The sequence below is a fragment of the Pelophylax lessonae genome (genome assembly GCF_965119305.1).
Source record: "Pelophylax lessonae genome assembly, chromosome: 5".
NCBI lineage: Eukaryota > Metazoa > Chordata > Amphibia > Anura > Ranidae > Pelophylax > Pelophylax lessonae.
In genome coordinates, this window is record NC_138772.1 from 555,045,954 (window position 1) to 555,118,042 (window position 72,089).

The 72,089-nt window shown below is 45.1% G+C and overlaps 1 pseudogene across 1 annotated transcript; it reads right to left on the bottom strand.

Moving 5' to 3' along the window:
- Positions 1-23,802: 23,802 nt before the first annotated feature.
- Positions 23,803-59,062, bottom strand: LOC309556602 (annotated as a pseudogene). Its single transcript has 3 exons — positions 59,003-59,062; positions 56,414-56,935; positions 23,803-23,849 (listed from the first exon to the last, which is right to left on the bottom strand). The product of its transcript is annotated as an uncharacterized misc_RNA (transcript).
- Between the last annotated feature and the right edge of the window lie 13,027 nt (positions 59,063-72,089).

The window sequence follows — 72,089 nt, forward strand, 5'->3', positions numbered from 1 at the left end:
CCTGCGGTACCCTTCCAGCCTATTATTTGTACATTACGTTCCACCATATAGATAGGTGGAACGCATCTAGTACCTGTCCCTTTAAATTCCATGACCTCATCAGTGAGTGCCGCTCTGAGCGGCTACTTCAACCGCCGGCATTCACTCACATGTGTTCGTGCAAACCGCTTGCTACAGCATTACCTAACGCTGCCGAATCCTCCAGCTATTCCCTAATACCTGGATTGACCGAAGACTTGCTACAACATCTTGTATCTCGCTACAAGATCATTACCTCACCGCCGGACCCCTCTCCTTACAAACCTACCAGTGATAAGTACCCCACAGGGGAATACCTTTCTTAATCTACTTTCACTACTACTCTGCTTACTAAAGACTATTGCTACTCTAAGAACTATACTGTTACATCTATCATCTGCACCGCTCCCTAGATTGCAAGCTCTTGAGCCTATTACCATTTTGTCACTGCACTAGTCTAGCATCTCCTGTACACTTCATCTGCTCTTCATTACCATCTGTTACCTGTACATGATTGCTATCCTAAGTGTTTACTATCACCATCTGTTACCTCTTATCATTGCTATCACTATCCACGCCTGTCCCCTCAGTAACACCTCTATACTTTCACATATAAACATATCACTCCAGGAACATCTTTAATGAGTGTCTGTGTCTGTGTATGTGCTTGCTGAGACAGGCTGATGCACAATGATGAGTCTTGAGAGTTGGATATGGTAGTTCAACACATCTCTACATGACTACTGAGTGTAACTTACGCAGCTGCAAATCCACACCATACAAATAAACGCCGGAGCATTACAGATTGCACGAACCCGAAAAATGGATTCAGCGGAAATAGCTACACATGTGATACAACTATCACAAAAGGTAGATTCATTAATTCTTTCACTTACTGAAGTGAAAAATGAAAACCAGACCTTGAGACAGCAGATAGCCCGTGTTTCACAGCTCACTGCTGCCCAACCCCGTGAGCCCAAAATAAACCCTCCACAAGTGTTTACGGGTGATCGGAAAAAATTCAGTGAATTTAAAAACGCATGTCAATTGCTTTTTAATCTAAAACCTTGTACTTACACTACAGACCAATTAAAAGTCTGCACCACTATATCATATATGTCAGGTGATCCACGGGCTTGGGCAGACTCTCTTATTGAGAAAAATGACCCTCTTCTCAACTCCTATCCTACGTTTATAGCAGAGCTCTCTAGCCTATAAGAAGACCCCAATAGGCAGAGTACTGCTGACAGCCAATTGAGGGCTTCAAAACAAGGAAGGAGACCTGTTGAAGATTTCGTAGCAGAGTTCAAGAGATGGACCCTTGATTCAGGGTGGAATGATGCATCTCTGCGAACCCAGTTCAGGCTTGGATTATCTGAAGCCATAAAAGACGAGCTAGCCCGAGCGGATTTACCTGGCACCTTGGATGCCTTGATACAACTTAGTATCAAAATAGACAGACGATTACGAGAGAGGAAGGCTGAGAAAATGGGAATCCCATTACCCAACCCATCTCGGGAGTCGTCCTTCGATCCTACTCCTATGGAGGTAGGAACCATCCGCCCACCAATATCGTCTACTGAAAAGGCCAGGAGAAGAACAGAAAATCTCTGTATGTACTGCGCCTCCGCCGAACATTTGATACGTTTTTGTCCCCTTGTCCACAAGAAAAACGGTGAGTGTTCACAGGTCTTGCTGGGGGGATTAACGACTTCTTTTACTAATCCCTATCTCTTTATTCGTTTGATCCTACAGTGGGACCAAATTAGGATCACCACCAAGGCCATGATCGACACAGGATCTTGTGGGAACTACATTGACACTAGTTTTGTTGCTTTAAATAAAATACCTATTATTTCAAAACCCAAACCTGTCTCTGTTAGTTTGATTAACGGTATTCCGTTATCTTCTGGTCCAATTACCACTCAGACACAAGCACTCCTTGCTACTGCTAACGAGTCTCATGTTGAGACCACCACGTTTGATGTGTTACCCTCACCACATGTTCCCATTATTTTGGGACTTCCCTGGTTACATATACATCAACCAACTATTGATTGGAAGACACGGTCCCTAACCTTCCCTTCTCACTATTGTGAGACCATGTGTAACCTCCAATCTCAAAAGAAAATCTTGTCCATGATGTCAGAGGAAATTACACCACCACCATGCTATCAGGATTTATCAGAAGTCTTCCTTGAGAAAAATGCTCAAGTGTTGCCTCCCCATAGGGACTACGATTGTTCTATTGACATACTCCCTAATAGTAAGCTACCTTTCGGCCATGTTTATCCTCTTTCCCAGGTTGAACTTTCTCATCTCAAGGAATACTTGGATGAGAACTTAGCGAAAGGGTTCATTAGACCCTCTACTTCTTCCACAGCTGCAGGACTTTTCTTTGTTCGCAATAAGGATTTTAAGCCTTCGGCCTATTATTGACTATAGGCAATTAAATATTATTACGATAAAGGATCGCTATCCCTTACCTCTCATCCCGGAACTGATTGAACAAGTGCGTGGAGCCACTTACTTCTCAAAGTTAGACCTTAAAGGGGCTTACAATCTCATCCGCATCCGTAGTGGGGATGAGTGGAAGACGGCATTCAGAACTAGATACGGACTATTCGAATATCTAGTGATGCCGTTTGGGTTGTGTAATGCTCCCGCAGCATTTCAGCGGTTCATAAACGACATCTTCTGAGATCTACTCGATGTCTGTGTCGTAGTATATCTGGACGATATACTCATTTACTCTCACTCCTTGTCTGAACATAAAAGACATGTAAGACTTGTGTTGTTCAGATTGCTCGCACACAACCTGTACGTAAAACTGAAGAAATGCTTATTCCATAAGGAAGAGGTGTTATTCTTAGGATACATCATATCCAAGAACAGCATCAAGATGGATATGAGCAAGATATCCTGTATTCTGGATTGGCCTGTACCAACAACTCGTAAGGCCTTACAACGATTTCTTGGATTCTCAAACTTCTATAGGAAGTTCATCAAGAACTTCTCGTCTATTGTGAGACCACTCACACAACTTACAAGTGTTAAACAAACATTTAAATGGTCTGAAGAAGCAAATAAAGCGTTCAGCTTGTTGAAATCTAGCTTCACTACCGCTCCCATACTACGCCATCCAGACCCATCCCTCCAATACATCCTGGAGGTAGATGCGTCGAATATGGACGTAGGAGCAGTTCTTTCCCAACGACCTACGAATACTTCACCACTTCACCCAGTTGCCTTCTTCTCTAAATCACTAAGTAACCCAGAGGTGAACTACCCAGTGGGTGAAAAAGAGTTACTTGCCATGAAGTTGGCACTGGAGAATTAGCGACATCTACTTGAGGGCACACGGTTGCCAATACTCATATATACAGACCATAAAAACCTCCAATATCTCCAGACCAATAAGACCCTTTCCCACCGACAGGTACGTTGGTCACTATTCTTCCTAAGATTCAATTTCTTAGTGACCTATACACCTGCAGACAAAAACAAGAAGGCGGATGCGTTATCACGGTTAACCGAAGATAACTGTGCCGAAATTCCTTCATTACCTATAATACCCCATGACCGTATTATTGGTGTTGTTCGTCCCTTAAAGGAAGAGATTCTGCACGTCTAAGACTGGATTCACCACCACCTCAACTAAGTACTGATGCAGAAGGCTTCCGCTACTTTAACGACAAACTCTACATACCTCCCGGTATGCGTACCAAAATCTTGGAGTTATCCCATGACGTACCTATGGCAGGACATATGGGTATGACTAAGACATTTAATTTGCTCACTAGGCAATTTTGGTGGCCTGGGATGAAGAGATCTGTACAAAAATTCATTTCTTCATGTGACATCTGTGCAAGGTCCAAAATTGACACTACAAAACCTTCTGGATTACTTTGCAGTCTACCAATACCCAAAGTTCCATGGGAAGTTGTGTCTTTAGACTTCATAGTGGAATTACCACCGTCCAAGGGATTCAATACCATCCTAGTGTCAGTGGACCATCTGACAAAAATGGCACATTTCATTCCCATTCGCAGATTACCTTCATCTAAGGAAACAGCGGAATTGCTGGTAAAATATGTGTTCAAACTACATGGAATTCCAAAGACTCTTTTATCTGACCGGGGCTCGCAGTTCATCTCTAAGTTTTGGCAAGCTCTATGTCACATACTGCGCATTGAGCGAAAACTTACTTCCCCCTATCACCCGCAGACCAACGGACAGACTGAAAGAGTCAACCAGTGTATTGAACAATATTTGCGTTGCTACACCTCCTACCTACAGGATGATTGGGTGGACCTCCTTTCTCTGGCAGAATTTGCTTATAACAATGCAACCCACAGTACTACTAAGCAAAGTCCGTTCTACCTGAACTATGGGTTCCATCCCACAATTCTTCCACCACGCATCCTACTATCAAGTAACCCAGTAGCCTCTGACTATCTCACCCAAATAAAAGACTCTTTGGGCTTACTTAACACCACCATCTCACATGCTTATAGCCAACAAAAGAGGTACTATGACCTCCGCAGAAGACCTTCACCTCAATATGCTATTGGGGATCTTGTTTGGCTATCTACGAGGAACTTGAGGTTGAAAATTCCTAGTAAAAAGCTTGGACCTCTATTCCTGGGACCTTTCCTAATTGAGAAGCTCATTGGGGAATCTGCAGTTCGACTCACTTTACCGGCAGATCTTAAAATACACCCCACGTTCCATGTATCTCTATTGAAGCCACATACACCCAACCAAGGGATTAGACCTACCATCGCGCCTCCACCTCCAATACAAGTTGAAGGTGGAGAAGAATTTGAGATTAAAGAAATTTTGGATTCTCGTATCCACAGAGGAAAGCTCCAATATTTCATAAGATGGAAAAACTATGGTCCCCAAGATGACACCTGGTTGGATGCTTCTGATGTCCACGCACCCAGGCTTATACGAAGGTTCCACTCCAAATACCCGGAGAGACCAGTGTTATAGGCCTTCCGGAGCCGGCCTTAGGGGGGGGGGTACTGTAAGATCCTGGTACCTGCGGTACCCTTCCAGCCTATTATTTGTACATTACGTTCCACCATATAGATAGGTGGAACGCATCTAGTACCTGTCCCTTTAAATTCCATGACCTCATCAGTGAGTGCCGCTCTGAGCGGCTATTTCAACCGCCGGCATTCACTCACATGTGTTCGTGCAAACCGCTTGCTACAGCATTACCTAACGCTGCCGAATCCTCCAGCTATTCCCTAATACCTGGATTGACCGAAGACTTGTTACAACATCTTGTATCTCGCTACAAGATCATTACCTCACCGCCGGACCCCTCTCCTTACAAACCTACCAGTGATAAGTACCCCACAGGGGAATACCTTCCTAATCTACTTTCACTACTACTCTGCTTACTAAAGACTATTGCTACTCTAAGAACTATACTGTTACATCTATCATCTGCACCGCTCCTTAGATTGCAAGCTCTTGAGCCTATTACCATTTTGTCACTGCACTAGTCTAGCATCTCCTGTACACTTCATCTGCTCTTCACTACCATCTGTTACCTGTACATGATTGCTATCCTAAGTGCTTACTATCACCATCTGTTACCTCTTATCATTGCTATCACTATCCACGCCTGTCCCCTCAGTAACACCTCTATACTTTCACATATAGACATATCACTCCAGGAACATCTTTAATGAGTGTCTGTGTCTGTGTATGTGCTTGCTGAGACAGGCTGATGCACAATGATGAGTCTTGAGAGTTGGATATGGTAGTTCAACACATCTCTACATGACTACTGAGTGTAACTTCCGCAGCTGCAAATCCACACCACACAAATAAACGCCGGAGCGTTACACTAGTGTATGCCTACCCCCAAGAAACGCAGGAAGAAGCCCGTTCAGCGGTCCCTGACGACCTACCTTCTCCGAGTCAGGGAAAAGACTATGGCCCAAGATGGCGCTCGCAGCCCACAGGCTCCGGCTGAAGCAACAAACCAGGCCGCTCCTGCTCCTGTCTCCTCTGACCGCAGTGAGTACACACCTCAACTGACAAAAGCGGATCTGGAGGACAGCCTTTCCAGTATGTATGACCGGATTGCAAAAAAGTTTCAGGCTGAACTCCATAAGTCCACAAACTCTCTCACTGCAGAGATAGCAGCATTAGGAGGCAGGACAGACATGTTAGAGACCAAACACGATGAGCTAGCACTGGCTCATGCAGATCTACGTAAGGAGCACGAGACTCTTTCAGAAACGGTTGTCCAGCTTCAATCACATCTGGAAGATCTGGACAATCGCAATAGAAGAAATAACCTTCGGGTGCGGGGGGTGCCGGAGACCACCACAGATCTATCTGCTGCAGTAAAGAAGCTTTTTGTCTCTCTCCTCCCTGATCACCCTGCTTCGTCCTTTGCGTGTGACAGGTTCCACAGAGCCCTCAGGCCTAAACCCACTCCAGATAAGCCCCCACGGGATATAGTGATGTGCCTTAAAGACTATGTCGTGAAAGAGGACATCCTTAGAGCTGCCCGTACCACACCGCATATCCAACTGGAGGGGGTCACCATACAAATCTATCCTGACATCTCCCCGACGACTCTGGATAAAAGGAGGAAGATGAAGGAGGTCACGTCGGTGCTCCAGTCAGCCAGGATCCGGTACCATTGGGGATTTCCTTTTAAACTTACGGTACCCCACAATGGCTCCACTTATACGGTATTCAATGTCGTGGAAGGAAAAGAGCTCCTGGTGAAACTAGGTCTCGTGGAACCCCAGAACAACCCTAGACTCCCGTCTACCCCACATCCATCTGCCATTTGGGCGACTCTGTCGCCACAGAGAGTCCACAACGGCGGACCCCGGTCTAGGGATCGTGCTCCTTAGCCATTCCTAATATGGAAATTTATTGGGGTCGGACTCACCCTGATTAACAACCCCCCCCCCTCTTTTGTCTTATTCTCTCCCCTATATGGTTTTGAGTACTTTGGTTTTATATCAACGGACGAGGGGGGGGAGGGTGTGGGTCTCTGTGGGTGCTTTGAACTTTTGGCACCCTTAAGGGGATTTTTCTTTTTTCTTTTTGTTTGCCATTTTTTCTTCCTACTAGACCTTTTTCTTTTTTGGGGCCATACAGAAGGCTCTCTGTGCCCGCCCATTTATTCCCCCCACTCTTCAGCACTTGTTACATAGTTACATAGTTACATAGTTAGTGAGGTTGAAAAAAGACATCAGTCCATCCAGTTCAACCTATGATGCGTGTGTGTGTTTGCTTTTAACCGTACATTGTATACCCCTGTATGTTGTGGTCTTTAAGGTGTACATCTAATAGTTTTTTGAAACTATCAATGGTCCCCGCTGATACGACTGCTTGTGGAAGAGAATTCCACATCCTTACCGCTCTTACAGTGAAGAACCCCTTACGCACTTTAAGGTTAAACCGCCTTTCCTCAAGTTTTAGTGAGTGGCCACGTGTCTTATTGTATCTCCTTTCTCTGAATAGTTTGTTCCTTATGCTCGGGTCGCCAGTACAGTATTTGTACATTGATATCATATCCCCCCTCAATCGTCTCTTCTCCAGAGAGAATAGGTTCAGTGCTTGTAGTCTTTCCTCATAGCTGATGTCCTCCATTCCCCTAATTATTTTTGTTGCCCTTCTCTGGACTTTCTCCAGTTCCAGCACATCCTTCCTGAGGACCGGTGCCCAGAACTGGACAGCATACTCCAGATGTGGCCAGACCAGAGTCTTGTAGAGCGGGAGAATAATCTCTTTATTTCTGGAGTGAATCCCCTTTTTTATACATCCCAGTATTCTGTTGGCTTTGCTTGCGGCGGCTTGGCATTGCATGCCACTGCCAAGCCTGTTGTCTACCAGTACCCCCAAGTCCTTTTCCATCCTAGACTCACCCAGAGGTTCCCCCCCTAGTGAGTAGCTTGCTTTCTGGTTTCTGGCCCCCAAGTGCATTACTTTACATTTTTCTACATTAAATCTCATCTGCCATGTGGTTGCCCACCCCGTTATTTTGTTCAGGTCTGCTTGCAAGATTTCCACATCCTGCATAGAAGATATTGGCATGCCTAATTTAGTATCATCTGCAAATACTGAGATTGTACTCGATATCCCCTCCTCTAGATCATTTATGAATAAATTAAACAGGATTGGTCCCAGGACAGAACCCTGGGGGACCCCACTTTCCACACCCGCCCAATCCGAGTACTCCCCATTAATCACCACCCTCTGTATTCTCCCCTGGAGCCAGTTCTCTATCCAGGTACTCACCTTATGGTCCATACCTACCTTCCTTAGTTTGTACAGTAAGCGTTTGTGGGGAACGGTGTCAAAGGCCTTTGCAAAGTCCAGATACACCACATCCACAGGCTTACCTTTATCTAGGTGGCAGCTCACTTCATCGTAGAAGGTTAACAGATTGGTTTGGCAAGAACGATTTTTCATGAATCCATGCTGATTACTACTTATAATACCGTTTTCATTACTAAAGTCTTGTATGTGGTCCCTTATCATCCCCTCCAAAATTTTGCAGACTACTGATGTTAGGCTGACCGGCCTATAGTTACCCGGGATATATCTCGGCCCCTTTTGAAATATTGGTACCACGTTGGCTTTTTTCCAATCAGCTGGCACCATACCCATCTGTAAACTATCCTTAAAGATCAAGAATAATGGTCTGGCAATCACCTGGCTGAGCTCATTAAGAACCCTCGGGTGCAAGCCATCCGGTCCCGGGGATTTATTTATGTTAAGTTTCTCTAGTTTAGCTCTAAGTCTATCTTCTGTTAGCCATGGCGGCACTTCCTGAGGTGTATTATTTAGTTCGGCCTTACAAGCTAGGTTCGTGTAGCCCCCCGATTCCTTTGTGAAGACTGAAGAAAAGAAATTATTTAACACTTCCGCCTTTTCTCTGTCCTCTGTGGCCATTTTTCCTTTATCATCTTTTATGGGGCCAATGTGCTCTGGCCTCGCTTTCTTACTGTTTATATACTTAAAGAACTTCTTGGGGTTCTTTTTACTCTCCTCCGCTATATGTCTCTCGTGTTCTATTTTAGCCACCCTGATTTCGTCTTTACATTTCTTATTACACTCTTTGTAATGCTTAAATGCTGCCAATGACCCCTCCGTCTTGTATTTTTTGAAGGCCTTTTCTTTAGCACTAATATACATTTTTATGTTGGAGTTTAGCCACCCAGGGTTTAGTTTTGCTCTTTTAAATTTATTTCCCTGTGGAATGCACTGGCCAATCCCCTTGTTAAGTATGCTCTTGAAGCACTCCCATTTTTCCTCCGTGTTCTTTGTTCCCAGGGTTCTATCCCATTTGATATTTTCTAGCAGCGAGCGCAGTTTAGGGAAATTGGCTCTTTTGAAATTCAGTGTCCTTATATTACCCTTGTGTTTCCTATTACTGTAATTAATACTGAAACCAATTGACCTATGGTCACTGTTCCCTAAGTTGTCCCGTATTTCTATATCCGTGAGCAGGTCTGTATTGTTGGTAATCAGTAGGTCAAGTACCGCATTGCTTCTTGTCGGTGCATTCACCATCTGACCCATGAAATTGTCCTGCAAAACATTTAGGAACTGCCAAGCCTTGGCTGAGTGTGCGGTTCCTTCTGCCCAGTCTATATCTGGATAATTAAAGTCCCCCATTATAATGACATTTCCCATCCTTGCTGCCAATCCTATCTGTGACATGAGGTCCGCCTTGTTGTTGTTACCGAGAATTCCCTGCACGATATTTGCAGCAGGGAAAGCTGCGGTACGCTGCTTGATGCTGCAGGTTTACTAAATCCTTAAAAGAGTGTAGGACAGTTTAGTCCTTAGTTGACCTTCTTTTGGAACCAGGGTTTCTGTCCCCCGAAGTTCCCCAGTGACTTCAACTGTGCATTTTGTTATTTTTTTGTTGTTTTGTTGTTTTCTATATGAAAATAAGTTTCTCCCTTTTGTTCTGTATGTTCCTTACTATATGTAGACCACTGAGTGCTGACAGGGATTTAGCATTGGGACTCCCGGTCGGTACGCGGCCCAATAATATATTCTATCACTTGCCTTACTTTGACTCCCTTGGTGTTGTAGTGCCTTATAGTCAATGGGGTAGCAGTCTCCTATTATATATCCAGGTATAAGGTTTGCGAGTAATCTCACATAATGTGAGGGGTTTTAACATCCCTCAGAAGAGGAGAAATGCATTCCGCTCCTATAAGCACCTAGGTGCAGATATCATTATGTTACAGGAGACTCATTTCTCTGCCTTAAACCACCCCAAATTTTTTGATAAAACGTATGAACAGGTCTACTTCACCACATATACATCCAAGACTAGGGGTGTCATGATCCTGGTCCGTGGCTCTCTACTCTTTGATGTCCAACCGGTGTATAGGGACCCGGATAGCAGGTTTATTATACTACAGGGTACTATCCAGGGTAAGACAATTACAATTGCTAACCTATATGCCCCTAAAGTCTCACAGGGTTCTTTTTTTCGCCATTTTTTCCAGGTCTTGGAACGATATTCCTCTGCACATGTCCTGGTTGGAGGCGATTTTAACTTGGTGGCACATCCCATGTTGGACAAGAGCCGATCGGTGAGCATGGCCAATGCCTTTCCACGAGCTTTACAAAAGTCATTATCTGACTTTCAATTATTAGATACTTGGAGGGCTCTAAATGTGGGGGTGAGGGAGTATACCCACTACTCGCACCCACATGACAGCTATGCCAGGTTGGACTATGTGTTCAGCACTCCGGTTCTATTGGCAAATTCCTCCTCGGCAGGTATTCATGTATGCCCATGGTCTGACCACCATATGGTGTCTTTTACTACTGATCATGTGGGCCTCCCATTTTCCGCGTCCAACTGGAGAATGAATGACTCTATCTTTGCTAGCCTAGAGACATTCACCACAGTTGCTGAACACTTCCGTGAATACTTTACCCTTAACGATAACGGTGAAGTATCTCCCCCTATGGTATGGACTGCCCATAAGGCAGTAATGAGGGGAAAGTTGATTGAGCTAGCCACCCAGGCCAAGCGTAAAAGGCGGGCTGATATCCGCTCATTGACCTCTGACCTGCATAGATTATATCACTTACATAGCCAAAACCACTCACCGGATGTGCTGCACCAAATCTCCCAAAAGAAAGTTGCTCTGGACTCTATATTGTCCTCGGCCACGGAAAAATCACTCAAGTGGCCAAAAGCTAGGTTCCTCTTGCATAGTAATACAGCCTCGGCCATGTTCGCCAGGAAGCTCCACCAATCTCTCCAACCAGCGCATGTATATAAGGTAAGAGATGAGGGGGGCAGGTTGGTCTCACATCCCAAAGAGGTACTGGGTGTTTTTTCACGGTTTTACAAGAAATTAATTTCCCCTCCGGAGGTTAACAACCCGGATATATCTTATTCATGGTTGGATGACTTGGATTTGCCTGTCTTATCTGAGGAGCAGCTTGGTAGTCTGAATGCCCCATGCACAGAAGAGGAAGTGGCAGCTGTGATTAAATCCCTTAAACCATCAAAAGCTCCAGACCCAGATGGCTTTACGTCCACATATTACAAGAAATTTATAGACTTCTTATCTCCTAAATTGGCACGGGTTTTTAATTTTATCTTACAGGGTAACCCGCTTCCCCCGGATATGCTGCATGCCAACATGACTTTAATCCCTAAACCTAATAAGGATCACTCCCTTCCTCAAAATTATAGGTCAATTTCTGTCCTTAATAATGATCTTAAGATCTTAGGAAGACTGTTGGCAGCCCGATTAGCACCTATCATTTCATCCCTGGTGGCTCCGGAACAGACAGGTTTTTTTCCTTCCAGACAAATAACAGACAATATCCGCCTGGCATCGAATATCATTCAGGATGCCGATCTATTCCACCGCAAGGCCTTGATTTTAGGGCTCGACATCAATAGGGCATTCGATAGTGTGCTTTGGCCATATTTGGACGTCATTTTGGCTAAGTTTGGTTTCCAGGGGGCTTTTGTGCATAGCTTTAAGGCCCTATACCAGGATCCCCAAACTAAAATAAAGCTGCCAGGTTGCTCCTTGGACCTCTTCCCTCTAGGTAGGGGCACCAGACAGGGGTGCCCCCTCTCACCATTAATTTTTGCACTAGCTATAGAACCCCTCGCTAGGGCTATATGTAGTAATCCAGCGATCAAGGGATACACGAAGGGTTCGGAGGAACATAAGATTAGCTTATACGCTGACGATGTGCTGGTGTTCCTGCCGGACCCTTTGGTCTCTCTCCCTAACTTGGTGCAGGTATTGAAGGATTTTGAGAGGGTTTCGGGCTTGAGTGTCAACCTCTCTAAATGTTCAGCCCTCTCAGTGAACATCCCTCAAGAATTGATGGATACTATCACAGCCACATTTGGTTTTCCAGTTTCGACACAGTCCCTGCAGTATCTAGGGGTACGTCTTGCTCCATCCTTGCTGGCCATGTATAGCGTTAACTACCCTCAGGCTTTTACCAAAGTGAGACAATGGTTATCCCTCTGGCACTCTTTCCCAATCTCTTTTATGGGAAGGATAGTGGCAGTTAAAATGTCTATATTGCCAAAACTGTTATATCTCTTCCGTGCCCTGCCGCTTGCGCTCCGGAGAGGGGATGTAGAGGACATACAGAGGGAGGTGAACAGATTCATATGGAAAGGTAAGAGACCCAGGTGCGGGAAGCCCACGGTGTATAGGCCTCTCTCTCGGGGGGGGGGGGGCTAGGGGTTCCTAGCCTGTGGCATTATTACTTGGCTGCTAGGCTGGCCCAGACCGCACAATGGCATGCCGGAGCCCCACTGCCACCTTGGCTGAGGTTCGAGAATGAATCTGTTCGCCCCTTCAACCTCCAGGGCCTACTCTGGTCCTCCATGTCGCATCCTCGGGACGTCAAACAGCTCAATAGTATAGTGTGGCATACCCTAAAGCTTTGGTCCGCCTGTCATGACAGGTACCAGTTGCGCTCCTCTAGACCTCCATTACTGTCCTTTGTAGGTAATAAAAGCTTTGCGCCAGCGTTCACGTCTCCTGACACCTGCCGGACCCTTTGGTCTCTCTCCCTAACTTGGTGCAGGTATTGAAGGATTTTGAGAGGGTTTCGGGCTTGAGTGTCAACCTCTCTAAATGTTCAGCCCTCTCAGTGAACATCCCTCAAGAATTGATGGATACTATCACAGCCACATTTTGTTTTCCAGTTTCGACACAGTCCCTGCAGTATCTAGGGGTACGTCTTGCTCCATCCTTGCTGGCCATGTATAGCGTTAACTACCCTCAGGCTTTTACCAAAGTGAGACAATGGTTATCCCTCTGGCACTCTTTCCCAATCTCTTTTATGGGAAGGATAGTGGCAGTTAAAATGTCTATATTGCCAAAACTGTTATATCTCTTCCGTGCCCTGCCGGTTGCGCTCCGGAGAGGGGATGTAGAGGACATACAGAGGGAGCTGAACAGATTCATATGGAAAGGTAAGAGACCCAGGTGCGGGAAGCCCACGGTGTATAGGCCTCTCTCTCGGGGGGGGGCTAGGGGTTCCTAGCCTGTGGCATTATTACTTGGCTGCTAGGCTGGCCCAGACCGCACATTGGCATGCCGGAGCCCCACTGCCACCTTGGCTGAGGTTCGAGAATGAATCTGTTCACCCCTTCAACCTCCAGGGCCTACTCTGGTCCTCCATGTCGCATCCTCGGGACGTCAAACAGCTCAATAGTATAGTGTGGCATACCCTAAAGCTTTGGTCCGCCTGTCATGACAGGTACCAGTTGCGCTCCTCTAGACCTCCATTACTGTCCTTTGTAGGTAATAAAAGCTTTGCGCCAGCGTTCACGTCTCCTGACACCTATAACTGGTGGGTGCAGCACTCCTTGACCGCCCTCCACGCCTTGTTCCGAGACAACTCTTTTTACTCTTTTGAAGGTCTTAAGAACAGATATCAAGTCCCTGATTCTGAATTCCATAAATTCCTTCAAATCAGAGATTTTTATGGCTCTCAGGGCCCTTTGACGGGCCGCCTTGAATCTTCCCTTTTTGAATCCATCTGCCGTACCTCTTCTAGAGACAGAGGGGTGATCTCGAGACTTTATGGTTACCTCAATGGCCTCCATCTACCAGACAAGTCTCGGGCCATGCTGGCGTGGGAGGCTGATCTCGGGGTGGAACTATCAGTAGAGTCGTGGTCGTCCATGCTACAGAATATGCATAAATGCACTAAATCTATGTCAGTGAAGGATACAGTGGTGAAGCTCCACACTAGGTGGTACTTTACTCCTGACAGAGTCCACAGGTTTTACCAGGGGGTCTCCGACCGCTGCTTTCGTGGCTGTGATGCTCCGGGCACCATACTCCACACCTTTTGGGAATGCGGCAGACTATCTACAGTGTGGAACAGGGTATCAGACGTGATCTCTCAAATGCTGACCTCAAGAATTTCTATTACCCCCTAGATGGGACTATTATTTGCTAAAATCCCTGGTGCCTCTGCACCAACTCAGAGATTAGCACACACACTATGTTGCTCTGTGCTGTGGGCGGTGGCCCTTAACTGGCGGTCGGGGACAGTCCCTTGGACTCGGGTATTGTCGAGAATGGAGGCGATCAGAAGTATGGAAAGGGTTTATCACACTTTGTATGACACTATGCATATCTTTCATAAAAAATGGGAGAGTTGGTCTACGGGCTGATCGAGTTGTAAGCTTCATTGGGTTGCCTTCTCTCAGCACTTGGTGGTCTACTTGGGGGTCCTACCCCTGACAATAACTAATTTCTCAGGAACAATTTGTTAATGTTGTTATTGTTAGTTTTCCCGAAGTATGCATATATGAAAATTGGTTTGGACGGGCACTAAAAACTAATATGCTATGGCGCATTTAATGCAACAACGATCTCCATGCCCTTCTTTACAGCTGGGACTTTGATATGTATTATTCTTTTTTATCCTCTACGGACACTTGACTATGTCCTTGGTTATATAGAATGTGACACTGCTGCCTTACATAACTCTGTATGCTGTATATTTTCTACATTACCACGTGCGATCTTTAACACTTGTTCGGAATAATTTGTACTGGTACTGTTCTGATATGTCATACTTTGGTTTTGTTTTTGGCTTTTCTTGTTTACAAAGCTCAATAAAAACGTTTGTATTAGAAAAGGAAACTGCATTGTCACGAAAACAGTATACATAGTGGTTACATTTTGCCTTCTTTATTATTAAGAATCCGATTCCAGTGTAATCTTCAGCCATTTTGATTTTCTAAAAATATATAAAAAATGATTTTGTTTTTTCCTTGCAAACATGGTAAACTGGAACTGATCTGTGTTTTTTTTTTTTTGTTTTTTTTTTGTGCATTATCCTGTTGATGTGATTGGCTTTTTGTTTTTCTCAAAAGTCTGTGTAGAACTGGAGGTCAAGTAAGAGGAAATCCCTGCCGCAGGAGCTTTTACTATGCTTTATATGAAAGCTTCTTATATGTCAATGGAGGCTGAGGAAGCAGTGGGTGTCAGCACCCGCCGCGTTCTTTGCAACTAGTTACATCACTCAGCCCCATTCATTTACTGATTGGGAATCTCTGGCCATGTAAACAATGGGACAGGAATAGTATGACCATATTTGGGCAATGACGTTGACCAAATTTTGTTGCAGCCATATTTTGTCAATGACATCACCCAGGAAACAGCGGTGACCCAGGAGATATCATTTGGCGCAAGTCAGTGACCGGATGGGACGTGTCCATTGGTCAGTGGGATTTTTGTTCTTTGAGCAGATTGGAGGGAGTCGTGAATCGTGGTTGATGTGGATCTACATCTCTGGATGATTTGACCGTTGATGAATAATACAATGTGGGCCCTCTAAGACATTCACATGTGGGGAACCTATCTGACCTTCCCCTTATTGTTAACCACTTAAGCCCCGGAAGATTTTACCCCCTTCCTGACCAGGGTCTATTTTGCGATTCGGCACTGCGTGACTTTAACGGACAATTGCGCGGTCGTGCAACGCTGTACCTAAACTAATTTGGCGTCCTTTTTTTCCCACAAACAGAGCTTTCTTTTGGTGGTATTTGATCACCTGTGCGATTTTTTGATCACGCGCTATAAACAAAAAAAGAGCGTCAATTTTGCAAAAATAACAATATTTTTCACATTTTTTTTATATGAAATTCCCCCCAAAAAAATGTAAAAATCAAAATTTTTTAACATTTTAGGCCAATTTTTTTTTTTTTTACCATATGTTTGGTAAAAAAAAAAATCGCAAAAAGCGTATTTTGATTAGTTTGCGCAAAAGTTATTGTGTTTACTAACAAAGGGAAAGATTTCTGTCATTTTTGTTGGTTTTTTTTTAACATGTAATGGCGGCGATCTGCGATTTTTCTTTGCGGGACTGCGACATTCGGGCGGACAGATCGGACCCTTGACTGACATTTTTGACACTTTTGGGGGTACCAGTGACATTACTACAGTAATCAGTGCTATAAATATGCACTGTTACTGTAATAATGACACTGGCAGTGAAGGAGTTAACTGTATTAGAGAGGGAGGGGTTAAGTGTGTCCTAGGGGCGTGCTTCTAACTGTGATTGGCTGTGGCTGTGTGTGTAAGAACAGTGATCAACGGTCCTACATAGTAGAACCGTTTGATCATCATTCTTACACAGGGAGAACTGACAGGCGGCTTTGTTTACACTAGCCGCCTGCCTTTCTCCCGCTGTCACGGAGGATCGCGAGTGCCCGGCGGACATCGGGTCTGCCGGGCACACGCGCGGGGGGTCCGCGACCGCGTGAGAGCGGGAGCGCGCCTCCGGCGGCGCGCACTCGCTCCCCACACCCTTACAGGCTAGCGACGTAGTACTAGGTCACTCTGCCTGTGAGGGGCTGACTGCCGACGTAAATAGTCGTGCGGCAGTCGGCAAGTGGTTAAAGGAGTCTTCCAGATTCCACTAAGCTTTCCACCTACCATCCCTGCAACAAAAAGAGGCCAGAGTTGTGGAAAAAAGGCCCTCATTAACATGGAGACATGGTGCTTTGCCAGGGGGACATGTGGTATGGTTTCGCATTGTGGCCCCCACTCTTTTCCTGGATAGCCATGCTGCATGCTCAAATAAGGATCTGGATATTTCTCAGGACCCGCTTCCTGATTGGTTGGGAGGAGAATCAGTGTGATAATAGTGAATATTCATTCGCTATTGTCACACAACTGGGCGGGCTCAGGGTGCACTGCTCTGCACCCCGAGCCCACCCTTTTTTGAAGCCTATTAGAGCCTCTGGCTCTAATCATGTGCTTCAAAATAAAAACCTTATTGGAATCCATGCGTCCAGCGCCCTGCATGTAGATTAGGGGGCCGGAGGCATGGATAGGGGGGGGGGGGGCAGAGCTCCTGTGAACCCAATGGACGAGCCGCCACTGGTCGGGGCTCCTTTTGCATAAATTACTGCATAAATACGGCGTGGCATGGAGGCGATCAGCCTGTGGCACTGCTGAGGTATTATGGAAGCCCAGGTTGCTTTGATAGCGGCCTTCAGCTCCTCTGCATTGCTGGGTCTGGTGTCTCTCATCTTCCTCTTGACAATACCCCACAGATTCTCTGTGGGGTTTAGGTCAGGCAAGTTTGCTGGCCAATCAAGCACAGTGCAAAAATGTGAAAAACTATCAGCGCAGTAAGAAACCTAAAAAAATTTGATCAGCTGCAAACACTAAATGTGATCCCACTACACAAATAAATGATTCAGTAAATAATATGTGTTGCGCTAAATCAAACAAAGTGCATATGAAAAATATTAAAAATATTCAATCTCAAAATATTGCAACAAAAGTCCATGTGATTAAACACCTGACGTGAATATTGAATACGTCCTTTCGGAAATAACATATATAAAAATCCACGTGTATATAAAGTGCTGTGATCTCTAGATAAAAGACTCCTCCAACACAAAGGTGACCAAAACTTCTCATGGAAACATTGCTGTACCGCATTTGTATACTACAGCGTTTTGTGAGTACCCTGATTTTCAATTAAACTTCTGCCTAATCATGCTATACAGAGAGCATTAGATTTCTTTGCTTTGTTCCCCTTTTTTTCATCTATGGCCCTGTGATATGAACAATATAAGTAGGGAAGAAACCCTACACAAAAAACTGGAAAGTGGCTCCAGGTGTCAGAGCCAAAAACCAAAAAGAGGGGGGGGGGAAAGGAAAGGGAAAAGAAACAAAAGAAATATAGGGGTGAAAGAAATGGGAGGAGTGAAGGGGATATAGAAAAAGAGAGAAAGAAATGCAAGGGGGAAAAAAGAGGAGAGAGAGAGGGAGGAGAAAAAAAGGGGAGAAACAAGGGCAAAGGAACAGTTGGAGTGATGGGACAAGACGAAAAGAGACTAAACAAGAAAAGATGGAGGGCTGGTGGGATTTTAGAGGTACCATAAAACAAGAGATAACAACTATGATAAAAACATATTTATTGTTTTACACATTAAAAACAAGTGTAGAAAAACACATATGTAGATAGGACAAACAGTTGTACAGTACAAAGGTTCAAAATTAGGCAAAAAATAATGTATAACTCGTCCGATGTCAGAATTCATCGGAGATTAACCCGACATGTTTCGCAGCCTATGGAGGGCCGCTTCTTCAGGGGTCTATATCATAGTATGCATTTTGAGCCTTAATTGACCTGAATGATATAGATGACAAACATCAAATTAAGAACATAACTGTACATAGCTGTAAACAACGGTCAAACATGCACATGTGGCATCCCTGTACAAACACCGTACATCATATCCAGACCCGTCACCCGGAAACTCACCCAGAGGGGGCAGGCATGCCCCCCCACATACGCCTCACCCACGGATGTGGAGGGAAAACAGGGAAGGGACACCAAAGAGCAAAAAGTCAGTGACCCAAGGGACATTCAAAGAGTGTACCAAATGAGGTCAGTGAGTTAGAGAGGGAGCAAAAACACCCAAAAAGGGATAGAAAGAGAAAATTCTACACTTATGGTTATTACCTGAACATATACTGTTCATCAAATAGCACACAGTAAAAACAGCAGAAGAGGTTTTATGCCCTGTTAAGGGACTACCTGAAGAGGGACCAGAGGTTCCTATCTATAGAGCAGAAAATGAAGGGAATATATGATATAATATAATATAATAACCATAGGGCCACAGGCAAGATCTCACCAAAAGGGGAGACAAAAAACAACAAAAACGCTACCTCATCTGTTGAAAAATGGGCAATCCTGAGAGGCCGGATATTAGAGCAGTTTCAGCTATATAGCGTTGACACCGGGTGGGCAGGCAACAAGCCAGTCCCCGGGCAAGCCCGTAACGGATAAGTGTGGTATCCAAACAGAAATATATTGGGAAGTATGTCTAGTTGGAGAACAAAAAATGAAGGTTAGGGTAACAGAGGGACAGGCTTAGTTGTAATAGCGTAAAGGCATAAGGAGCATAATCCCAGCCGGTGCTTACCAAGAAGTATCCATAATGAGGAGTGAGGCTATCTCTCGTCAATGCTGCTATGGAGCCCGCCTAAATGCTCCCTAAACCCCACGCCCAGTGCACGTCATCGACGTGCGCCTCGGGCGCGGGTCAGATGCTCAACTGCGCGCGCAACATCCGTGGGAGACTACAGGGGACACAATTCCAACCCTTCCCCCCGGGGGGGGGCAAGGCGGGGACGGTCTGGATAGAGTCACAGGGACTCTAGAGTCACATAAAGAACAGGGAAAGGAGCCACAAGCATACAAGACCTTGAACATCATCATGAACTTAATACAGTTACAAAAATTACAAACAACGATAAACAAATACACCTATGTAAACACTGAAAAAAATATATGCGATTTAATACATATATTATACGGTGGTGATGTGTCCTAAGAAGAAGAGGAGAAGAAAACCACAATCACCACCTAATTACATATACGGTACTTCATATAGGGTCCAATGGGTGGATGGATTCCCATGGATCATCCGAAAAGAGATCTGACCTAGATACTTGTATGAATGAAAAACAAAGCATACATATTAGAAGTATCAATGAGGAGGCAATCTTCAAAAAAACCACAAGCGCATTTTATGCGGTTGTGAGGTAAGAATTTACATTAATTCTCCCAAGATCATCCCTGCACACGGGTGCCGGGTAATCCCTGGGTTTGGGCACAGGGGACAAGAATCTCTCCAGTTGCATGTCAAGGATTCAATTCAGAAACATATAATGGAGGGACCCTGGGCTGAGGGATTTGGTCCCAAAAAGGGATCTTAACCCAAAAAGGGCTTGTAGGTTAGTACCTCATTTATTCCAGGGGGCTTGGTTGCATCCAAAGACTCAATCCAATAAGTTTCTTTCTGTAGGATTCGTTTGTCCCAGTTCCCCCCACGGGGGTCTGGGGCAATAACATCCAACACCGTGAATCTCACAACTTTGTTTTCATAGCCATGATGTAGGCCTATATGCCTAGTAACACTAGTCTGAATGGTCCCGCCATCAGAATGGTAAATGTGATCCCCAATGCGTTGGCTTAGCTTTCGGATCATTTTGCCAACATAAAAAGCCCCACAATGACAGGTCATAAGGTAGACAATACCTTGCGTGTTACAATCAGCATAGTGTTTGGGTTTAAACCACTTACCATTCGGTAAATGAACTCTGGGTCCGACTAGGACCCAGGGGCATTTATCGCAAGATCCACATTGATAGGTGCCCATTTTAAAATGTTGTGGGGCACTATTAGGTTGGTAATGGCTCTTAATGAGACAATCTTTAAAAGAGATGGCACGTCTAAATACCAAATTTGGTTTGGCACCTAGATACTTGCCCAAGGTGTAATCCTGTGTAAGGATGGGCCAGTGTCTATTTAGGATCTTACGTAGAATGTTATCATGTGCATGTGGTAATAAACCTAACAATTTGATTGGTATTATCCGTTTTGGTTTTATAGAGCAATTCCGCTCTTGATCGTGCGGTAGCTCGATTATATGCTTTCCTCAATAATTTTCTGGAATAACCCCTCACAAGTAAACTCTCCTGTAGCTGTTTGGCTTGTACTTTAAAGTTATCATCCGTGGAGCAGTTCCTGCGGAGCCTTAAATACTGAGCATACGGGATGCTATTTATCAGGGGGGTGGGATGGGCACTCGCTGCGCAAAGGACGTATTGCCCGCACTAGGCTTGCGGTACAAGTCAATGTCAATTGATCCATCTGCTTGGAGGCTGATTTTGAGATCCAGAAATGGTATTTCATATTTATGGATGGTGTGTGTAAATTTTAAATTCAAATTGTTTGAATTCAGAGCTGATAGAAATAGCATAAGATCCTCCTGAGTTCCCGTCCAGATAACGAGCAAGTCGTCAATGAATCTATGCCAGATTAATATAAATGGTAACCATCTATCCATTTCTTCAACTGCAAAAATCAGCCTTTCCCAGGCGCCCAGATATAAATTGGCATAGGAGGGTGTGCAGCAAGTGCCCATCGCAACCCCCTGAATTTGTAGATATGTTTGATCCAGAAAGGTGAAATAATTTCTGGTGAGTATGAACCTCAAGAGTTGGAGAACAAATTACATTAGAGGCCAGGTATTATGGTCTTTTTCTTTAAGGAAGGATTCAGCCATCCGGATGCCCTGGTCGTGCGGGATACTTGAGTACAGAGCCTCAATATCTATGGCAACGAGCAGAGCATCCGGAGGGACTTGAATCTCTTCCAAATGCCTTAACAGGTCTGTTGTATCCCGGATGTAAGAAGGAAGTCTTAATACATGTGGTAATAAGAAGGAATCCACATACTTGCTGGCATTTTCAGTGAGGGATTGGTTTCCAGAAACAATAGGTCTGCCAGGGGGATGCTCAAGGTTTTTATGCACCTTGGGCAAGGTGTAGAAGGTCGGGATCTTAGGGTGTTTCACATTTAGGAAATTGTATGTGTCCCTGTCTATGAGGCCCTCAGTGAAGGCACCCATACACAGGGACTTAAATTCCTGAATGAAGTCCTGGATGCTATCGGGAGAGATAGGGTGATAGCAATCTCGATTGCCCAGGACTTCAAGACACATAGTTTCGTATTGAAGGGGAGACATGACAACGATGTTTCCACCCTTATCTGAGGGTTTAATCAGAATGTCTTTGTTGGTCTGGAGTTGTTTCAAAGCTGATGTCTGTTCAGATGTTAAATTCTTGAGCGTGGAGGGCCAGGTGGTATTTTTTAATTCCTGTGACACTCTCTGGACAAAAGCCCAAATATTGGGGTTGGTAGCCAAGTCTGGAAACTTTTCAGACTTGGGCTTTAATGTTGTCGTGTTGGTTGCGTGTTTTAATACCACCCTAGTATCTCTTGTTTTATGGTACCTCTAAAATCCCACCAGCCCTCCATCTTTTCTTGTTCAGTCCCTTTTCGTCTTGTCCCATCACTCCAACTGTTCCTTTGCCCTTGTCTCTCCCCTTTTTTCCTCCCCCCTCTCTCTCTCCTCTTTTTTCCCCCTTGCATTTCTTTCTCTCTTTTTCTATATCCCCTTCACTCATCCCATTTCTTTCATCCCTATATTTCTTTTGTTTCTTTTCCCTTTCCTTCCCCCCCCCCTTTTTTTGGTTTTTGGCTCTGACAACTGGAGCCACTTTCCAGTTTTTTGTGTAGGGTTTCTTCCCTACTTATATTGTTTATATTCAATTGGGATGTCGGTACCTTGTTAATTTTTTCTATATCAAACACTACTTATTCCCTGTGATATGGATGGATGAGCTGTGCTGATCCTGGACCCTCTTGCTCATACCTTGTTGCTGATAACTGATTACCCCTGTTAAGGGACTGCTTTGTCTGACCCTGGGTGGCACCTGGGTCAGACATTAAGGTGAGAGGCTTGCACTTCTGGTGGTGGATTTTCTCATGGTCACTGAGAAGTTTTGGTCACCTTTGTGTTGGAGGAGTCCTTTATCTAGAGATCACAGCACTTTATATACACGTGGATTTTTATATACGTTATTTCCGAAAGGACTTATTCAATATTCATGTCACGTATTTAATCACATGGACTTTTGTTGCAATATTTTGAGATTGAATATCTTTAATATTTTTCATATGCACTTTGTTTGATTTAGTGCAACACATATTATTTACTGAATCAAGCACAGTGATACCATGATCATCTGACCAGTTATTGGCAGATTTGGCAGTGTGGGCAGGTGCCAAGTCCTGCTGGAAAATGAAATCAGCATCTCCATATTCATCGTCTTCAGTTGTGGTGTTTATTTGTCACCATCTTCAGTTGCGTTAGTTTATCCATCACTGTCTTCATCTGTAGTGATTTTTCCATCACTATCAATGGCGGTGGTGGCCTATCAGTCACCAGCTTCATTTGTGATGGTTTATCAGTTGCCATCTGCAGCCATAATGGTTTAAACGCCTCCACCATCAATAGACAGACTGATGCCCCAATCACCTTTAACATTCCCATCTTTCTCTTTGCTGTATCTTTGTCTTGTGGCAATTCTCCTTCGTCATCGTCAGCTCATCACACCACCTACCCCCACCCAGAACTCTCATCCCTTTCTCTGAATCATTGCTGAAATTAAGACAATTAGGTAAATAACTTCACCAATAAATTATAATCAGGAGCAGAGAAAACCACCAAACGTGAATCATATTGCATGCACAGTAATCAGACAGAAGAAGAGGCTTTGTGCCTGGAAAGTTTGTAGTGATTTCCATGACTGCAATTAGCTATGAAAGTCGGTAGGCAAGGCCATCAGAACGTAGGAATATTGTTTTATTCCACTAACAGGCCTCTTGCCCTGATTTCATGTCGGAATGAATCACTGTTCCTAGAAAGAGAAAAATAGCACACATTCACCACCACACCCAACACTTCACCCTGCATCCTCCCTGGCTGAGTTAGCTACCAGTTCCAAGGATAGTCCATTAGTAGAAAGAAGAGGCGAGTCCGATAGATTTTTATAGCTCAGCTTTCACAGATTAAAGTAATTAAAGTAAGTAAAGCAGTTGTTGGCACTTTCCCGGGTTGGGTACTCCATGTCCTGTCCTTAACTTCCACCTATCCAGGAAACCAGAACCTATCCGGGTGTTTCCCAGCTGGGAGAATACCAATCACTACATCAGTACTTCTGTGAAGAAAAAGGGCCCCACCAAGTCCCAGGGGGGCCATCTTCGGAGACCTACTCCTGTCCTCTTGACTCTCTGCCCAAACTCTTCCCACTCTCCAACGTAACCTACTATTTACCTATAGGAGAGGGCACCACATAGTGGCCAAACTTGGAATGATGCCAACACCCTCCCTCAGACGTTACCATCGGCCATGAGCTAGTTTTGACAAAAATGATTGTTCTAAACAAAGTTCAAGTTAATCCTAAAGTAGAGAACAATGATCTACACCAGGGGTCAGCAACCTTTTTCCACCTAAGGGCAGATTCAATGTATGTGAATGCATGGAGAGCCACATTTGCCTGCTAATAAATGAAGATAATAATAATCTTAGCATAGTAATAATAACAGTACAGGTTTACCTCACTTTAAGGTGCTTCACTAATACAAAGCCAGTTCCCCCTGAGGGAGCATGTGGCTGGGGATTCAGATTTTACTGCCCCCTCCCCCACCCTGGCATCCAAAGGGTGGCTGACGCCAGCCCTGCCAGCCAGCATCATCTGGAGATGGGGTTCCTGCCCTTAGGGGAGATGCGGTTCCTGTTCCCAAGGGAGATGGGGTCCTCGTCCCTAGGGGTGATGGGGTCCCTGTCCCCAGGGGTGATGGGGTCCCTGTTCCCAAGTGAGAATGGGTTCCTGTCCCCAGGGGAGAAGGGGTCCCCATCTCTAGGGGAGATGGGGTCCCTGTCCCCAGGGGTGATGGGGTCCCTGTGCCCTGGGGTGATGGGATCACTGTCCTCAGGGAAGAAGGGGTCCCTGTACCCAGGGGTGATGGGGTCCCTGTCCCCAGAGTAATGGGGTCCCCGTCCCCATGTGAGAATGGGTCCTTGCCCCCAGGAGTGATGGGGTGCCTGTCCCCAGTTGAGAAAAGGTCCCCTTCCCTAAGGGAGATGGGGTCCCAGTCCTCAGATGAGAAGGAGTCCCTTTCCCAAGGAGAGATGAGGTCCCTGTCCCCAGAGGAAAAGGGGTCTCTGACCCCAGGAGTGATGGGGTCCCTAATAGGATCCCCCCTATTGCAGTGTCCTCTGTCCCCCTTCACATCACTCCCATAGTGTCCTCTGCCCCCCGCCCCCATAGCAGTTCCCTGTGCTCCCCAAAGCAGTGCCCCCTGCACTCCCCCACTGTAGTGTCCTCTGTGCCCCCATAGTGTCCTCTGCCCCCCTGCACCCCAACCCACACACACACACACAATCTGTGTAGGTAGAACTCTCCTACCTTACACAGGTGTATAGCAGAGCAGAGATCGGCCATTATCACAGGGCTGGATGGGGACGGGAACTACTTAAATTAACTTTTCACATTAACAGGCTGGTGATTGGTTGCTAGGATCACCCAGTAACCAATCGCCTGCTGTTTAATGTGAAAAGTTAACTCCAGCTGTTCCCGTCCTCATCCGGCCACTGTCCAATGAAGAGGAGAGTGATGAAAATGTCTGCGGGCCGGGTGCACGTGAACTCATCTCGTGCACTGATGGGCCAGACATTTAGCGTTGGTGGGCCGGGTGCGGCCCTGATCTACACATTCGCCTACCGAAATTAGTTTGGTGGCTGTTCTTTCTGTAGGTCAGCCTCATATATGACATGTAAGCTCTGGGACTACAGTCTAAGCACCAGTGGACTGAGGTTGGTTGCTACTGGGGTAGGCCAACTAAGCAGTTAACACACACTGCAGCCAGTACCACGCATTTTATCATAAAGAGGCACTGTTTAACGCATCTGTTGCAATTCCGATCTTTTAAAAGAAACATTTGTATCACGTGCTGCCGCATCCAGGCAGGAATGTGACAGAGAGTTTACAATATGGTAGATTTCTTCAAAGAGGATATAGTTATTACATTTCTGATGACAGCATTCATGGATTCATCCTAATGATTTTTAAATAGTGTTTTAACCTCTTGCTGTCTACATAACGCCTATGGACGGCAGTAAAGAGGGTGGACTTTAACACTTACATGCCACTGCATTCATGGACAACGGAGGTTTCTGTGCTCAGCGTGCGCTCCTAGCACAGAGGATGGGCTGTAAAGGACGGCTCTCAGTCTCTTCTAATCAGGACAGCCATCAGGGGGGGACAGCCCATACACATGTAAGAGGGCCCATGTGACCTGAGGGCCCGGCTGCCTGGGCCCCAACCTACAAGACCAAGTTGTTCCTGCTGTAGTAACCAGCAACTGCTTAACCTCCCTGGCGGTCTGATAAATTCAGATCTTAGGTGCTGAAAGCAGTACCATTATTTTGCACAGAAATCTGTTCTGTACATTTTAAAACTCACCTTCCCCTGCGATCCCCCGCCATCTTCCCGCTGTCCTCCCCCGCCATCCTCCCCCACCATTCTCCCCCGCCGTCCTCCCCCACCGTCCTCTCACATCCGTCCTCCCGCTGTCCTCCCCCACCGTCTTCCCCTGCCATCCTCCCCTGCCGTCCTCACGCTGTCCTCCCCCTGTCCTCTCCCGCAGTCCTCCCCCACCATTCTCCCCCGCCATCCTCCCACGCCATCCTCCCCCGCCGTCCTCCCCCTGTCCTCCCCCGCGTTCCTCCCCCACTGTCCTCCCCCGCCGTCCTCCCCCGCTGTCCTCCCGCTCTGTGCTCTGCAGATGCCGGCACCTGTCTTCCGGTTACCTTCCCTGCGAATGCAGGGGGTGGAATTGGCGGCAATTTCAAAAATGTAAATACACCAAATGAGATGATAGAAAGCTGTGATACTAACGGATTACACTGTATCATCCCATTTCACCACAGTATTTCACCTGGTGACTTTTCCAGTGCCCTGCCTGTGCTTTTCCAGTTCTTTGTGCCTGGAAATTAGAGAAAGACCATGGTGTCCAAAAAGCATTCTTTTTGCGCAAAACACTTTTAGACGAACTGGAAAACAGCTACAGCGAAACGGATTTACTTGAAGAATTGAGCGATAGCGATTGGTGGGAAAATTTGTCATCAGGTACGGAAAGTGAGGACAGTGAGGATTCTGATGTCTCTTTCTGGCACATCGCTCGGTTGGAAATTCTGAAGAATCATTTGATAAACTTCGCAAATTCCACAAGCGATGTGCCAGAAAGAGACATCAGAATCGTCGCTGTCCTCACTTTCCGTACCTGATGACCAATTTTCCCACCAATCGCTATAGCTCAGTTCTTCAAGTAACTCCGTTTTGCTGTCGCTGTTTTCCAGTTCGTCTAAAAGCGCTTTTGTGGACGCCATGGTCGTTCTCTATTTTCCAGACACAAAGAACTGGAAAAGCACAGGCAGGGCACTGGAAAAGTCACCAGGTGAAATCCTGTGGTGAAATGGGATGATACAGTGTAATCTGTTACCGATCACAGCTTTCTATCATCTCATTTGGTGTATTTACATTTTTGAATTTGCCGCCGGTTCCAACCGCCCCACCCCCCCCGCGTCACAACACTCACAGGGAAGGGAACCGGAAGACAGGTACCGGCATCGGCCAAGCACACAGCGGGAGGACAGCAGGGAAGGACAGCGGAAGGACGGCAGGGAAAGACAGCGGGAGGATGGCAGGGAAGGACAGCCGGAGGACGGCGGGGAAGGACAGCGGGAGGACGGCGGGGAAGGACAGCCGGAGGACGGCGGGGAAGGACAGTGGGAGGACGGCGGGGAAGGACAGCCGGAGGACAGCGGGGAAGGACAGCGGGAGGAAGGCGGGGAAGGACAGCGGGAGGATGGCGGGGAAGGACAGCGGGAGGATGGCGGGGAAGGACAGTGGGAGGACGGCGGGGAAGGACAGTGGGAGGACGGCAGGGAAGGACAGCGGGAGGATGGCGGGGGAGGATGGCGGGAGGACGGCGGGGGAGGATGGCGGGAGGATGGCGGGGAAGGACAGCGGGAGGATGGTGGGAGGATGGCGGCGAAGGACAGCGGGAGGATGGCAGGGGATGGCAGGGAAGGTGAGTAACATTCTGGGGTAATCTCTAGTGTGGCTCGTGGTTACAGCTTTTGGTACTAAAAAATGAACCTCGAGCCACACTCGGGAATACCGCTAGGGAGATGAAGTAGGGGGGCCGCGGAGTGAGCCAATGTAGCTCACTTAGTTCTGGCTGCAAGGGAAAGGTGCATACTTGCCAACTACATAATAAACAAGCAAAAAATTGGGGGAGCAAACCCTGAACATGTATATCTAAAGCCGGTGCAGCTATGGACCAAGCGACATGTATATTAAAAAAGAATAGCGCACACATGCAAAAGAAATGACTATCAAATATGGAGACAATCCATAAATAAAAATCGGGATTTAGTCCCACCATATGGCCATATCGTGCTCAAGCCCACCAGTGCGTCAAAGTACCCCATTATCAGTGGGTCCTACACTATCCATAAAAGGAGAGGCCAACCGTGGCACCGTGGAGGTCACCAATATTGGGGGAGACCCCACCAACCCTGGCCCCAAGAGAACCATTGGCAACAATGGGAAGGGGATACTTATCCCCAATATCAACAGAGGGATACCCCACACAGGAATGGCCCTCCACCAGGAAGGGTAGAAAACAGAGAAGGGGATGTAGAGGCAGACGAAAGAAGCAAAAGGAAAAGAGAGTCCTAGGTGCGGGGATTTTCAATTTAAGTGACGTCCAATTCACCCCTGATGAGTTAAAAATATTGGAATTGAGCTTAAAGTTTGCCCCAGATAAGGGTGTTGACAAGTTCAATACGTTCATTGATATAGAGAAATATATCAGGAAACTTAAAATAAAAAAACATTTCCTGGAAAAACCTATGAGTCAAAATAATACTACTACAGAATATCAGGACAGTGGACTGAGAAACCGATCTATCTTCAACCCCCCCAAAGCCTCTAATCACTGTCTAGAGGTTTTTAAAAATATGGTTGAGGATGATGTACGTAAACTGAAAACAAACAGACATCCAAACAAGGATAATCTACATAAAGGACTGAAAGAATTAGAACAACGGAAAAATATTGTGATTAGGGGAGCAGACAAAGGTGGAGGTATTGTGGTTCTCAATAAATGTGACTACAAACAGGAACTTGATAGACTTGTGGGAGACCAGGTTACCTATCAAAAATTGCGACAAAACCCCACCTCAAAATTAAAATTGAAATGAGAAAAACTGGTTAAGAAGGCCAAAGATCAAGGAATACCTAGCAAAAAGGAGGCAAAATATCTCGTACCCAATGCCCCCAAACTTCCTACGATATATCAACTGCCAAAAATTCACAAAAATAAAACAAAACCACCGGGCAGGCCAATAATTAGTGGGATTGGATCTCTCTTTTCACGGGTTGGAGAATATGTGGACCACTTCCTACAGCCAGTGGTGCCTCTCTATCCATCTCATTTGAGAGACAGTAAACCCCTGATTAATATATTGGAAGATATAGAGGTGCAATCGGAAACATTCCTAGTTACAATTGACGTTGAGTCATTGTATACTAGCCTGAAGCAAAAGGATGCGATAGACACCACTATAGCGGCTTTAAATGCTAAAACAAAAATAAAACCTGCCCAAAAAAAGTTTATATGTGACGCCCTTGATTTGGCTATGAGCAACAACTATTTTTGGCATGACGGTTGTTGCTACAACCAAATCAAGGGCCTAGCGATGGGCGCAAAATATGCACCCAGTGCAGCAAATATACTTCTTGGACAATGGGAAGAGGAGGTAATTTTCCGGAGACGGGAGCCCTCCCTAATCCTCTACACAGTGGCGTAGCGTGGGTTGTCAGCGCCCGGGGCAAGGTAAGTAATTTGCGCCCCCCACACAAACCTACAAGACCATTACACTGACACCTACACTGACCACTACACAGACCTACCTGATTACCATACTGACACCTACACTGACCACCCTACATTCCCACAAACACTGAGACCTACTCTGACCCCCTACACTGACCCCTCCTACACTGACACCTACTCTGCCCCCCCTACATTCCCACATACATTGACCCCCTACACTGCCCCCCCCATACACTGACCACTACACTAACACCTACACTGACCCCCCCTACACTGACCACCCCTATATTGACTCCCCCCCATACACTGACACATACCCTCCCATACACTAACACCCCCTACACTGACAACTACACTGACCCCCCCCCCCTTACACTGACATCCCCTACACTGACACCTTCACTGACAACTACACTGACACCCCCATGCATTGACACCTACACTGCCCCCCCTTACACTGACACCCCCTTACACTGACCCCCCCTACACTGACACCTTCATTGACCCCCCCCTACACTGACACCTTCACTGACCCCCCCTACACTGACACATTCACTGACCCCCCTACACTGACACCTTCACTGACCCCCCCTACACTGACACCTTCACTGACCCCCCCTACACTGACACCTTCACTGACCCCCCCATACACTGACAACTTCACTGACCCCCCTACACTGACACCTTCACTGACCCCCCCCCCTACACTGACACCTTCACTGACCCCCCCCCCCTACACTGACACCTTCACTGACCAGTGACCCCCCTACACTGACACCTTCACTGACCCCCCCCCTACACTGACACCTTCACTAACCCCACTACACTGACACCTACTCTGCCCCCCCTACATTCCCACATACATTGACCCCCTACACTGCCCCCCCCCATACACTGACCACTACACTAACACCTACACTGACCCCCCCTACACTGACCACCCCTATATTGACTCCCCCCCATACACTGACACATACCCTCCCATACACTAACACCCCCTACACTGACAACTACACTGACCCCCCCCCCCCTTACACTGACATCCCCTACACTGACACCTTCACTGACAACTACACTGACACCCCCATGCACTGACACCTACACTGCCCCCCCTTACACTGACACCCCCTTACACTGACCCCCCCTACACTGACACCTTCATTGACCCCCCCCTACACTGACACCTTCACTGACCCCCCCTACACTGACACATTCACTGACCCCCCTACACTGACACCTTCACTGACCCCCCCCTACACTGACACCTTCACTGACCCCCCCTACACTGACACCTTCACTGACCCCCCCATACACTGACAACTTCACTGACCCCCCTACACTGACACCTTCACTGACCCCCCCCTACACTGACACCTTCACTGACCCCCCCCCCTACACTGACACCTTCACTGACCAGTGACCCCCCTACACTGACACCTTCACTGACCCCCCCCTACACTGACACCTTCACTAACCCCACTACACTGACACCTTCACTGACCCCCCCTACACTGACACCTTCACTGACCCCCCCCTACACTGACACCTTCACTGACCCCCCCCCCTACACTGACACCTTCACTGACCCCCCCATACACTGACAACTTCACTGACCCCCCTACACTGACACCTTCACTGACCCCCCCCATACACTGACACCTTCACTGACCCCCCTACACTGACACCTTCACAGACCCCCCTACACTGACACCTTCACAGACCCCCCTACACTGACACCTTCACTGACCCCCCCATACACTGACACCTTCACTGACCCCCCCTACACTGACACCTTCACTGACCCCCCCCCCACACTGACACCTTCACTGACCAGTGACCCCCCTACACTGACACCTTCACTGACCCCCCTACACTGACACCTTCACTGACCCCCCTACACTGACACCTTCACTGACCCCCCCTACACTGACACCTTCACTGACCCCCCCATACACTGACACCTTCACTGACCCCCCCTACACTGACAACTTCACTGACCCCCCCTACACTGACACCTTCACTGACCCCCTTACACTGACGCCATCACTGACAACTACATTGACCCCCCCCCCCATGCGCTGACCTATCTCCCCCTCATGTCCACTTCCCTGGGCCCCGGGGGAAGGCGGCACATCACTCACCTCTCAGCTTCGGACTTCAGGGGGCGATCTGGAGTGGAGGAGACTGGAGAGACACAGAGTGTCAGCAGCCAGCGTGGAGTCAGCAGGTCAGGGAGAGACTCCAAGAGCGGTGCTGCGCAGGCACCGAGCCACCGGCTGCCATTTTCACCCACGATCAGCCCCGCCCCCTGGCCGCACGTGACCCCTTCAGCGTCCGCCGCTGTCAGGTTGGAGTTGTCGGCAGGACACCGACGTCCTGCACAAAGCGACGACAGTCAAGGAGCCAAGTGGAGGAAAGGGCGGCCGGGGTGCCGGGCGGCATTGTCACAATAAAGGGATGGGGGATACTATGATCCCTATGAAGGCGGGTTTGGGATGGGATGGGGGATACTATGATCCCGTGGATGGCGGGTTTGGAATGTGCCTCCCAAAATGTTGCGCCCGGTGCCATTGGCCCCCTCCGCACCCCCCACGCTACGCCACTGCCTCTACAAGAGATTTATTGATGATCTCCTGGTCCTATGGAGTGGATCTGAAGACTCCTTAATGGAGTTTGTAGAGAGAATAAATAACAACCAATATGGCCTAAAATTCACCGCATGATGGGACAGAAAAACTGTAAATTTACTGGATTTAACTTTGGAGAAACAGGGTAATATCATCTCCACAAAAAGCTATTTTGAGGAAACCGACAGGAATAGCTATATTCCCACCAAAAGCTGTCACCACCCCAAATGGTTGGGAGCCATACCTAAAGGACAATACATGTGTATTAGACGCAATTGTAGGAATGAGGATGATTATATTACCCAATCAAACTTACTAATGTCTAGATTTGTAGAAAAGGGGTATAAACTGGAAGAGGTCCAAAAAACACGAGATGAAGTAAGCCGTATGCCAAGAAGTGAACTATTAAAAACTAAAAAGAAAGAGAATGAGAATAAGGGTGAAATGGCCTTTCTGACCAATTTCAACAGAGATTATAGACAGGTAGAAGGCATCATCAGAAAATATTGGGCCATCCTGCAGAAAGATAAAACTTTGAGCAAAGTGTTGCCATCTAAACCCACATTTATTTACCGAAGGGCCCCAAATCTAAGGCACAATTTGGCCCCCAACATACCAGATCCCCCAACTAAAAAAGTCACATTTTTGGATTTAACAGGTTTTTTTCCTTGTAAAAGGTGTAATGCGTGTAGAACTGCCAAGAAAAATCCTAGGAAGATAACCACTTTTCAATCAAAGGATACAGGTAGTGTTGAGCGAACACGGACTGTATTATTTGTGTTCGTAACGAATAATTGGATTTTTGTTACCCGAACAAGGACACGGACACTTTACTGTATGTTCGGGTAAAAAATCCATGTTCGGTCGTTTTATTTCCGGGTTTTGCATGCTTTGGCGCTCTTTTCATGGCGGGCTTTCAACAGCCAATCAACAATCGTTTAACTGGTGTGCCTTAAGCCATCCCAGCCATGCCTGCAAATGTCTCAGTAGCTGTGATTGGCCGTCTCAAGCATGTGACCAAGTCTTTATAAGTTCCAGGCAGCCGCAGCGTCTTCATTCTGCTGCTTAGATCAGGGACAGAGCACACATCAACGTGCTGGCTGCTGATTAGGGAAAGACAGGCAGGGAAAACAAATTGGTGTCCGGATAGAATTGAGGGACAGGTCGGAGTGTTTAGGCAGGGCGAGTTGTAGGCATTTTAGGGATAGAGTCTGCTGAATTATAGGGTCAGTGTCTTCTGCAAACTACAATCGATATTGCTGTGTGGGGTGGGGTCTGCACTCAATCCTGATCTACGATCTCTTCTCAATCCTGTTAGGGAGAGGCTGCTGCTGCTGAATTTTAGGGAAACTGTGTTCTACAAACTACAATCGATATTGCTGTGTGGTGTGGGATAGGAGATAGGCAGGTGTCAGTGATCCACATCCATTTTTCTGTGTGTGAGCTGCAGTGAACACAATCTTTTTGGGCTGCAGTGAACACAATCTTTTTGGGGTGCAGTGAACAAAATCCTTTTTGGGGTGCAGTGAACACAATCTTTTTGGGGTGCAGTGAACAAAATCCTTTGTGGGGTGAAGTGAACACAATCTTTGTGGGGTGCAGTGAACAGAATCTTTTTGGGGTGCAGTGAACAAAATCCTTTTTGGGGTGCAGTGAACAACATCCTTTTTGGGGTGCAGTGAACACAATCTTTTTGGGGTGCAGTGAACAAAATCCTTTGTGGGGTGCAGTGAACACAATCTTTGTGGGGTGCAGTGAACAAAATCCTTTTTGGGGTGCAGTGAACAACATCCTTTTTGGGGTGCAGTGAACAAAATCCTTTTTGGGGTGCAGTGAACACAATCTTTTTGGGGTGCAGTGAACAAAATCCTTTTTGGGGTGCAGTGAACATCCTTTTTGGGGTGCAGTGAACACAATCTTTTTGTGGTGCAGTGAACAAAATCCTTTGTGGGGTGCAGTGAACACAATCTTTGTGGGGTGCAGTGAACACAATCTTTTTGGGGTTCAGTGAACAACATCCTTTTTGGGGTGCAGTGAACAACATCCTTTTAGGGTGCAGTGAACACAATCTTTGTGAGGTGCAGTGAACAACATCCTTTTAGGGTGCAGTGAACACAATCTTTGTGGGATGCAGTGAACAACATCCTTTTAGGGTGCAGTGAACACAATCTTTTTGGGGTGCAGTGAACAGAATCTTTGTGGGGTGCAGTGAACACAATCTTTGGGGGGTACAGTGAACACAATCTTTTTGGGGTGCAGTGAACAAAATCCTTTTAGGGTGCAGTGAACACAATCTTTGTGGGGTGCAGTGAACAAAATCATTTTTGGGGTGCAGTGAACACAATCTTTTTGGGGTGCAGTGAACAAAATCCTTTGTGGGGTGCAGTGAACACAATCTTTGTGGGGTGCAGTGAACACAATCTTTTTGGGGTGCAGTGAACAACATCCTTTTTGGGGTGCAGTGAACAACATCCTTTTAGGGTGCAGTGAACACAATCTTTGTGGGGTGCAGTGAACAAAATCCTTTTTGGGGTGCAGTGAACACAATCTTTTTGGGGTGCAGTGAACAAAATCCTTTGTGGGGTGCAGTGAACACAATCTTTTTGGGGTGCAGTGAACAAAATCATTTTTGGGGTGCAGTGAACACAATCTTTGTGGGGTGCAGTGAACACAATCTTTTTGGGGTTCAGTGAACAACATCCTTTTTGGGGTGCAGTGAACAACATCCTTTTAGGGTGCAGTGAACACAATATTTGTGGGGTGCAGTGAACAACATCCTTTTAGGGTGCAGTGAACACAATCTTTGTGGGATGCAGTGAACAACATCCTTTTAGGGTGCAGTGAACACAATCTTTGTGGGGTGCAGTGAACACAATCTTTTTGGGGTGCAGTGAACAGAATCTTTGTGGGGTGCAGTGAACACAATCTTTGGGGGGTACAGTGAACACAATCTTTTTGGGGTGCAGTGAACAAAATCCTTTTAGGGTGCAGTGAACACAATCTTTGTGGGGTGCAGTGAACAAAATCATTTTTGGGGTGCAGTGAACACAATCTTTGTGGGGTGCAGTGAACACAATCTTTTTGGGGTGCAGTGAACAACATCCTTTTTGGGGTGCAGTGAACAACATCCTTTTAGGGTGCAGTGAACACAATCTTTGTGGGGTGCAGTGAACAAAATCCTTTTTGGGGTGCAGTGAACACAATCTTTTTTTTTAAATTTTTGGCCAATTTGTTTTCTGCTACCTATGTTAACAAAAATCACAATAAGCGTATTTTGATTGGTTTGCGCAAAAGTTATTGCGTTTACTAACTAAGGGAAAGATTTCCGTCATTTTTGGTGTTTTTTTTTTAACGAGTAATGGCGGCGATCTGCGATTTTTTTTTACGGGACTGCGACATTGTGGCGGACAGATCGGACCCTTGACTGACATTTTTGACATTTTTGGGGGTACCAGTGACATTACTACAGTAATCAGTGCTATATATATGCACTGTTACTGTAAAAATGACACTGGCAAGGAAGGGGTTAATTTTATTGGAGAGGGAGGGGTTAATGTATGCCTGGTGCTTACTGACATGTGTGGGGGGAGGTGACTGAGTGACACAGGGACAGATCGCAGGTTGAGCTATGCTAAACCCTGCAATCTGACCCTTCCTGTCACTTAGGAGATCCGCCGCTTGTGTTTACACAAGCAGGCGGATCTCCACACTCGATCCCCGACAATCGCCGCTGCTCCTCCCCTGGCCCGACTCCCGCTGTGACTGAATACAGCGGGAGTAAGCCTCCGGCGGTGCGCGCGCGCCGCCGAGAAAGGGGAGTGTCTGGCGACGTAGGTCTACATCGTCAGACGATAACGAACCACTTTGCCGCAGTAGTGCTCGAGTGAGCAGACGGCAAGTGGTTAAGAAATACTGCACCATGAGAGCGTTTTTTATGTCCCTATTTATTGCTTGGTTCCTGATTGTGGCATCGTTCTGGCTGTTGTATGTACACCTATGAAATGGGATGCACAAGATGCTAATGTGGATCACACAGCGTGTTTGACCCCCTGTAATTAAGGGGTCCAGTGGCTCTGGTAAGCGGTATTTATACATCTCACTGGGTGATCGTGTGGAGGTGAAGGCTTTTTTAAAAGAATCACTCCTATCAAGTCTGTGTTTCCATTGTTGGCTGCTCTGATTGACCCAATTGTTTTGGACACTAGAGACTTTATTTTTATCATTATTTGCACGATTTAATTGATTTAATCAAGTATTTCACAGTGATTTATATTTTGTTGAGCGCTGCAATCCCCCCCTTTTTTCACTTATCACGTTATTCACGTTTATGTATCAGCTTACATTGTGGGAGAAATTCCACCTTAATCACGTTATTGATCATTTATAGATTCATTTGCGCAGTTTTTTGGTTTATCCATTTTTCTTCACATACTTGCCAACTGTACTGTTTTTTCCAGGAGAATCCCGGCAAATAGAAGCCTGTCCCAGGTAATTTACCTTGTCCCGGCCCGTTAATCAGGCTGCCTGTTTCCATTTTTTTTTTATTATTATTTTTTCTATTGTGTCCTGTCGAATAATGCCTCCTGTCGAAAAATGCATCCGACTGACTGCGCATGCGCAGTAGGTGACATCACTCCAGCTGATTTCTGCGATCAGCTGGACTTGACGTAATCGGTGTGTGTGCGCAGTCCCTTGGATGCATTTTTCGACGGGAGAGACAGAGTGTGTAGCATCTAATGTCAGATTCTGCCTCGCTCACTGTACTATCTGCGCATGCGCGGGACGGAACGGCTTATTCTTATTTGAGATTCTTATTATCTGATTACAGAATACACAGCTCTTATCGGGACATATTAAAGGGGCACTCTGACCGGGACAGATTAAAGGGGCACTCTGACCGGGACACATTAAAAAGGTACTCGGACCAGGACACATTAAAGGGGCACACTGATGTAAAGGAGGACTCTGACCGGGACACTGATGTAAAGGAGGACTCTGACGGGGACACTGATGTAAAGGGGAACTCTGATGGGGACACTGATGTCACTTACTGAGCATGCGCAGTCCGTCGGATGCATTTTTTGACGGGAGGCATTATTTGACAGATCACCGGCTGGGCGTCAGCATGGTGCACTTCCCAAAATCTGCCACCAGGGGGAGGCAGAGCACCTTCCAACAAGCTGGAGGCCCCACACTCCACGGCCTCTATGTGCCTGTGGTCTGGAACCGAGCGCCACCTTGTGGCGAAGTGAAGGTATGACCATTATCTTTATTGATATGCTGTTCTCATACTTACCCTTCCTTCTCTACATAGCATGCAATGTTTTTACATTATTATTATTAAAAATGTTTTTTATAGATAAAATTTTCTACACCTAATTGATACATAGATATAAATTTTCTAGCTCTAGATAAATGTATGTACACAATCCTTTGTGCGTGTGTGTATAATATATATATATATATATATATATATATACTGCTCAAAAAAATGAAAGGAACACTTTGAGAACAGATCTCAATGGGACAAATCTCATGATGGATATCTATACTGGTATGGACTGGGTAATGTGTTAGTATCTATACTGGTATGGACTGGGTAATGTGTTCGGATCTATACTGATATGGACTGGGTAATGTGTTAGGATCTATACTGGTATGGACTAGGTAATGTGTTAGGATCTATACTAGTATGGACTGGGTAATGTGTTAGGATCTATACTGGTATGGACTGGGTAATGTGTTAGGATCTATACTGGTATGGACTGGGTAATGTGTTAAGAGGGGTGCAGGGGAGTGTACAAGAGTTATTAGGGTAGCGTAAAGAGGGTCAGCTGGGTAGAGGGCAGGGGTCAGCTGGGTGGAAAGCAGGGGTTATCTGGGCAGAAGTCAGGCATACTGGTATGGACTGGGTAATGTGTTAAGATCTATACTGGTATGGACTAGGTAATGTGTTAAGGTCCATACTGGTATGGACTGGGTAATGTGTTAGGATCTATACTGGTATGGACTGGGTAATGTGTTAAGATCCATACTGGTATGGACTGGGTAATGTGTTAGGATCTATACTGGTATGGACTGGGTAATGTGTTAAGATCCATACTGGTATGGACTGGGTAATCTGTTAGGATCTATACTGATATGGACTGGGTAATGTGTTAGGATCTATACTGGTATGGACTGGGTAATGTGTTAGGATCTATACTTGTATGGGCTGGGTAATGTGTTAGGATCTATACTTGTATGGACTGGGTAATGTGTTAGGATCTATACTGGTATGGACTGGGTAATGTGTTAAGATCCATACTGGTATGGACTGGGTAATGTGTTAGGATCTATACTGGTATGGACTGGGTAATGTGTTAAGATCCATACTGGTATGGACTTGGTAATCTGTTGGGATCTATACTGATATGGACTGGGTAATGTGTTAGGATCTATACTGGTATGGACTGGGTAATGTGTTAGGATCTATACTTGTATGGGCTGGGTAATGTGTTAGGATCTATACTGGTATGGACTGGGTAATGTGTTAAGATCCATACTGGTATGGACTGGGTAATGTGTTAGGATCTATACTGGTATGGACTGGGTAATGTGTTAGGATCTATACTGGTATGGACTGGGTAATGTGTTAGGATCTATACTGGTATGGACTGGGTAATGTGTTAAGATCCATACTGGTATGGACTGGGTAATGTGTTAGGATCTATACTGGTATGGACTGGGTAATGTGTTAGGATCTATACTGGTATGGACTGGGTAATGTGTTAGGATCTATACTAGTATGGACTGGGTAATGTGTTAGGATCTATACTGGTATGGACTGGGTAATGTGTTAGGAAGAAAAGAATGCCATGTCGTTTTATGGAAATTAAAATGATCACCCTGCAGAGGGCTGAATTCAAAGACACGTGAATAAAGGGTCAAATGTGCTCAGGTGTGACCAAAAAAAAAATGGAATATGTTAATATAAATAAAGTACAAGATAGTATAATTAAGTTTTTTGGTACTTATTTACACTTTGCACTTTATTTATATTTACATATTACATTTTATGGTCACCCCTGAGCACATTTCACACTTTAGAATTGCAGGGAATTGTGATGAGAAGTAGTGCAGCTGAATGGGAGAATTATTCCAACTCTGCTACTTTGGCCTTAAGTTTGAAATTCGCTTTTCAATTTTCTGTAATTCTCTCTTTATTGAGTAGACCCTATAATCTGATGATAAGTAGGTGGAGATTAATTATACGTAGTGGGTGGAGCTTCACAGAAGTGGGTGTGGGTATTAATAGCTGTGCTGCAAAGTGTCCCTTGAATTTTTTTTCAAATGTTGGCAACTATGAAGGTGGAGTGATATCAATTGCACTCCGCCTCTCCCTGCAGACCGGATGCTGATTTGGGCGCCATGCCAGTCACATTACCAGTCCCAGTAGCCTGCAGGACTGCTTAGTGCTCACTATGGACTGGTCTGAGGACAATTTGTTAGACATCACAATGGTAAATTGATTTATAATGTTGCTGGATGTGGGCCTGTGCTGTGACTGTCTCTTTGCTGAATATATGGGAACATCTCTTTGCTGAATTGGATTTATTTTCATATAATAAGTTGCAAATTGTTTTAAAGTAAAAGTGGGTGCACTGAAGGACTCGAAGGGATGGCCAGTGGGTGGGCCCTGGCAAATGTTGGGGATCAGGCCCGGGGGGGGGGGGGGGGACCCAGGCCTAAAGGTGTGTAAGGAGCCCCAAAATTGCCTGCTACTACTGATCAGGATTTGGTGGGACCGCCTTTTGATCATGTGACCACTTTGACAGCCAATCTCTGTGGTCACCTGATCAGCTGGTCCTTACCACCCCCCACCCCCGGGGCATAAAGACCCTGTTACAGGGACACCAGGACTGAGTGGGAAACTGGAAATTCTGTAAGCTATTGTGACTGTTTTTGCTCTTGGCAATGCTGACTGGGGTTCCAGAAGTGGTGCAGCAATGATGCATTGGGTAACAAAATATGTTTTAACCACTTGCCGACCGCCGCAAGTACATTTACTGCGGTGGTCAGCCCCTCCTGGGCAAAGTGACGTATATATACGTCACTCGCCCGCGAGCCAATAGGGGGCGAGCGCGCCGCCAGAGGCGCGCTCCCGCCCCCGCTCTTTCCCTGACAAGTCCCCGTGTGTGACCGGCGGCTCCGATGTCCGCCGGTCACTCGCGATCGTCCGCTGCAGAGGGAGAAAGGCAGACGGCTAATGTAAACAAAGTCATTCTCCCTGGTGTAACTGCAGACACTGTACGCTCCTGCTATGTAGGATCGTATGTCTCTGTGGTTACATGAAAAGCCACACCCCTTTACAGTTAGAAGCACGCCCTTAGGGACACATTTAACCCCTGCAACTCCAATAAAGTTAACCCCTTCCCTGCCAGTGTAATTTTTACAGTAACAGTGCATATGTATAGCACTGATTACTGTAGTAATGTCACTGGTACCCCCAAAAGTGTCAAAAATGTCAGTCAAGGGTCCGATCTGTCCGCCGCAATGTCGCAGTCCCGCAAAAAAAAATTGCAGATTGCCGTTTACTAGTTCAAAAAAAAACAATAAAAATAACAAAAACCTTTCCCTTAGTTAGTAAACGCAATAACTTTTGCGCAAACCAATCAAAATACGCTTATTGCAATTTTTTTTTTTTTTGCCAAACATATGTAGCATAAAACAAATTGGCCTAAAATGTTAAAAAATTTTGATTTTTACATTTTTTTTTTGGGGGGGGGGGGAATTTCATATAAAAAATGTGAAAAATATTGTTATTTTTTTCAAAATTTTGCTCTTTTTTTGTTTATAGCGCAAAAAGTAAAAATCGCACAGGTGATCAAATCCCACCAAAAGAAAGCCCTGAAAAAAAGGACGTCAATTTCATTTGGGTACAGCGTCGCATGACCGCGCAATTGTCCTTTAAAGTCACGCAGTGCCGAATCGCAAAATACCCCCTGGTCTTTGAGCAGCCAAATCCTCCGGGGCTTAAGTGGTTAAAGTAAATGTAAATCCAACCAGTAAAAGCTTTACAAAGTTATGAATTCAAACACAAATCTGCAGCTTTCTTCAAAATAATCCCAGGTGATCCTACCGTAATCTTTTATTACCACTCGCGGCCACGCCCAGAGAGGAATGTAACAGATTTTAGTTATTTTATTTTTGATTAGAACATTCATAGTTTCTGCCTCACAGTTTATAAATAGTGTTTTAACCTCTTGCCACCCTTGTAATGCATATGTTAGGTGGCAAATAGGGGGGCTTCAATGCTCATATCTCACACAAATGTATTCATGGACAGCAGAGGTGATTGAGCTATCAAGGACAGCTATACATCTCTACTAATGATCAGGAGCCAGCAGGACCAGCTCTAGACTATGTGAGGACTGTGATAGCCAATCACAATGGTCATGTGATAGACTGGTCCTTTACCCCCCTGAGCATAAAACCTATGTTGGATGGCACTGTGTTCAATATGAACTCAAAATTCACAGTTTGGGAGTTCTCAGATCTCATTAGTTTCACAGTGAGGACAAAAAAAAAATCAAATTTTCAGGACTTCGGATGGGCGGTGGAAGTGTGCGGGGGTGAGCATGGCAGGTCCTCTGTTGATATTTGCCTTCAACCAATGATGAATGTTAAAAAGTGCCAGGGGCTGTGCAATTTGAGGGTATTATAAATATAAGTCTTGCGAAAGGTTGGGATATGTATCCTATATAAGAATAGGGATCCAGATGTGTATGTCACGTACCTGGTGGGTAGAGCTTGGTTTATGCAGAGGAAAGCCTCTCTTACACCTCTGACTCAGGTCCCCTGGTAGAGTATACAGGTGGCTCTGTCGCACGAGTGCCAATAGACATGCTAGCTACTAGGCTGCTGGTTGAGTAGGATGCCAGATGGCAGCAGATGTTCCGAGATCAGAAACAGGCTGGTACTTGGACGTAGTTAGCTGAAGAGCAGGACCCAGTAGCAGATAGACAGGTGCTTGCAACTTGGTAGCTCCAAACAGACTGGAACATGAGAAGAGTCAGACAAGCTGGGTCATACACAGAGCGATCAGATCAGGTACAGATGTGGAGACAGGAGAATGGTCAAAGAACAAGCTGGGTTGATGCAGGTGGAAAGCAGGAATAGTCCGGAGCAAGCCGGGTTAGTATTTCAAGAGCAGATGCAGGTAACTGGGAACTGGACAATCAGAGAACGCTGAAGATGAGACAGCACTGATCCTGGGTGCTGATCCTGCCTAAATAGCCTCATCTGTCAAATTGGTGCACTTGCGCATGCGCGGACACGCGAGCACGCTAGCATGTGCTAACGCGGCTCTTCTTCAGGAGATTCGGGGAACAGGAATTTGACTGCAGGCATTATTCTTTCTTCTGACAGAGCCTTCCTGACAGTGTCGCAATTAGAATGGTTGCGCAAAATGGCCATGAGGTGAATGCACTTTGTAAGTATAGAGAAGGATCTGCTAGGTATTGATTGGGGAACAAACATTGCTGCAGGGACAGATATCTACCACCTTTCCAGCATTGTTTGGTTCCCATGTTTCAGAGTTGTACCAAAACTGGAGGAAAATTTCCATCCAATTCTGTAAGCTATAACCCCAGTTCAGTAGCACCCCCACTCAGCAGATCCCCAGCTCATTAGTACCCCTGTTCAGCAGATCCCAGCTCACCATTACCCTCATTCAGCAGATCCCCAGCTCATTAGTAACCTCATTCAGCAGATACCCTGCTAAATTGTACTCCCAGTTTTGCTGATCCCAGCCCAGTAATAACCCCCAGCTCTGCTGATCCCCTGCTCAGGAGTAACCCTCCAGCTCTACTGATCCCCTCTTTACTGGTAACCCCCAGCCCTTCTGATCCTCTAGTTTTCTGATCCTCCTTTCTCTCTGGTCCCTGCTCACCTCTCGCTATATTGCTCCCAAGCTGCTCACCCCATCTGTAACATTACTAGTTGCTCCTGCTCTGGTCCCCCAGCTCTGCTCATCTTCTGTCGCTCAGTCCTCTCTATGGTCCCCGATCATCTTCAGCTATAGTGCTTCTATGTTGCACACCACGTGTGCCGTGTGCTAGTTGCTCCGCTCCAATCCGGGCCCCATTCACCTTCCTGCTGCTTACCAGATGTGCCGTCTGCACCAGACACCCCCAGAATTTATACAAAGGAACCGGAAAGGGACTGCTGATGAAATTTTTCTGGTTCGCTCGTTGGTTTCGCAGTGCATCTGGGATATCTCATACCTGCAATACCTCCAAAACAAAGTAAAGCTAAAGCTGGATCAAAGCCTCTCAAAAGCTGCAGGTGCTGTTAGCGAGCATTGTCATAGACTTCTATGAAGGCTTTGGAGATGCTTTCAAACTCCAGGAATGTGACACGGGGGGTCGTTTTTGAAGCAAAGCAAACACAACGTGTGAACAGGACAGTAAGGTGACCATTTTATTTAGTGACTGAAGCTTTGATTGGTATTCAGAGTGTTTTAAAAAAAGTGTGTCCAATGCCACATTGGAAGCGAGTGTAAACCAATCCTTAAAGTGGAATAAAGTAGAATTGTGATTGTGATGGTCTGGAAAGCTCATTCATCTAGGGACCAGAGAACACAGCTCCCCATCTCAGGGGCTTTCCTTATTCTACTGAAAGTGGAAAATCTTCTGATATTTAAATGACGTTGAAGGATCGGGGATCATAAAACCTGTTCTCTATGGGTGTAACAGAGACAGGTGGATCACGAAGAGCTGAAGATGAGGAAGAAGGAAATACGGGAAACAGAAAATATTTGTTGTGTTCTTTACCATTATTATCATAGTGACAACACCCAAAATATCCTGTAATAGCCCCCTTATAGTAAATATGAGGCAATGTAGATGGTTTTATAGCATAAAAATACTTTTCCTAAAGCCTTTCAGAGCTCTAGAATAGGGGTCTCCAAACTTTCTAATCAAAGGGCCAGTTTACTGTCCTTCAGACTTGAGGGGGGTCAGGCTGTGGCCATTGGGAGAAAAAAATGTCCTGGCTTCAGTGGGAGTATACAATGGCCCATCATTGGTATTAATGGGAGGAATAATTCCCCATCATTGATGTCAGCAGTAGGAATCATGTCCTATTGTTGGTATCAGTGGGAGGAATAGTGCCCTTGGTATCAGTGGGAGGAATAGTGCCCCATCATTGGTATCAGTGGGAGGAATAGTGCCCCATCATTGGTGTCAGTGGGAGGAATAGTGCCCCATCATTGGTGTCTGAAAGATTGTATTAACATGCCTTATTATATTTCATATATATTTCAGCTTATGCCCACTTATCAATGGAATGTGGTCCCTTGCTAATGTCATTAACGAGCCAGACTAACACTCATTCACACACCCTGGACAGCAGACAGCTGTATTTTGCATATAGATGAAAAGACGTTGACATGTTCAACACTTTTCCATTCATTCATTCAGACACTTAACAAGTTAAGGCTTCGCATAAAAAGATTACTGACACCACCTAAACACAATTCACAATTGCTTACATTAACACATGACAGCTGAACACAGACAGAGCGGCTCTCCCACAAACGCAATCTCCAACACACGACACCCCACACTTACACAGGTGTATAGGGAAAACAAAATCCTTTTCATGTAACTGTTTCTGTGAGATATGTCCTATTGTTAAATTGACTGATGAATTATAACCAGTTTAAGGCAGTTTTTCCTGCTCAAACTTGCCTTAAATATGAGATAAACTTGTAATAAAATTAGATGTGTCTACACCTTGTTTGAGTACGCTGTGTCCTCACATCTCCCAGCTGGAGAGAGGGAATTCACTATCCGGGGGGTTAACAACTAAAGGGCCGTATATCATCTTGTAAATTGCCTCCTGACGAGATTTGAGCTAACAAGACGTTTGCGATGCACAGCCATTGTTGGCATTGGATCAGGAAGAGGAGGTAGCAACAGCCGCCACTCAGCAGTCTGACGACAGTACCCAGATCAGCCCAAGGAGGTTGGTCCCCGCTGTTGCTGCCTACTCCGAGATCTCGAATGTTAGTGGTGGGGAAGATGGCGTGGATGATGACGAGTCTATGGACGTCACATGGGATTCCACAAGAAAGGAAGAGGAAGGGAGTTCAGAGGGAGAGACGGACCGACAGATAGGGAGGAGAGGAAGGCAGAACTTGCATTGCACAAGAGGTAGAAAGCAGACTGCAAATGTATCAGGAGCGAGCCATCAACCATGTACAGTCACATCTGGCACTCCCAGGACGCCGACACATGGCTCCGCAGTGTGGGCTTTTTTTAATGTGTTCGTTGCTGACAAGTGTTGCCATCTGCAGCCTTTGCAGTAGACGCATAAGTCGCAGTAAGCCCAACACTCACCTAGGGACAACCGCCTTAAGGAGGCACCTAAACTCCCATCACCGAGCCCAGTGGGAGCAACACCGTCAGAAGTTGAACCCACAAAGCCACACTCCAGGCTCTCACCGTCCAGCCACTTCTTCTGCTTCTCCTTCTCCTCTCTCCTCACATTTGCCCTCCACTCCACCTTCCATGATGCCGTCCTCACGTTGTTCTGGAAAAAGGCAGGCTTCTGTGGTCCAAATGTTGGAGCGGAAAAAAATGATGACGCCGGATAACCCTCTTGCCCAACGTTTGACTGCTGGCTTGTCGGAACTGATAGCCCGCCAACTACTGCCATATCAACTGGTGGACTCGGAGGCCTTTCGTAAATTTGTGGCCATTGGAACACCACAATGGAAGGTCCCAAGCAGGAAATACTTCTCGCAAAAGGACATTCCAGAGCTGCATGACCATGTTAAGCGGCAAGTGAATATATCTCTGGCACACAGTGTTGGTGCCAAGATACATCTGACCACAGACACATGGTCTAGCAAACACGGGCAGGGAAGGTATATCACTTTTACTGCCCACTGGGTGAACCTTCTGACGGCCGTTAAGCATGTAACCCGTGGCACCCGTGTAGATTTAGTTGTACCGCCACGGATTGCAAGCAGGCCTGCTTCTTCTTCTCCTCCTCCTCCATCCTCCCTCTCCTCCTCGGCTGACTCCTCCTCTTCCGCTGCTACCGTCTCTTCTCCTGCGCCGCCCAACATCCCCAGAACCTATTCCACATGCCAGGTGAAACGTTGCCATGCTGTGCTGCGTCTTTTGTGCCTGGAAGCCAAGAGCCACACTGGTCCTGCACTCCTTTCAGCTTTGCGTTCACAGGTAGACCAGTGGCTGACACCGCTGATTTTGTCAGTTGGTAAAGTGGTGTGCGACAACGGTGCCAATCTGCTGAGCGTGCTGAAACAGGGCAAAATAACACACGTGCCATGCATGGCACACATCCTTAACTTGGTGAGTTGATTTGTTGGCAAATACCCTGGGGTCCAGCACGTCTTGCGGCAGGCCAGAAAAATCTCAGGCCATTTCCGAAGATCTTACACAGCCATGGCTCGCCTTGCTGAGATTCAGCGGCGACACAACCTGCCCCTCAGGCGTCTTATTTGTGACTGCCCGACGCGATGGAACTCAGCGTTTGCATATGCTCGATAGGCTGCTCCAGCAGAAATGTGCAGTTAATGACTACCTGTTCGAACTCCGTGGCAGGACAGGTTGTGTGGAGCTTGGGTATTTTTCACCTGACCAGTGGCTGCTCATGCGGGACGTATGCAGACTTCTGCGGCCATTCGATGAGATCACCAACCTGGTCAGTCACGGCCAGGGCGCCATAAGTGACATCATACCCTACACCTTCTTTCTGGAGCGTGCATTGCGTCGTGTCATTGATCAAGCCGTCAAGGAGCAGGAGAAGGAAGATCAGGAAGTAGCAATGTTGGATGAATTCCCAAGGGGTGCTACTCCATCTGAGACAAATCAACAGCAGGAGTCTGAAGAGGAGTCAGAGGAGGAGGATGGTGCTGGGGGGATGAGGAGGAGCAAGAAGAGCATGCTTTAAACCTTTCTGGGAACCCTGGTGTTATCTGTGGATGGGGGGAGGGGGAGGAGAACGAGGACGACATTATCCCGGATGATGAGCTGGAAGCAGGCCGCTATACTGCTTCCAGTTTAGTCGGAATGGGGGCCTACATGCTGCAGCGTTTTAAGGGGGAGCCCCGTATAAAACGCATAAAGGCCAAGGACCAGTACTGGGTGGCAACGTACTTAGACCCCCGGTACAAACACAAAATGGCAGAAATGTTACCACAATCACAGAGGGCGGTCAGAATGCAGCAGACTATTTGTGCACAGCTAGTACGTCTTTTGTGGCTGCAAATATGACCTAAAGGTTTTTAAAATTTGCCTCTCATTAAAGTCAATGGGGCCCGCCGCGAACTCGCGGTTCACAGACTTTTGAGAAAATTTGCGGCTGGCGTTCGCGAACCGCCCCGGCCGATGTTCGTCCATCACTAGCGGCCTGTATAGGCTCCAAAAATTAGCTCACGTGGTTTGAACTGACAGCAAAGAACTTAGTTTTTGATGGCTAGAGGTACGGTAGGCATTCACAGTACACAGAGCCGTAAGTGTCGGCCTGTGTAGGCTCCAAAAATTAGCTCACATGGTTTGAACTGACAGCAAAGAACGTAGTATTTGGTGGCTGGAAGTACATTAGGCATTCACAGAAAAAATAATTTTCGGCCCTGAAAGGCCCCTAAAATTTGCCATTCAATGGACATGAAATGCCATTTATGCCGCTGTATGCAGCGAAGCCAAGGACCAGGAATTGTTGTGGGTGAAGGATTTCGATGAAACCTGGTCTACTGGTCACATGTGTTCAATTCCTCAGAGATCCATGCCTCATTCATTTTTATAAATATGAGGTAGTCTACACTTTCATGAGATAGGCGAGTGCGCTTATCGGTCACAATCCCCCCTGCTGCGCTAAACGTCCTTTTGGACAGGACACTGGACGGGGGACAAGCCAACAGTTCCATTGCAAATTGTGCAAGCTCTGGCCAGAGGTCAATCCTGCCCACCCAGTAGTCCAGGGGTTCATCACTCCTCAGAGCGTCCAAATCGGCAGTTAACCCGATGTAGTCGGACACCTGTCGGTCTAGGCTTTCCCTCATGCTGGATCCAGAGTACAGCTGTCGATGGTTCGGCTGAAAGAAGGATCTCATATCTGAAGTGACCAAGACATCTTCCAACCGCCCTCTTCTTGCAGCGCTGTTGGATTGCTACCCGCAACTGTCTCTTTGTGACGGTAAATTCCTCTGCCAGCGCACGGAAAAGCAGAATGCAGCATTTCCCTCAGCAAGGCCTGGAAGTGCTGCATTCTGACTGCCCTCTGTGATTGTGGTAACATTTCCGCCATTTTGTGTTTGTACCGGGGGTCTAAGTACATTGCCACCCAGTACTGGTCCTTGGCCTTTATGCGTTTTATAGGGGGGGTCCCCCTTAAAACACTGCAGCATGTAGGCCCCCATTCCCACTAAACTGGAAGCGGTATAGCGGCCTGCTTCCAGCTCATCATCCAGGATAATGTCGTCCTCGTACTCCTCCCCCTCCCCCCATCCACAGATAACAGCAGGGTTCCCAGAAAGGTTTAAAGCATGCTCTTCTTGCTCCTCCTCACCCTGGGAATTCATCCAACATTGGGACTTCCTGATTTTCCTGCTCCTGCTACTCGACGGCTTGATCAATGACACGACGCAATGCATGCTCCAGAAAGAAGGCTTAAGGTATGATGTCACTGATGGCGCCCTGGCCGTGACTGACTAGTTTGGTGATCTCATCGAATGGCCGCAGAAGTCTGCATACGTCCCGCATGAGCAGCCACTGGTCAGGTGAAAAATACCCAAACTCCACACAACCTGTCCTGCCACGGAGTTCGAACAGGTAGTCATTAACTGAACGTTTCTGCTGGTGCAGCCTATCGAGCATATGCAACGTTGAGTTCCATCGCGTCGAGCAGTCAAAAATAAGACGCCTGAGGGGCAGGTTGTGTCGCTGCTGAATCTCAGCAAGGCGAGCCATGGCTGTGTAAGATCTTCGGAAATGGCCCGAGAATTTCCTGGCCTGCCGCAAGACATCCTGGACCCCAGGGTATTTGCCAACGAATCGCTGCACCACCAAGTTCAGGACGTGTGCCATGCATGGCACGTGTGTTATTTTGCCCTGTTTCAGCGCGCTCAGCAGATTGGCACCGTTGTCGCACACCACTTTACCAACTGAAAAAATTCAGCGGTGTCAGCAACTGATCTGCCTGTGAACGCAAAGCTAAAAGGAGTGCAGGACCAGTGTGGCTCTTGGCTTCCAGGCACAACAGACGCAGCACAGCATGGCAACGTCTCACCTGGCATGTGGAATATGCTCTGGGGATGTTGGGCGGTGCAGGAGAAGAGACGGTAGCAGCGGAAGAGGAGGAGTCAGCCGAGCAGGAGAGGGAGGATGGAGGAGGAGGAGAAGAAGAAGCAGGCCTGCTTGCAATCCGTGGCTGTACAACTAAATCTACACAGGTGCCACGGGTTACATGCTTAACGGCCGTCAGAAGGTTCACCCAGTGGGCAGTAAAAGTGATATACCTTCCCTGCCCGTGTTTGCTAAACCATGTGTCTGTGGTCAGATGTATCTTGGCACCAACATTGTGTGCCAGAGATATATTCACTTGCCGCTTAACATGGTCATGCAGCTCTGGAATGCCCTTTTGCGAGAAGTATTTCCTGCTTGGGACCTTCCATTGTGGTGTTCCAATGGCCACAAATTTACGAAAGGCCTCCGAGTCCACCAGTTGATATGGCAGTAGTTGGCGGGCTATCAGTTCCGACAAGCCAGCAGTCAAACGTTAGGCAAGAGGGTTATCCAGCGTCATAATTTTTTTCCGCTCCAACATTTGGACCACAGAAGCCTGCCTTTTTCCAGAACAACGTGAGGATGGCATCATGGAAGGTGGAGGGCAAATGTGAGGAGAGAAGAGAAGGAGAAGCAGAAGATGGGGCTGGATGGTGAGAGGAGTCTCACCTGTTCCTGAGGCCACATAGATTTGAAAAAGGCGCCGCCCGGCGCCAACACGTCATTGCGCATGCGCCGCCGCCGCTCGGGAAAGCTTGTATACGTTCGGCTATTCCTGGGAATAGCGAAACGTGTACAGCCTTTCCCGAGCGGTGGCGGCGCATGCGCGGGGACATGTTGGCGCTGGGCGGCGCCATTTTTTAATCTAAGGCAACCCAGTGGACCGGCCCTCGGACCGATCGGCCTACCGGGAGAAGTCCAGGTGCTCCCGATTGGCCAATCCGGGCCTGTCAGTAGGGCAGTGGATGGTGTCAGTAGAGCAGTGGACGGTGTCAGTAGAGCAGTAGATGGTGTCAGTAGAGCAGTGGATGGTGTAAGTAGGGCAGTGGATGGTGTCAGTAGAGCAAAGGATGGTGTCAGTAGAACAGTGGATGGTGTCAGTAGGGCAGTGGATGGTGTCAGTAGGGCAGTGGATGGTGTCAGTAGAGCAGAGGACGGTGTCAGTAGAGCAGAGGATGGTGTCAGTAGAGCAGTGGGCGGGGTCAGTAGAGCAGGGATTGGTGTCAGTAGAGCAGTGGAAGGTGTCAGTAGAGCAGTGGGTGGGGTCAGTAGAGCAGAGGATGGTGTCAGTAGAGCAGAGGATGGTGTCAGTAGAGCAGAGGTTGATGTCAGTAGAGCAGAGGATGGTGTCAGTAGAGCAGAGGATGGTGTCAGTAGAGCAGAGGATGGTGTCAGTAGAGCAGCGGATGGTGTCAGTAGAGCAGAGGACGGTGTCATAACAGATCAGTTGGCGGAGAAAGGTTGCACCTGGATTTTTAATCCTCCTCATAGTTCTCATATGGGGGGTTCCTGGGAGAGAATGATCGAGATCTCACGCAACATCCTAAATTCTTTTTAAAATATATATATAAATGCCACCAAACAGCAATACAATATATCCCCTGCGCAAAAGTGATGATGACAAAGAAAAGAGTCTTATTGTAGACCTGTCGCAGCTACTTAAAAGAAAAATCTGTCAAAAAATTGCTCCAATCACAATCCCAAACGGAATCCTGAAAAAAGTAATTGTAGCGCAGACAGCTCACATATCATTTCATTATGACACACAAATATGAAAACAACAAAGCGGGAGTGACTAAAGAACCAAGAAAAAAAGTCCCATATTGCAGGTTAATCCAGAAATGTAAATATAAAGCAGTTCTTCCTCCTTATGACACCCAGGAATTCTGTGGAAAGGGGACACCTCAGAGCACAAGTGTGAGAAGCAGCTTATCAAACAGCCATGGCTACTCAAATGAACGAGACAGCCTCGCCAGATACAGCATGAATCTCAGGAACTCCAAGGGGTCATGGATAACACCAGAAGATGATATATTCCTCAAGGTAGCTCCATGGAAGTCAGATGGGGGTGTAGAAAAGAATGGTACAAAAAGACCATAGCGTAATCCCGTAAGGTATAAATGGTATGTTTATTAAAAAAACTACTCACATATAGGTAGAAGAGAACAGGCACATAAAATTTGGTAGCTGGGGATCCAAACAGCAGTGTCCCACATGTATCCAGTCAGCATAAAAACAATGGTAGCCGGCTCATAGAAGAGGCGTGTGGACAATTGCGTCTGGAGTCACCAACGTTTCGTCATAAGAAAGACTTCATCTGGGTGTGACTGCCAGACACAACACACACGCTCTATATAGACCCCCTGAGCAGTTTGAATGGCGCCGGTCTCAGCCAATAGCGGGCGGGCGAACCTGGAATTAGAAGGTCACAGGGACCTAAGGGTGAATGGTGAGTAATCCCGCCAATCGCACGTCAACAGAGGCGGAGAACCCTACGTCATGACATTACAAAGCACCAAGTAACATGAGTGACATAGGTCTCGGCCAATAGCGGGAGAGCGGAAACAGAAGTGACAAAACTCACACAGATCATCGGATGAATGATGGAAGATCTGGCCAATCGCATACCGGTAAAGGCAGAGACCTAAACGTCAAATCATTAAAAAGTGAAAGGCGTATATTAACACCTATCATTCCACCCATAAGGGCAGCACTTGATACACCTTATATAGACATAAATCATTTAGGCTAAAAAAGAATTGTCATAATAGTCCGAATCTAGTACATAGAATATGTGACATATAAAATAGCAATGTATGGATATATTATGGCACATCTCAAAACATATATATTGCGCCATCTTGTGGACAAATGCTAAAAGGACAATGAATAGTGATATTGCATCAAAAACATGATACTACAAAAACAAAAAGAGGACAAGGATGAGTTGTCACTCAGTGTTGTTATAGAAAATATTGTGTAATAACACATAAAAAAGTGAATGTCTAGGATGACAAGATAGCTCATGTAATACAGACAAAAGATGTGTAAACATGTACAAAACTAAAAACATTCTTAGTGTCATAATAGACGTAATAAAAATGTATACATATTTATGAAAATATTATGATCAAACATAAGACATAGGGGTTCCGCAAGAAAAAAAAATTGTGGTTCCTAAAAAATAAATGAATAATATAAAAGTGAAGAGGAAATGAATCCAAAGTGTCATAAGAAAAATTTGTAGAAAATGAAAAAAACGACCACTACAAAAAAAACACTACAAAACAAACTACAAAAAAAATAAAAGAATATTTATGATAACAGACAAGATGAACTAAAGGACCAAAATTATTTTTAGAGGAGCGCCATCACTGAGACATATGATTGCTCAGAATGTGATTGAAAGACCAATTAGGCCAACCTTTTTTGGAGACTTGAAGGGATACTACCCATGTCACAGGTGTAAGATTTGTTCACTTAACTCCTTTAAAGGAAGAAAAATCGACAAATTTGTATCCTCAAGCACTGGTCGTGAATATAACATCGACTCTTTCATCACTTGCTCATCGACTAATGTGGTTTATTTACTACAATGTTTGTGCGGCAAACAATATGTGGGGCGCACCACTAGGAAGATGCAAATTAGGTTGGGGGAACACGTAAGAAATATTAAGAAGGGTTTTCCTGGACACAGCGTGTCTAAACATTATGACCAGTGTCATCAAAATAACCCCAGAAACACGCTGTTCATAGCCATTGATAAATTCTCACCTCATTGGAGAGGATCTAACGTTAAGCGTGGGATTTCACGAATGGAGACACGCTGGATATATTCCCTTAAGACTTACGTTCCACATGGGTTAAACGTCGACTGGGCCGTTAATGCTTTTATAAATAATAGTTACATAGAAACATAGAATGTGTCGGCAGATAAGAACCATTTGGCCCATCTAGTCTGCCCAATATATCTGAATCCTATGAATAGTCCCTGGCCCTATCTTATATGAAGGATAGCCTTATGCCTATCCCATGCATGCTTAAACTCCTTACTCCTAAATCCCTTTCCTCAGATACTGAGGTCAGGACTGTGTCAAATATTCTATATTCTGCCCTTGGGTTTTTACGCCCCAGGTGCATTATCTTGCACTTTTCCACATTAAATTTCAGTTGCCAGAGTTCTGACCATTCTTCTAGTTTTCCTAAATCCTTTTCCATTTGGCGTTTCCCTCCAGGAACATCAACCCTGTTACATATCTTTGTGTCATCAGCAAAAAGACAAACCTTACCATCGAGGCCTTTTGCAATATCACTTATGAAGATATTAAACAAAATTGGTCCCAGTACAGATCCCTGAGGTACCCCACTGGTAACATGACCTTGTTCTGAATGTTCTCCATTGACTACAACCCTCTGTTGTCTGTCACTCAGCCACTGCCTAATCCATTCAACAATATGGGAGTCCATGCTCAATGACTGCAGTTTATTGATAAGTCTTCTATGTGGGACAGTGTCAAAAGCCTTACTAAAATCTAGATATGCAATGTCTACTGCACCTCCACCGTCTATTATTTTAGTCACCCAGTCAAAAATCTATAAGATTTGTTTGACATGATCTCCCTGAAGTAAACCCATGTTGTTTTTCATCTTGCAATCCATGGGATTTAAGATGTTCCACAATCCTATCCTTTAATAGGGTTTCCATTAATTTGCCTACTATTGATGTCAGACTCACTGGTCTAAAGTTGCTCGATTCCTCCCTACTACCTTTCTTGTGAATGGGCACGACATTTGCCAATTTCCAATCTTCCGGGAAGACTCCTGTTACTAATGATTGGTTAAATAAATCTGTTAATGGTTTTGCCAGCTCACCACTAAGCTCTTTTAATAATTTTGGGTGTATCTCATCAGGACCCTGTGACTTATTTGTCTTCACTTTAGACAGAAATCTTAGAACGTCTTCCTCTGTAAAGACACATGCATCAAACAATTCATTAGTCATCCTTTCAAGTGGAGGACCTTCTCCTTCTTTTTCTTCTGTAAAAACTGAACAGAAGTATTCATTAAGGCAGTCGGCTAGCCCTTTATTCTCTTCTACATACCTTCCGTCCTTTGTTTTTAATTTAGTTATTTCTTGTTTTAATTTCCTTTTTTCATTTATATATCTGAAGAATGTCTTATCCCCCTTTTTCATAGACTGAGATAGTTTTTCTTCTGCCTGCGCTTTAGAAGTTCTTATAACTTGCTTGGCCTCTTTCTGCCTAATCTTGTAGATTTCCTTATCTTCATTGCTCTGGTTTTTTTTATAATTACAAAATGCTAGCTTTTTATTTTTAATGATTTGCGCCACTTCTGCTGAGTACCACAGAGGTCTCTTCCTTTTTTTGCTTTTACTGACAAGTCTAATGCAATTTTCTGTTGCCTTCTATAATGCACCTTTTAAGTAGTCCCATTTCTCCTGGACTCCATATAATCCGTTCCAGTCTGATAAGGACTCATTTATGACTAATTTCATTTTTGAAAAGTCTGTTTTTCTAAAATCTAAAACTTTTGTTTTTGTGTTGTGTGACTCTTTCACAGTTCTTATATTAAACCACACTGACTGGTGATCACTAGATCCCAAGGTTTCGCCTACAATGACATCATATACCGAATCTCCATTTGTGAATACCAAATCCAAAATGGCCTCCCTCCGGGTTGGCTCCTCAACCACTTTTTGCAGAGACAACCCCAGTAGGGAATTTAGAATATCTGTACTCCTGGTAGAACTTGCTATTTTGGTTTTCCAGTTTATATCTGGAAGATTGAAATCTCCCATAATGATAACTTCTCCTTTCATTGTCATTATAGCTATTTCTTCAACTAGTAGATCATCTAGTTCTTTAACTTGACCAGGTGGTCTATATATCACACCTACACGAGTTACTGCATGATTAGCAAACTGCAACGTAACCCAAACTGACTCTATGTTGGCCTCACCAACTTGTATTAGGTTAGATTTAATGCTATCTTTCACATACAGGGCCACTCCTCCTCCTTTCTTGCCTTCTCTGTCTCTTCTGTATAAAGAGTACCCTGGTATGGTTATGTCCCAGTCATTTCTTTCATTAAACCATGTCTCCGTAACAGCCACTAAATCTACATTCTCAGATGCCATTATTGACCCAAGTTCATTGATTTTTTTACCTAAACTGCGAGCATTTGTAGACAGGACTCTGAGCTCATCATTTCTTAACCTCTGTGCTTCTGACCTGTTCTGGCATTGTTTCGGGGGGCAATTGGACTCTTGTATTTTCACTCTTTTGCCCCCCCCTTCCTAGTTTAAATACTCCTTCACAAATTCTTGGAGTTGTTCACTAAGTACATTTGTTCCTTTGAGAGAAAGATGCAAACCATCTTTTTTGTACAGTTCCTTTCTATTCCAAGTAGGGCTATCATGAGAAACAAAGCCAAATCCTTGCTCTTGACACCATTTACTAAGCCATATGTTGAACTCCTTTATGCGTCTCTGCCTATCATTCTGAACATTATGCACAGGCAGAACTTCAGAAAATGAAATGGTGGATGCAAAATCCTGTACGTCATTACCAAGTGTGATAAAAGATTTTTTCACCTCTGACACTTCATTGCAAGCCAGGTCATTTGTCCCTAGATGGACAAGAACATCCACGTCCCCTTCCTGCTTTGCTTGCTTAACAATATTAATAATATGTCTTCTATCTCGTCTAGCAGTAGCACCAGGGAGACATCTCACAAAACCATTTTCTTTAAGCTCCACACTTCTTATGATTGAATCACCCAGCAACAGCTGCTTCCTTTGAGACTTCACTTTATCTTTTTTGTCCTTGGCTGCAGTCTTGCATACATTAGACATAGGAGTCGATGGTTTCTCACCCTCTGTGCTTGAGTCCATATCCATGTTGTCCTTACATTCTGAGAGTGCTGCAAATGAATTATGGAGAACCACCGACTGTGGGACATGTCTTCTATCCACCACTCTAAGTCTTCCAGAACCTACAGTAACCCATCTGCCATTTCTGGGCGTCCTCTGTGGCAGTGGCATTGCAGCAGTCCCAGCTGGAGTTTGTTTAACAGATAATTTAAATATCTCTGATTTCAAAAATGCAATTTCCTGCTGCAGTAAGGAGAATTGTCTACAGATCTGACAGCATCCGAATCTCCAAAGAGTGGAACATGAAATAAATGCACAACAATTCCTGCACTGAACCAAGTCTGCCATTTTAAAGAGGAGAAAAAAATATTTTTTTATAAATTTAAGTCAAACAAATCTTACCTTTTTTTTTCTTTTTTCCACCTTCCAGCCTACCTCCTGACTATCTCCTGCAATATCTCTTCACTGTACTTAAAATGTTGTACTTGAATGGAGTACTTGCAGCTAATGAATTAGGCCAGCTAATGAGTATGTCTTTATATATACACTCACTCCTCCACAGCTCCTCCCCCAGCAACAAATGTAACACCTTAATGAGCTGGTCTCATTACCAAATGCAAAATAGCAAACACCTGACCAAATTCCTTTCCTCTTCTCAAGCAATGGTCAGCAAAAAATACACAGATGAGTCAGTTGCAAACTCCAAGCCAATCTCTTTCAGTATCTCTTCAATCTCTTCAGTCTCCTGCAATATCTCTTCACTGTACTTAAAATGTTGTACTTGAATGGTGTACTTGCAGCTAATGAATTAGGCCAGCTAATGAGTATGTCTTTATATATACACTCACTCCTTCACAGCTCAGGTTGATTTTATACCTATACTAATTTTATCCTTGTGTAATAATAGGCTCAATATTATATCATGTACTTTTTAATATTAGTATGGTTATGTTTGACACACCATCTTATCTATATATATATATTCCTTTAGTCCATCTTGTCTGTTATCATAAATATTCTTTTATTTTTTTTTGTAGTTTGTTTTGTAGTGTTTTTTTTGTAGTGGTCGTTTTTTTCATTTTCTACAAATTTTTCTTATGACACTTTGGATTCATTTCCTCTTCACTTTTATATTATTCATTTATTTTTTAGGAACCACAATTTTTTTTCTTGTGGAACCCCTATGTCTTATGTTTGATCATAATATTTTCATAAATATGTATACATTTTTATTACGTCTATTATGACACTAAGAATGTTTTTAGTTTTGTACATGTTTACACATCTTTTGTCTGTATTACATGAGCTATCTTGTCATCCTAGACATTCACTTTTTTATGTGTTATTACACAATATTTTCTATAACAACACTGAGTGACAACTCATCCTTGTCCTCTTTTTGTTTTTGTAGTATCATGTTTTTGATGCAATATCACTATTCATTGTCCTTTTAGCATTTGTCCACAAGATGGCGCAATATATATGTTTTGAGATGTGCCATAATATATCCATACATTGCTATTTTATATGTCACATATTCTATGTACTAGATTCGGACTATTATGACGATTCTTTTTTAGCCTAAATGATTTATGTCTATATAAGGTGTATCAAGTGCTGCCCTTATGGGTGGAATGATAGGTGTTAATATACGCCTTTCACTTTTTAATGATTTGACGTTTAGGTCTCTGCCTTTACCGGTATGCGATTGGCCAGATCTTCCATCATTCATCCAATGATCTGTGTGAGTTTTGTCACTTCCGCTTCTGCTCTCCCGCTATTGGCCGAGACCTATGTCACTCATGTTACTTGGTGCTTTGTAATGTCATGACGTAGGGTTCTCCGCCTCTGCTGGCGTGCGATTGGCGGGATTACTCACCATTCACCCTTAGGTCCCTGTGACCTTCTATTTCCAGGTTCGCCCGCCCGCTATTGGCTGAGACTGGCGCCATTCAAACTGCTCAGGGGATCTATATAGAGCGTGTGTGTTGTGTCTGGCAGTCACACCCAGATGAAGTCTTTCTTATGACGAAACGTTGGCGACTCCAGACGCAATTGTCCACACGCCCCTTCTAAGAGCCGGCTACCACTGTTTTTATGTTGACTGGATACATGCGGGACGCCGCTGTTTGGATCCCCAGCTACCAAATTTTATGTGCCTGTTCTCTTCTACCTATATGTGAGAAGTTTTTTTAATAAACATACCATTTATACCTTACGGGATTACGCTATGGTCTTTTTGTACCATTTTTTTCTACACCCCCATCTGACTTCCATGGAGCTACCTTGAGGAATATATCATCTTCTGGTGTTATCCATGACCCCTTGGAGTTCCTGAGATTCATGCTGTATCTGGCGAGGCTGTCTCGTTCATTTGAGTAGCCATGGCTGTTTGATAAGCTGCTTCTCACACTTGTGCACTGAGGTGTCCCCTTTCCACAGAATTCCTGGGTGTCATAAGGAGGAAGAACTGCTTTATATTTACATTTCTGGATTAACCTGCAATATGGGACTTTTTTTCTTGGTTCTTTAGTCACTCCCGCTTTGTTGTTTCCTTTATATGAACTTTTAAGTTTATTATCTATGTCACTGATATTTTAGCGCTTCACTTTTTTGGATTATATTGTTTGCTGATCATTGTCTGTGAAACATGTGCCAGCTGCTTTATATATTGTATCACTAGAATCTTGTCATTTTTCACTTATTTGTTTTAGCGCAGAAATTCCCACATTTTTATATTTTATAAAATATGAAAACAGTCCTTAGACGCTCAGATATGAAGATACACAACTTCACATAAAAACGTCCATATTAGTGCAAAAGGGTAAATGGTCTTGCAAGAGCCCTCTTCACCAAGTAGGGGTCACCAGTGTGTATCAGGGTCACCAAACAACAATCCTCCACCGTTTCGTCATTTCCGACTTCATCAAAGACGCCCTTTGAAGAAGTCGGAAATGACGAAACGCGTCAATGCATTAACCTTACGGCGACCGGAAGTACCCGGGTGACACCGACGGAGGCTTTGTAGGTCTTGGACACCAACGTGGAGAGGGTGAGCTCGACCAATATCGCCTACTAGTGCATCCGTGGTACTACTACTACTGCATATGGCTTTGATGGCTTGATGTTTTACTGCGTTTGTGAGTGCATTTTATTTGGATTTTTGTGGTTAATAAAGTGTGAAGTTGTGGAGGCAATATTACAATAGTGCGACTCCCTTTTTGTTTCCCTGAAATTGCTGCATTGGTGAATGACCGTGAGGAAAAAGGGATAAATATTACAGCTTAAGGATCGCCAGTGATGAGAGCCTAGATCTGCAGCTGACCTGGGAGGGAGATTCGTGTGTACATGCTTGTGTGCCTTTCCTATGAGAATAGGTGGGCCATATTTTCTGGTGAGTTGCCATCCCCCCTTTTCGTCACAACGGTGGAGGATTGTTGTTTGGTGACCCTGATACACACTGGTGACCCCTACTTGGTGAAGAGGGCTCTTGCAAGACCATTTACCCTTTTGCACTAATATGGACATTTTTTGTAAAGTTGTGTATCTTCATATCTGAGCGTCTAAGGACTGTTTTCATATTTGTGTGTCATAATGAAATGATATGCGAGCTGTCTGCGCTACTATTACTTTTTTCAGGATCCTAAATTCTATGTTGATGGATGTAAACTCTTCAAGATTTACACACAAGTCTCTTGTCACCCTTCTTGCTGAAGTTTCAGCTATTATCAATTCAAGACCCCTTGTGCCAGTGTCTATGGATCCTGAAACACCAGCCATACTGTCTCCGGCTATTCTACTTACCCAAAAAACAGACAATATGCTAATGCCTTGCGGAGAATTTACTCATGGGAATATCTACCAAAAACACTGGAAACGTGTACAACACCTGGCAGATTACTTCTGGAACAGATGGCGAAAAGAGTACCTCAATATTCTTCAAGGAAGGAGAAAATGGCAACATCAAAAACCAAACTTGAAAGAAGGAGACCTCGTATTGATGAAGGAGCAACAAACCGAAAGGATTGCCTGGCCTATGGGACTAATCACAAAGGTTTTTCCTAGCAAGGATGGCAATGTCCGAAAGGTGTAGTTGAAGATCTTCAGGAAGGGAGAGCTTAAAACGTTTGCAAGGCCAATTAACAAACTCATTTTAGTATTACCCATCGGGAACGTTCCTGAAGGATGAAAAGGACTGAACTTGAACTTCATGGATCTACTACACTACGAGTCAGGGAACCCGAATGTTATGTTTATTGCATTTTAACGTGTTCTTTGTTGCAGGTTGTATCATATTTCTTGGACATTCATCATAGTGAAATCTCCAAAGGAAATTTCAGATGGGGAGTGTGCTGTTCTCCTCATAATTTTTTTGTACATTGCATTATGAATCTTTCTTTCACCATGTTGTTTCTATGCATTGTTGTACTGCTGCCATATGCTGGCCAGAATTTGCATGCCTTGTTATTGTTTATTAAAGTTTTTTGATATTATGGGCGTGGTTTTTCAGACTGTGTGTCTTATCACATCCAGCAGCCATCTTCAGTTCGTTATGGCTGTGTGACTGGAAACTCCACATTTTTGGACTTGTGAAGGCATCAGTTTTTGACCAGCAGTTAGCCTCAGGATAGACACCAACAGGACTGTATTGACACCACTACTACAGAACAGTATTGTATCAGCGTCTATTACTGTATCTGGGTTGAACAAACCCACGCTTGATATAATCTTCATGCCTAAGTCTGGATTCATCTAACCTGAGCATCTGCCGGTCCGGTCTGCCCCACTGCTTGGATACGAAGGTAGGAAGTCACACAGCTATTATCAGTTATACCTTCATGTGGGGACAGAACAGTAATGTAACTGGTCCCCCCCCAAAAGTGTCAAAAATATCAGTTAGGCCTGTTAGGGGGTCCGATTTGTCGTTGCAGTCCCGCTAAAAATTGCTGATCACCGCCATTACTAGTGAAAAATAAATAAAGAAAAATGACAAATCTTTCCCCTAGTTTGTAGATGTGATAACTTTTGCACAAACCAATCTATTTACGCTTATTGGGATTTTTTTTTTTTTTACCACTTTAGCCTCGGAGGATTTTCCTGCTTAACGTCCAGACCACTTTTTTCAACTTGGCACTGAGCTAATTTAACTGACAATTGCGCGGTCATGCAATGCTGTACCCAAATGAAATTTGCATCCTTTTTTTCCCCACAAACATAGCTTTCTTTTGGTGGTATTTGATCACCTCTGCGTTTTGAATTTTTTGTGATATTAATAAAAAAAAAGGGCAAAAAGTTTGCGAAAAAATTTTTTTTAAATTGTCGCTTTTTTTCAAAAATTTAAAAATCGCACAGGTGATCAAATACCACCAATAGAAAGCTCTATTTGTGGGGGGAAAAAAGGACATAAATTTAATTTGGGTACAGCATCGCATGACTGCAGAATTGTCCGATAAAGTAAAGCAGTGCCGAATCGCAAAATATGGCTTGGTCAGGAAGAGGGTAAAATCTTCCGGTCTTAAAGTGGTTAAAAACACATTCATTGAGAATTGTTTTGTCACAGACATGTAGCTAAATACATTTTGGCCTAAATATATGTCAAAAATTGAATATATTGGATATTTTTTTTAACTGTCAAAGTAGCGCCGCCGAGAGAGGGAGGAGTCCAGTGACATAGGTTTACATCGCTAGACCCAGCCGAGCTGCAATAGCAGCAACGTGAGCGGTCGGCAAGCGGTTAACCAAAAATATGTAGCAGAATACAAATTGGCCTAAAATGCTGAAAAAATTAAATTTTTCGAGTTGAACATCCAGCCCATCCCTAATTGTCATGTATTTTTTTTGTATATGAAATAACCAATTTTTTAACATGTATTAATAAAATATATAATTTTTATAAACATTTTTTCATTTGTAGGATCAAACATAAAAGTGCTTAAAAAGTCCCAATATCCAGGGGAAACAATTCTGTATAGTTCATGAGGGGCGTGGCACAGGCGGAGTCTAACCACTAGTATTCTGATAATAATAAAGTTCAAAGTCCAGCGACAAGAGAAACTCCGGGGTGGACCAGCGATGGCCAGGAAAAAGAAGATTTGCCCATAACTTAGGGGGTAAATATTGCGGCTTCACTTCCATTGTTTGTGTCTTCATCATGGCCTTTGTCTCTTTTTTTCCAGCAGTTTCTTGATTTGCAGAGCATGCAATCTATAATTTCATTTGGAACACTGATGATACGTAATATGCCTTCATTATTTTTCCATCCCTGGGTGGAGAAACAATGCATAGAATAATGTTACTATATTACAAAGAGCATCATAAAAAAAAAAAAAAAAAAAAAAAAAAGAATCGTTTAAAATGAAATTCCACTCCATTGTTTATCTCCTTATGGAGTTGGCAAGCTTTAGACCACAGGTGTCAAACAAATCTGGCCCTCCAGGGCCATTTCATGTGGCCCGCACACCTCTCCTGCAGCTGCGGCATCCCCTTCATCTCCGCCCCCCACCTTGCGTCAGCAGCAGAGAAGAGGACGGAACTCCTCTGCCAAATCCTTCTTTTTTTCTGTGCAGCCATGGAGAGGATCCTCTGCCCTCATTTTAACCTCTTCCTGACCGCCCGCCATCTTTTTACTGCGGCAGTGTGGCCCTTCTGTGCAAACCGACCCTTTCACACTTGGGCCACTTGTCCTGCGACTTGGGACTGCAAAGTCGAATGGCAAGCCATACCCCATGATTTCCAATGAATACCGTTCATATCTGTGCGACTTCAAGACGCAGGAACTTTAAAGTAGTCCCTGCACTACTTTGGTCCAACTTTGATGTGACTTGAGGTCCATAGACTTCAGGATTATACAGGTATTGCTTCAAGTCACGTCAAAGTCTCAGCAAAAATTGCACAACTTTCAGGTCACACAGGTGAGAAAGGGGCCTAACGTTTGTTATTTTGAAGAAAAAAAAAAAAAACTGAGACTTTAGTGTCACTTCAAGGATGTTTTTTTTTTTTTTTTTTTTTTTTTAGAGGAAAAAGAAAGTAATACATTTTTTTGTGATTGTATAAATAAGGGGGGGGGGGGGGGGAGAGACAGGAGAGAGGCTCATACTGTATGTCTATATCTTCACACAGAGTTTCCCCACTCGTCTTCCAATGAAACACGTACAGATTGCATACCAAAGACTAAAGTAAATTAGTTAGAGCTCCTCAAAGCTTTACATCCGCATTTCTCAATCTTTTTACCCCCAGAGGGACCCTTGCAATCATTTTAAAGTCTTGGGGAACCCCAACTGAAATGAAATAAGATGAGAATGCCTTCCTTACAGACAGCCAGAGAGATCACTGATGTCATGCCGCTGGTTCTGCCAAGTGCTGATGGATTAGGAATCATGTGGGCACCATGAGATGGGAGATCCATCAGCCACACCTCAAGGAACCCCTAGAGACCTCTGGAGGAACCCTGGTTAGGAATGGCGGCTTTAGATGTATTGAATGTTATATAATTTTATAAAATGTATATTTCTTTTTACATTTATTAATTTTTTTAATGTATATATCTATATGTATGTCTATATGATATGTTTATATCTATTTTACGTTTTTTTTTTTTATCCAATTATCCTCATCTCCCCTTCACTTCTCCCATCCTCTCCTCTCCTTTGCTCTTTCCATCTCTTCCCTCCTCCTTCCTCTCCTTTGCTCTTCCCACCTCTCCTTTCCTCTCCTCTACTTTGCTCTTTCCACCTCTTCTCTCCTCCTTCCTCTCCTCTTTTGCTCTTTCCACCTCTCCTCTCCTCTCCCCTCCCCTCCCCTTCTTTGCTCTTTCCTCATCCCCTCTCCTCTCTTTTGCTATTTCCTCCTCTCCTTTGCTCTTTCCACCTCTCCTTTCCTCTCTTCTACTTTGCTCTTTCCACCTCTTCTCTCCTCTCCTTTTCTCTTCTAGTAAACACTTTTCCAGAAAAGCTTCATAACATAAATTCCCATGATTTGCATTTTCTTACCTGGGCGTTTTTGGGGCGACATTCACAGCCTGGGCATTCTCTCTTAACACAACATATTGGTGGTCCATTGTCCTCCTTCTCCGGCAGGGCCAACGCTGAGATGGACGCCACCAATAACCCAACAAGCAGGAGAGTCCACAGCCACCTCATTGTTAGGTGTGATGGGTGGAAAGACGATCGCCAACGTTCTATTCCACGGTGCGCTCAGTCCGCTCCCAGCAGAGGAGATCAGAGCTGCACACAACTCCCGCACTTTATATCAGAAACTGCAACCTGTAATTATGCAAATAATATATTTCTATATTTTATAATGATTGCAGAGCTGTGAGAGAGATTAATAACATTTGGCATGACATATTCATTATAATTTCCTGTAAAGCAGACAAACCGGATCTCAGTACAAGACAGAGAAAAGTCAGTGGGGTGACTGAGGGGGGGGGGGGGGAAGGATAAGAACACTCCCCTAGAATATTTAATACAATTAGGCCTCATGCACACGGGATGTTATAAAAACACCAGTAGCTTTGTAGGGAATTTTTTAGCGTTTCTTTAGCTTTTTTGCAGCATTTTTTAGCTAAAAATCCCCTTTCTGGTATTTTAGTAACTCCCACAATGCAATGCTTGCCATTCATTCATGCAATAAGATTTAGGTGCAGGGAAAAAAAGGGTCCTACAACATTTTTGTGCAAATGTGGACCCTTTTTTCCGCCGAATCAAAATCGGCGAACACCCATGTGATGCGATTCTGTCAAGCTCACTGCATTTTGCAATCCGAGTGTCGTTCATGGAACATTAAACCCCATTTATATCATTAGATTTGACATGCGATTTGACTTGTCAAATCACATGCCAAATCAGAGCCTATTGCTCTGATTTTATGAATTATGAATGTCTCATAATTATTTATGTTTTATAATCATTTATGCCTATAAGAATATATACATATGCCTACATAAGTAGCTTTTTAGAACTGCAAGTCATCACATTCTAATTTTCCACCATATCCTGCTAATAATTTAAACAATGGCTTACTATACTCCATGACGTCACCATATCCTGTCCCTATATCCTGTAGCCTAGGAAATGGCACATGTGCCTAATGGTAGTGACAATATGCTATATATATTGTAGGGGATCAGACTCAAGGCAGGGACACGCTCACAGTTTCTTTAGAAAATGACAGGTTTAATGCACACTCAAAAGTTCATAACAAAAGAAACTGGCTCCTGGCCAAACAAACAAAATAAACTTCCGCTCAACTGAGCCTAAAGCCCCGTACACACGTACCGATGGTCGGCATACAAATGTTCCTCTTTTCTCCCCGGGATGTCGGTGTCTGCTGAAAAGTGCAAAGACAGCACAAGGACAGCACAAGAATTTTGTCCGCCGACTGCAGAAGTGATGTCATGTAATGGTTAACTTTCCCTGTGTTTTCTATTTTCTGAGCATGCCCAGTCTTGCAAATCTGCGGTCTGTCGGCCGAATTGTGTACTGACAGGCGAACAATCGTCCGTTCTGGTGTCGGCATACAAATATTTTCATGTTTGCACGAAAGACTTTTGTCCGCGGATTGTGCGCAGACATCTGTCGGAGGCACCATACTAACACGCGTACAATCGGCAGATCCTTCGTCCACCGACGTTTGTATGCCGACGATCGGTACGTGTGTACGGGCCTTTACTGTGTTTGTAGTCCTTTTAAAGTCCTTGCTCAAAGGTAAGTGTCCTTTCTGGAACAAACGATAACATCCCAGGTTTCAGAGACAAGCAGCCATGCTCCCATTTGCTTCCTGTAATGGAGACATCCACACTCTCTTCCTGAGATCCAGGTCCAGCTGCCCTAATCAAGGCCTAGCCAGAGACCAACAAACTGTGGTCCACGGAATTAGGAATCTGTCCCACCCAGAGCACTATCAGATTCCCAGTAAAACCAGCCCCGGAACAGACCTTACTAATAAAGGGTAAAGACTAGTACTCTTTACTATAATGTCTTTGCTGATTTTACCTTAGACTGAAAAATCTAAGAAACCGTGGAGGAACATAGATCCCATCAACCACTTCTCCAGCCATTTGGAGCTGTTTTACAAGCACCCTGCTACAATATATATATATATATATATATATATATATATATATATATATATAATATATATACAGGGCTTTTTTTCAGCAGGAACGCGGGGGAACGCAGTTCCGGCACCTCTAGTACTGAATGTACTGTATGTAATGACAAGGCGTGCTGGGGTGTGCTGGATGAGCTATTGATGCTGACTGCTGGGGGATCTATTGTTGCTGGAGGGGATCTTTTTTGCATGTTGATCTATTGTTGCTGATGCTGAGGACATCTGTTGTATCTGTTAGCTGGGGGGTGCTTCTGTTGCTGGGGAAGGGGGTCAATTGTTGCTTGTCTTTTGCTGTTGAGGGCGGGGTCTATTGATGCTTGCTGCTGGGAGATCTGTTGCATGGTGCTCAAGGTCTATAGCTGGGCTGGGGTGGTATTTTTTTGCACGGGTCCATTGTTGCTGGGGGACATTTATTGTTGCTGGGGGGGGTCTATGGTTGCCATACAAATTACTTAGCACCACGAAATGGTACTTGGCTCTATATTCTCTAAAAGGGGCGGTACTGAGAGGCGGGTGGGGGGTGGAATCAAGAAACAGTTCTTGGAGGTGGGTAGGGGGCGGAGACAAGAATTGACTCAGAAAGAGGGAGTTCTGGCACCTATTCTCTGAGAAAAAAAGCCCTGTATATATATATACTGTACAGTGCATTGCAAAAGTATTCGGCCCCCTTGAACTTTGCGACCTTTTGCCACATTTCAGGCTTCAAACATAAAGATATAAAACTGTCATTTTTTGTGTGAAGAATCAACAAGAAGTGGGACACAATCATGAAGTGGAACCAAATTTATTGGATATTTCAAACTTTGTTAACAAATATAAAACTGAAAAATTGGGCGTGCAAAATTATTCAGCCCCTTTACTTTCAGTGCAGCAAACTCTCTCCAGAAGTTCAGTGAGGATCTCTGAATGATCCAATGTTGACCTAAATGACTAATGATGATAAATAGAATCCACCTGTGTGTAATCAAGTCTCCGTATAAATGCACCTGCACTGTGATAGTCTCAGAGGTCCGTTTAAAGCGCAGAGAGCATCATGAAGAACAAGGAACACAATAGGCAGGTCCGAGATACTGTTGTGGAGAAGTTTAAAGCTGGATTTGGATACAAAATTATTTCCCAAGCTTTAAACATCCCAAGGAGCACTGTGCAAGCGATAATATTGAAATGGAAGGAGTATAAGACCACTGCAAATCTACGAAGACCTGGCCGTCCCTCTAAACTTTCAGCTCATACAAGGAGAAGACTGATCAGAGATGCAGCCAAGAGGCCCATGATCACTCTGGGTGAACTGCAGAGATCTACAGCTGAGGTGGGAGACTCTGTCCATAGGACAACAATCAGTCGTATACTGCACAAATCTGGCCTTTATGGAAGAGTGGCAAGAAGAAAGCAATTTCTTAAAGATATCCATAAAAAGTGTTGTTTAAAGTTTGCCACAAGCCACCTGGGAGACACCAAACATGTGGAAGAAGGGGCTCTGGTCAGATGAAACCAAAATCGAACTTTTGGCAACAATGCAAAACGTTATGTTTGGCATAAAAGCAACACAGCTCATCACCCTGAACACACCATCCCCACTGTGACACATGGTGGTGGCAGCATCATGGTTTGGGCCTGCTTTTCTTCAGCAGGGACATGGAAGATGGTTAAAATTGATGGGAAGATGTATGGAGCCAAATACAGGACCATTCTGGAAGAAAACCTGTTGGAGTCCTCAAAAGACCTGAGACTGGGACGGAGATTTTTCTTCCAACAAGACAATGATCCAAAACATAAAGCAAAATCTACAATGGAATGGTTCACAAATAAACATATCCAGGTGTTAGAATGGCCAAGTCAAAGTCCAGACCTGAATCCAATCGAGAATCTGTGGAAAGAACTGAAAACTGCTGTTCACAAACTTTCTCCGTCCAACCTCACTGAGCTCGAGCTGTTTTGCAAGGAGGAATGGGCAAAAATTTCTCTCAAGGTGCAAAACTGATAGAGACATACCCCAAGCGACTTACAGCTGTAATCGCAGCAAAAAGTGGCGCTACAAAGTATTAACTTAAGGGGGCTGAATAATTTTGAACGCCCAATTTTTCATTTTATTATTTGTTAAAAAAGTTTGAAATATCCAATAAATTTTGTTCCTCTTCATGATTGTGTCCTACTTGTTGTTGATTCTTCACAAAAAATTACAGTTTTATATCTTTATGTTTGAAGCCTGAAATGTGGCAAAAGGTCGCAAAGTTCAAGGGGGCCGAATACTTTCACAAGGCACTGTATATATATATATATATATATATATATATATATATATATATATATATATATATTAAGTTACTGTTCACATTAAGTATGTAAGGCAAAAGCTTACCCCCCTTTAGGAAGTGATACAATAAAGCATGTGTTTAGGCCTACCAATCATTGTCCAGGGGGAGGTTTTTAGTCAGGATGTTCTAGAGCAGGGGTGGGCAAACTTTTTGACTCGAGGGCCGCAATGGGTTCATATATTGGACCCGGGGGCCGGACCAAGAGTAGATGGACGGTGTGCCCCCTTTCAATGCAGAGACCAGTGTGTCCCCTTTCAATGCAGAGAGACCAGCATCCCCCTTTCAATGCAGAGAGGCCAGCGTGCCCCCTTTCAATGCACAGTGACCAGCGTGCCCTCTTCAAAACAGTGACCAGCGTGCCCCCTTCAATGCAGTGACCAGCGTGCCCCCTTTCAATGCAGTGAACAGCGTGCCCCCTTCAATGCAGAGACCAGCGTGCCCCCTTTAATGCAGAGACCATCGTGCGTGCCCCCTTTCAATGCTGAGACCATCGTGTGTGCCCCCTTTCAATGCAGAGACCAGCGTGCGTGCCCCCTTTCAATGCAGAGACCAGTGTGCCCCCTTCAATGCAGAGACCAGCGTGCATGCCCCCTTCAATGCGGAGACCAGCGTGCGTGCCCCCTTCAATGCAGAGACCAGCGTGCATGCCCCCTTTCAATGCAGAGACCATCGTGCATGCCCCCTTTCAATGCAGAGACCAGCGTGCCCCCTTCAATGCAGAGACCAGCGTACATGCCCCCTTCAATGCAGAGACCAGCGTGCGTGCCCCCCTTCAATGCAGAGACCAACATGCTTGCCCCCTTCAATGCAGAGACCAGCGTGCGTGCCCCCTTCAATGCAGAGACCAGCGTGCGTGCTCCCCTTCAATGCAGAGACCAGCGTGCGTGCCCCCTTTAATGCAGAGACCAGCGTGCGTGCCCCCCTTCAATGCAGAGACCAGCATGCGTGCCCCTGTCAATGCAGAGACCAGGGTGCATGCCCCCCCTTCAATGCAGAGACCAGCGTGCGTGCCCCCTTCAATGCAGAGACCAGTGTGCGTGCCCCCTTCAATGCAATGCGGGCCCCCCCAAGACCAGTGCACTTACCTGCAGCAGCAGCGGCAGCGGTGGCTTCTCCTCCGGTGTCTCGAGTCCTCCCGCCTCCTCCTCGGCCAATGGCATGGGGTTTACCTTGCGGTTAATCAGGAAGCGGGCATTAGACCCACTTCCTGATTGGCCAGGAGGAGGATCCGTGTGACAAAAGGGAATTTTCATTCACTATTGTCACACAATGGGTGGGCTCGGGTGCACTGCTCTGCGCCCCGGGTCCACCCTTTGCTGAAGCCTGGCCAGGCCAGATTAAAAGGTCCGCCGGGCCGTAGTTTGCCCATTCCTGTTCTAGAGTGTATATAAGATAAGACACATCATATGCAGGCCAGACTAGGTTGGCTGCATGTGAAAGGAACCTATTCCACATGTCACTGTAGCTAATAGGCCTATGCCTATATGTAACCTGTCTCCTCGTATACGAGAATAAATGTTTTTTTCCTTGTATCAGCTTGTGGTCTAAGGTGATTTCCCTCACATCTTTGGTGCCGAAAAAACCCGGGAGCCCAAGATCCTGTGAAGGACCAGAACCACCGGTGACCGATACTGTACAGGGGAATTTCCGATCCAGGCGGAATTCCTATCTTAAAGTCCTCCGTCTGGATTGACGTTAACAGAGGCCGGTTAACCGGTTGGTCCATAGTAGCAGGTGATGGGTCCCCCACGAATCAGTAAGAAAGAGACCCAATCTGGTTCAAGGTAAGAACATTTATTTATATATGCATATATCGATAACAATAAGAATGTTATTTATGTAAATGGTGTAAGGATTATTTGTTTGTCTATGTATATTATTTGTTTGACTTTGTATTATCTTTGATGAGAGGAAGTGAGTTGTCACGCATTCCTCGTTACGAACATCTGTGGCTATCTTGGACGGGCAGATAAAGTGACCGATCTGCGTTTTGGTAAGACATACTCAGGGCGTCCTGGGTAGACAGTCGAGCACTGCAGATCAATTTCTCTATCTCCTCTTGTTTGTCTATGTATCAGAGTGTGTTCTCGTCAGTCTTATTTGTTTCTGTGTCTGGTTGATGCAAGGATATAGTCTACAATTTATGCCGGGCTACAGATAAAGCAAATTTGCAGGACTCTTGAGTCCAAGTCAGCCTTATAGTCTGTGAGAAGAGCCGTGCGGACAAAATAAATATCCTTGAGATCAACAACTGCATATCGGTCTGTCTTATTTGTCTCTGTCTTAGATTGATGCAGGGATATAGTCTCTAATAAGTGCCGGGTTACAGACAAAAGAAATTTGCGGGACCCTTTGAGTCCAAAGCAGCCTTGTAAATCTGTAAAGAAGTACCATGCAGACAAAATAAATATCCCTGAATCAAATATAAAAAAAACTGCATGCCGGTATTTTTAGCAGGACGCAAGACTGGTGTATTCTACAGCATTGTACAGCTGTACTAAGTCCGTGAGTGCCTGTGAGATAAAGTACTGTGTATAGGTGTCTAAAATACCAATATTTTTTAGTAGAACACATAACTCTTATGGAGTCTGTGTCTGACTGCGAGATAACAAAAATATTGTGTATAAATGTAAGAATGCCAATATTTTTTAGTAGAACACAGAACTAGGAGGGTTGAAGAAATGTAGTAAACCACTCAGAGAGTCTGTGTATGTCTGCGAGCTAACAAAAGTATTGTGCATAAGTGTCTGTGTGAGAACTTGAAGACCTAAACTAACTCCATGTGCATGCCAAAATGGGCCAGAGATGTGGGAAACAAGAAGAAATAAGTAAGAATATATGTTATTTGAATTTAGACAGAATATATTTATTGTGGTGTCTGGGTCTTTAAGTGTTAAACTTCTGAACTAAAAAAAGAAAAGGTGTCGGCCAGTGCTATGAGAATCTC